The sequence below is a fragment of the Lucilia sericata genome, unplaced genomic scaffold (assembly GCF_015586225.1).
Source record: "Lucilia sericata isolate MDLA Ls3-8-SP2 unplaced genomic scaffold, ASM1558622v1 Contig002030F_arrow, whole genome shotgun sequence".
Classification (NCBI taxonomy): domain Eukaryota; kingdom Metazoa; phylum Arthropoda; class Insecta; order Diptera; family Calliphoridae; genus Lucilia; species Lucilia sericata.
The window spans coordinates 418-72,506 of record NW_023995894.1 but is presented as its reverse complement, the minus strand read 5'-3'; the positions used below and the strand labels follow the sequence as shown (position 1 = coordinate 72,506).

General features: G+C 30.7%; 2 protein-coding genes across 6 annotated transcripts; one reads left to right on the top strand and one right to left on the bottom strand.

Moving 5' to 3' along the window:
* Positions 1–24,581: 24,581 nt before the first annotated feature.
* On the bottom strand, positions 24,582–52,448 carry LOC119613253 (angiotensin-converting enzyme-related protein-like). 2 transcript variants are annotated; one of them, XM_037969230.1, is made up of 3 exons: positions 52,306–52,448; positions 25,214–25,354; positions 24,606–25,128 (listed from the first exon to the last, which is right to left on the bottom strand). In XM_037969230.1, exons 2-3 carry the CDS (start codon positions 25,309–25,311, stop codon positions 24,810–24,812), a joined length of 417 nt encoding a protein of 138 aa, XP_037825158.1. In that variant the 5' UTR covers positions 25,312–25,354; positions 52,306–52,448; the 3' UTR covers positions 24,606–24,809. The 2 variants fall into 2 exon arrangements, with proteins under 2 accessions (XP_037825159.1, XP_037825158.1); XM_037969231.1 differs by lacking the exon at positions 52,306–52,448 and having other exon boundaries at positions 24,582–25,128; positions 25,214–25,350.
* A 1,220-nt stretch (positions 52,449–53,668) lies between these two features.
* Positions 53,669–63,775, top strand: LOC119613252 (tetra-peptide repeat homeobox protein 1-like). Of its 4 annotated transcripts, none has more exons than XM_037969229.1 (4): positions 53,669–53,870; positions 54,045–54,125; positions 61,775–61,970; positions 62,034–63,775. In XM_037969229.1, the coding sequence occupies exons 2-4, from the start codon at positions 54,114–54,116 to the stop codon at positions 63,095–63,097; spliced, it is 1,272 nt and encodes a 423-aa protein (XP_037825157.1). In that variant the 5' UTR covers positions 53,669–53,870; positions 54,045–54,113; the 3' UTR covers positions 63,098–63,775. The 4 variants fall into 4 exon arrangements, with proteins under 4 accessions (XP_037825157.1, XP_037825155.1, XP_037825156.1 ...); XM_037969228.1 differs by having other exon boundaries at positions 53,738–53,867; positions 54,043–54,125; XM_037969227.1 differs by having other exon boundaries at positions 61,775–63,775.
* The last annotated feature ends 8,314 nt before the right edge of the window (positions 63,776–72,089 follow it).

The following is a 72,089-nucleotide window of genomic DNA, read 5'->3' as shown; positions in this document are numbered from 1 at the left end:
ATGAAAATCTGTGATAACTTCTAATTCCTAAGAAAACTCGATTTTTGAGTGAAAATATAAATGTCCATTTTCTGGCCAAACCAGAAGAGTTACGGCTAAAACAATGAAAATCTGTGATCACTTTTAATTCCTCAAAAAACCCGATTTTTGAGAGAAAACATAAAAGTCCATTTTCTGGCTAAACTAGAAGTGCTAGGGCCAAACCAATGAAATTCTATGATCACTTTTAATTCCTAAGAAAACTCGATTTTTGAGTGAAAAGATAAAAGTCCATTTTCTGGCTAAACTAGAAGAGCTAGGGCTAAAACAATGAAAATCTGTGATCATTTTTAATTCCTGAGAAAACTCGATTTTTGAGCTAGGGCCAAAACAATGAAAATCTGTGATCACTTTTAGTTCCTAAGAAAACTCTATTCTTGAGTGAAAACATAAAAGTCCATTTTCTGGCTAAACTAGAAGAGTTAGGGCCAAAACAATGAAAATCTGTGATCACTTCTAATTCCTAAGAAAACTCGATTTTTGAGTGAAAACATAAAAGTTCATTTTCTTGCTAAACTAGAAGAGGTAGGGCCAAAACAACGAAAATCTGTGATCACTTTTAATTCCTAAGAAAACTCGATTTTTGAGAGAAAACATAAAAGTCCATTTTCTGGCTAAACTAGAAGAGCTAGGGCCAAAACAAAGATAATCTGTGATCACTTCCAATTCCTAAGAAAACTCGATTTTTGAGAGAAAACATAAAAGTCCATTTTCTGGCTAAACTAGAAGAGCTAGGGCCAAAAGGATAAAAATCTGTGATCACTTTTAAATCCTCAAAAAACCCGATTTTTGAGAGAAAACATAAAAGTCCATTTTCTGGCTAAACTAGAAGAGCTAGGGCCAAAACAATGAAAATTGTGATCACTTTTAAATCCTCAAAAAACCCGATTTTTGAGAGAAAACAAAAAAGTCCATTTTCTGGCTAAACTAGAAGAGCTAGGGCCAAAACAATGAAAATTTGTGATCACTTTTAATTCCGAAGAGAACTCGATTTTTGAGTGAAAACATAAAAGTCCATTTTCTGGATAAACTAGAAGAGCTAGGGCCAAAACAATGAAAATCTGTGATCACTTTTAATTCCTAAGAAAACTCGATTCTTGAGTGAAAACATAAAAGTCCATTTTCTGGATAAACTAGAAGAGCTAGGGCCAAAACAATGAAAATCTGTGATCACTTTTAATTCCTAAGAAAACTCGACTTCTGAGAGAAGACATAAAAGTCCATTTTCTGGCTAAACTAGAAGAGCTAGGGCCAAAACAATGAAGAACTGTGATCACCTTTAATTCCTAAGAAAACTCGATTTTTCAGTGAAAACATAAAAGTCCATTTTCTGGCTAAACTACAAGAACTAGGGCCAAAACAATGAAAATCTGTGATCACTTTTAATTCCTAAGAAAACTCTATTTTTGAGTGAAAACATAAAAGTCCATTTTCTGGCTAAACTAGAAGAGCTAGGGTCAAAACAATGAAAATCTGTGATCACTTTTAATTCCTAAGAAAACTCGATTTTTGAGAGAAAACATAAAAGTCCATTTTTTGGCTAAACTACAAGAGCTAGGGCCAAAACAATGAAAATCTGTGATCACTTTTAATTCCTAAGAAAACTCGATTCTTGAGTGAAAACATAAAAGTCCATTTTCTGGCTAAACTAGAAGAGCTAGGGCCAAAACAATGAAAATCTGTGATCACTTTTAATACCTAAGAAAACTCGATTTTTGGGTGAAAACATAAAAGTCCATTTTCTGGCTAAACTGGAAGAGTTAGGGCCAAAACAATGAAAATCTGTGATCACTTTTAATTCCTAAGAAACCTCGATTTTCTGGCTAAACTAGAAGAGCTAGGGCCAAAACAAAGATAATCTGTGATCACTTTTAATTCCTAAGAAAACTCGATTTTTGAGAGAAAACATAAAAGTCCATTTTCTGGCTAAACTAGAAGAGCTAGGACCAAAACAAAGATAATCTGTGATCACTTCCAATTCCTAAGAAAACTCGATTTTTGAGAGAAAACATAAAAGTCCATTTTCTGGCTAAACTAGAAGAGCTAGGGCCAAAACAATGAAAATCTGTGATCACTTCCAATTCCTAAGAAAACTCGATTTTTGAGAGAAAACATAAAAGTCCATTTTCTGGCTAAACTAGAAGAGCTAGGGCCAAAAGGATAAAAATCTGTGATCACTTTTAATTCCTAAGAAAATTCGAGTTTTTGTAAGTAAAAACATAAAAGTCCATTTTCTGGCTAAACTAGAAGAGCTAGGGCCAAAACAATAAAAATCTGCGATCACTTTTAATTCGTAACAAAACTCGATTTTTGAGTGAAAACATAAAAGGCCATTTTCTGGCTAAACTAGAAGAGTTAGGGCCAAAACAGTAAAAATCTGTGATCACTTTTAATTCCTAAGAAAACTCGATTCTTGAGTGAAAAGAAGAGCTAGGGCCAAAACAATGAAAATCTGTGATCACTTTTTATTCCTAAGAAAACTCGATTTTTGAGTGAAAACATAAAAGTCCATTTTTTGGCTAAACTAGAGGAGCTACGGCCAAAGCAATGAAAATCTGTGATCACTTTTAATTCCTAAGAAAACTCGATTTTTGAGTGAAAACATAAAAGTCAATTTTCTGGCTAAACTAGAGGAGCTAGGGCCAACACAGTGAAAATCTGTGATCACTTTTAATTCCTAAGAAAACTCGATTTTTGAGTGAAAACATAAAAGTCAATTTTCTGGCTAAACTAGAGGAGCTAGGGCCAACACAATGAAAATCTGTGATCACTTTTAATTCCTAAGAAAACTCGATTTTTGAGTGAAAACATAAAAGTCCATTTTATGGCTAAATTAGAAGAGCTAGGGCTAAAACAATGAAAATCTGTGATAACTTCTAATTCCTAAGAAAACTCGATTTTTGAGTGAAAACATAAAAGTCCATTTTCAGGCTAAACCAGAAGAGCTAGGGCCAAAACAATGCAAATCTGTGATCACTTTTAATTCCTAAGAAAACTCGATTTTTGAGTGAAAACATAAAAGTCCATTTTCTGGCTAAACTAGAAGAGCTAGGGCCAAAACAATGAAAATCTGTGATCACTTTTAATTCCTAAGAAAACTCGATTTTTGAGGGAAAACATAAAAGTCCATTTTCTGGCCAAACTAGAAAAGCTAGGGCAAAACGATTTTTGAGTGAATAGTCCCGACTATTTTGTGGACTATTAATAGACTATTGTCCTAACTGATACTCTAAGTGATATTTCCCCTTGATTACATATTATTTCACTAACTTATTTTATATGTTTATGAATGTTTTGGAATTATATAAAATTAGATTATGGGATTTTTCTTTGGAAAAAATTTCAAATCGAATAAAACAAACTAAACTCACAATACGATAAACAATTTAAAATGATTTCTTAAACAAGTATTCAACCAAAAAAACAATTATTAATGAACGCAGAAAGAAGAAAATATTTAAGATTTAATTAAATGAACAACAATTTCGAAATTTTAATTAATTACATTTCTTCATTAACTTTACTTTAGTATACATTTAAAGATATTTTGTTTAAATTACAGATTTGATTACTTACTTATTTGTGTAACTTATTGTTTAGTGGCAAATTGTAGCAAAAAAGTAATTGCTAAATCTTAAGGCTCGGGTTACTTAAAAAAAAACACAAATACTATTTATTTATTGCAATCGAATTGGGTAATATAATGTGTAATTAATATTTCTGCTTGGTACAGTTTCTTTAGACAACAATTGGCATAACATAAGTATAAAAGTAAAACTATAATACTTATTACTTAGGATTACAATAGTAGAAGTTACAGATAATTCAAAACTATAGAAATCTGTATGTATATAATATTACCAAAAGGCTACCGCAACCATATTAACTTAAATACAGCTACAGACAGACATATAGTTTGAGAGTAATTTTTTTGTTTGTTTTATTATTTTATACCAGATGGTATGCGTAACTCATATGGTTTATTGGGGAGTTTTGTAAATGCATGTAATTTAAGATGTTTCCTCATATCTAAGGTTTACACACATCTAGCCATACAACAACCCGAACCTATTCACTCACACACTTGCACTTATAACTATTAGATAATCTGTCTGTCTGAGTGGGTAACTAAAGGTTGCGGTATAGGGTAGATGGGAGCCTATGATGTAAAGTAGAAAGTAAACTTTTATACTGATAATTAATAATTGAATAGTAATTAAAACACAATTAGGAAATTTTTGCCAATTTGTGGAAGTTTTCTAGGAGTTACCTTTTAAAATTAAATAATGCAAATGGTGTGAATATCTTCCAAGAGAACATCACTTTACATTTATAGTGAAACTTTCTATAAAGAAAATCTCAATGAACCAGAACTGAACTTCAACTATAACTGAACATAAGCTAGAACTGAATAGGGAACTTGAACTAGACTGATAGAACGTTAATATAAACTGAACTATAACTGAACATAACTGAACTAACTGAACTAGAACTGAACTAGAACTGAACTAGAACTGAACTAGAACTGAACTAGAACTGAACTAGAACTAGAACTGAACTAGAACTGAACTAGACCTGAACTAAACTGAACTAGAACTGAACTAGAATGAACTAGAATGAACTAGAACTGAACTGAACTGAAACTAGAACTGAACTAGAACTGAACTAGAACTGACTGACTAGAACTGAACTAGACTGAACTAGAACTGAACTAGAACTGAACTAGAACTGAACTAGAACTGAACTAGAACTGAACTAGAACTGAACTAGAACTGAACTAGAACTGAACTAGAACTGAACTAGAACTGAACTAGAACTGAACTAGAACTGAACTAGAACTGAACTAGAACTGAACTAGAACTGAACTAGAACTGAACTAGAACTGAACTAGAACTGAACTAGAACTGAACTAGAACTGAACTAGAACTGAACTAGAACTGAACTATAACTGAACTAGAACTGAACTAGAACTGAACTAGAACTGAACTAGAACTGAACTAGAACTGAACTAGAACTGAACTAGAACTGAACTAGAACTGAACTAGAACTGAACTAGAAGAACTGAACTAGAACTGAACTAGAACTGAACTAGAACTGAACTAGAACTGAACTAGAACTGAACTAGAACTGAACTAGAACTGAACTAGAACTGAACTAGAACTGAACTAGAACTGAACTAGAACTGAACTAGAACTGAACTAGAACTGAACTAGAACTGAACTAGAACTGAACTAGAACTGAACTAGAACTGAACTAGAACTGAACTAGAACTGAACTAGAACTGAACTAGAACTTAACTAGAACTGAACTAGAACTGAACTAGAACTGAACTAGAACTGAACTAGAACTAGAATTGAACTAGAACTGAACTAGAACTGAACTAGAACTGAACTAGAACTGAACTAGAACTGAACTAGAACTAAACTAGAACTGAACTAGAACTGAACTAGAACTGAACTAGAACTGAACTAGAACTGAACTAGAACTGAACTAGAACTGAACTAGAACTGAACTAGAACTGAACTAGAACTGAACTAGAACTGAACTAGAACTGAACTAGAACTGAACTAGAACTGAACTAGAACTGAACTAGAACTGAACTAGAACTGAACTAGAACTGAACTAGAACTGAACTAGAACTGAACTAGAACTGAACTAGAACTGAACTAGAACTGAACTAGAACTGAACTAGAACTGAACTAGAACTGAACTAGAACTGAACTAGAACTGAACTAGAACTGAACTAGAACTGAACTAGAACTGAACTAGAACTGAACTAGAACTGAACTAGAACTGAACTAGAACTGAACTAGAACTGAACTAGAACTGAACTAGAACTGAACTAGAACTGAACTAGAACTGAACTAGAACTGAACTAGAACTGAACTAGAACTGAACTAGAACTGAACTAGAACTGAACTAGAACTGAACTAGAACTGAACTAGAACTGAACTAGAACTGAACTAGAACTGAACTAGAACTGAACTAGAACTGAACTAGAACTGAACTAGAACTGAACTAGAACTGAACTAGAACTGAACTAGAACTGAACTAGAACTGAACTAGAACTGAACTAGAACTGAACTAGAACTGAACTAGAACTGAACTAGAACTGAACTAGAACTGAACTAGAACTAGAACTAGAACTGAACTAGAACTGAACTAGAACTGAACTAGAACTGAACTAGAACTGAACGAACTGAACTAGAACTGAACTAGAACTGAACTAGAACTGAACTAGAACTGAACTAGAACTGAACTAGAACTGAACTAGAACTGAACTAGAACTGGCCTTGGCCAAGTGGTTTTCTCAACAAAATCACAATTTAAAATTTGAGTTTTTTTTTTTTTTTTTTTTTGCAAAAATTATTACAGATTAGTATCAGTTTTTATATTGAACCGTTTTTCAAGCAGCTACATACAGCTGACTATAAAACTTAAACATTCACCTCCTGACTTTAACGAGATTTATTATTCACAACCTATATTTTCACATAAAACTATTACATACTTCTTGTAAATTTCTTTCACCGATTTCAACCTGTTTAGCAAAACAATTAAATCCAAACGTGTATAAAGATAATGCTCCAATTTGTCGAAAAATTACATAATAATTGACACTGTAACTTGAAAATTGTAAATAGCATTTCATCTATTATTTTCTCTTGAAAAAAAGAAAACATTTCTTTTTATGATGTATTTGGCATTGCAACATTTTTGTTGTTGTTTGCCCCCCTCCATTACAACGTTAAAATATGCATGTTACAAGTTGCAGACAATACCAGGCCTCTAACAATTCATATTTAAGCCTCTTAAATCAAGTGTAATTAGAGATTCCGTATTGAAGTCTTGTAATAAACTGTAATTTAATACAAACTGTGTAATACATATTTTGTACCATTTACTTTGATGGATTTTATATTTTAAAAATGGTTTTCTGGTACAAAATGAAAACGGAAGTAACAAGTGCAAACAAATTCGAGATCATTCCCAAAAAGGAAGTTAATATTAAGAGATCAGCCGCAAATAAGCCATCTTTCATGCTATAAGGTTTCAAAGGTGTGATTGCTGCGGAAGAAGCTTAATTAAGGTTGTCAAAAGAAAAACTGAGATATTGCAAAAAAATTAAAAACTACCATCCATTCCATGGCAGTAACGAAAAGAGCTTTTACAGAAATTAAGAGAGATTTTTCATTTAAAGGAGCTAAGGAAGTTAGGAGAATTTATAAACACAAGCTCTACAAAGAAAAATGCAGAGAATCTCACTTTAAAGAAAATCTTTCTAATGTTATGAGAAATTTCCTATAAAGAAAATCACTAATTTAAGAAGAAATTTTCTACAAAGAAATATTTCTATAAAGATAATTTCTCACAGATCACTGAAACTGAACTTGAGCTAAAACTCAACTAGAACTGAACTAGAACTGAACTAGAACTGAACTAGAACTGAACTAGAACTGAACTAGAACTGAACTAGAACTGAACTAGAACTGAACTAGAACTGAACTAGAACTGAACTAGAACTGAACTAGAACTGAACTAGAACTGAACTAGAACTGAACTAGAACTGAACTAGAACTGAACTAGAACTGAACTAGAACTGAACTAGAACTGAACTAGAACTGAACTAGAACTGAACTAGAACTGAACTAGAACTGAACTAGAACTGAACTAGAACTGAACTAGAACTGAACTAGAACTGAACTAGAACGAACTAGAACTGAACTAGAACCTTAACTAGAACTGAACTAGAACTGAACTAGAACTGAACTAGAACTGAACTAGAACTGAACTAGAACTGAACTAGAACTGAACTAGAACTGAACTAGAACTGAACTAGAACTGACTAGAACTGAACTAGAACTGAAACTAGAACTGAACTAGAATAACTGACTAGAACTAGAACTGAACTAGAACTGAACTAGAACTGAACTAGAACTGAACTAGAACTGAACTAGAACTGAACTAGAACTGAACTAGAACTGAACTAGAACTGAACTAGAACTGAACTAGAACTGAACTAGAACTGAACTAGAACTGAACTAGAACTGAACTAGAACTGAACTAGAACTGAACTAGAACTGAACTAGAACTGAACTAGAACTGAACTAGAAAACTGAACTAGAACTGAACGAGAACTAGAACTGAGAAACTGAACTAGACTGAACTAGAACTTGAACTAGAACTGAACTAGAACTGACTAGAACTGAACTAGAACTGAACTAGAACTGAACTAGAACTGAACTAGAACTGAACTAGAAACTGAACTAGAATGAAACTAGAACAACTAGAACAACTGAACTAGAACAGAACTCGACAGAACAGAACTAGAACAGAACTAGAACAGAACTAGAACAGAACTAGAACAGAACTAGAACAGAACTAGAACAGAACTAGAACAGAACTAGAACTGAACTAGAACAGAACTAGAACAGAACTAGAACAGAACTAGAACAGAACTAGAACAGAACTAGAACAGAACTAGAACAGAACTAGATCAGAACTAGAACTGAACTAGAACTGAACTAGAACAGAACTAGAACAGAACTAGAACAGAACTAGAACAGAACTAGAACAGAACTAGAACAGAACTAGAACAGAACTAGAACAGAACTAGAACAGAACTAGAACAGAACTAGAACAGAACTAGAACAGAACTAGAACAGAACTAGAACAGAACTAGAACAGAACTAGAACAGAACTAGAACAGAACTAGAACAGAACTAGAACAGAACTAGAACAGAACTAGAACAGAACTAGAACAGAACTAGAACAGAACTAGAACAGAACTAGAACAGAACTAGAACAGAACTAGAACTAGAACTGAACTAGAACTGAACTAGAACTGAACTAGAACATAACTAGAACAGAACTAGAACAGAACTAGAACAGAACTAGAACAGAACTAGAACAGAACTAGAACAGAACTAGAACAGAACTAGAACTGAACTAAAACAGAATTAGGACAGAACTAGAACAGAACTAGAACAAATTATCATTATTAACAAATTAAATATTATTTTAATAAAAAAAAAATAATAAAATAACTTTAAACTTTAAATATTTGTTGTGTTAAAAAAATTATTATATAAGATTCGGCATTGCCTTATTTAGCTCTTATTAGAACTAGGTATGTCATTTGTTAGTTTTTTTTTTTTTTTTTTTTTTTTTTGTCACATTTCTATGCATTTTTTATTTAATTGTTCTTTTTGTTAAACAACTTTCTGAAATTTTAATAAATTTATTCTTTTGACACCCGGTTTACTATAATTCATTTTGATTTTTCGTCATTTGTGGTTATTTAAATGTTCTTTTTGTCTAGTTTTGCTTTATTTGTTTTAATTTAGTTAAATCTTTTTTTAAAGTTAAGTCATTAATAATAAAAGTTTATTTGTTTATATATAATTTTATTACTTTTATGCAAAAATCTTGCAGTTAGTGCTAAGCGACCAGTTTGGGGCACCATGCCAGCAGATTGACACTATTTCATCAAGTTTTTAAAAACTATAATTATGTATTATGTTCAGACAACTTTCAATTTTTAATATAGTTCTGTGCTAAAATAGGTTTGCTTGTTACGTATGTGACATATAAATTAAATATTATTAAATATTAATTTATTTGTTAGGCGAATTACTTTCAACATTTTTGTGCTTAACATATAGAGGTTTTCTTGTGACATTCTTTAAAAGTAAGGGAGACTTACTATTTAAACCCACCCATAGTTGATTAACTAACAACATGTTTGCCAGATTACTGGTATTAAAAGTTGACTCATATACCCATTAACCAGTCACTAGAGTACGATTTCACCTACAATTCCACTTACCTAGCAAATCTTATAAATAAAAGTGTAAGAAAAAAACTAAACGGGTCATTATACTCTTTAAGACGCAAAGGAGTTTATGGTTACAAAAAACTGTTTACAGTCAAACAAGAAACAAGTTGAAACAAATCCAAGCCTGCAGAGGCAAGCAGATTTGTGCAATACAATTTTGGTATTTGTTTTCAAAACCTCTATACAATAACATATCGTGTTTTTTTTTTGCTACTAATTTTGAAAAATATGTTAGACATCCTGCCTCAGCTAATCATGAAAAACTGGCTATGAAATGTTTTCAACATTTATAAACTTTGAGCTACTTTTATGTAAAAAATTAAAATAATAAAAAAAAAAACAAAATGTTATAATAAACTATTGACTGTTAAATGTTTAGCTTAGTTTTGCTTTTTGGCGGTAAACTTGTTTCAATTTGAAAAACTTCACATATTGAAAAGTTGCAAAAAAATAATACAAAAACGCTTAAATACCCGGAAATGCATAAAAGTCTAGTCGCCCCGTTTATTTTATTTTTTCATGTTAGAAAATTAAAAAAACACACTTTTAAAACCAAAATAAACAAATGTGTAATTGTAGTGCAAGTTTGTGCTAAAGTTTTATTTAGTTTTTTTTCTTCTTTTTGTTTAATGAAATTATTTTGAGAGGAAAACTAAACCTCAATAAGTTTAAATTGTCTCAATAAAATTTTAATTAATGTGATTATATTTTATGTGTTTTAATTATTTCTATTTTAACTAATTAAATTGGTTTTAGTTGTTAGATTTGTTTCAGCTGCAATTTCTGCTTAAATTTTTCTAAATAAAGAAATTCTTTTTCAACACTTGTTTATTGAAAAGAAAACCAAAAAATGCACAATTTAAAACATTTAGAAGACAGACAAGACTTTGAGAATGTACTACAGTAGCTAACTAACTAACTAACTAACTAACTAACTAACTAACTAACTAACTAACTAACTAACTAACTACTAACTACTAACTAACTAACTAACTAACTAACTAACTAACTAACTAACTAACTAACTAACTACTACTAACTAACTAACTACTAACTAACTAACTAACTAACTAACTAACTAACTAACTAACTAACTAACTAACTAACTAACTAACTAACTAACTAACTAACTAACTAACTAACTAACTAACTAACTAACTAACTAACTAACTAACTACTAACTACTAACTAACTAACTAACTAACTAACTACTAACTAACTAACTAACTACTAACTAACTACTACTAACTAACTAACTAACTAACTAACTAACTAACTAACTAACTAACTAACTAACTAACTAACTAACTAACTAACTACTAACTAACTAACTAACTAACTAACTACTAACTAACTAACTAACTAACTAACTAACTAACTAACTAACTAACTAACTAACTAACTAACTAACTAACTAACTAACTAACTAACTAACTAACTAACTACTAACTAACTAACTAACTAACTAACTAACTAACTAACTACTAACTAACTAACTAACTAACTAACTAACTAACTAACTAACTACTACTAACTACTAACTAACTAACTAACTAACTAACTACTACTAACTAACTAACTAACTAACTAACTAACTAACTAACTACTACTAACTAACTAACTAACTAACTAACTAACTAACTAACTAACTAACTACTAACTAACTAACTAACTAACTAACTAACTAACTAACTAACTAACTAACTACTAACTAACTAACTAACTAACTAACTAACTAACTAACTAACTAACTAACTAACTAACTAACTAACTAACTACTAACTAACTAACTAACTAACTAACTAACTAACTAACTAACTAACTAACTAACTAACTACTAACTAACTAACTAACTAACTAACTAACTAACTAACTAACTAACTAACTAACTAACTAACTAACTAACTAACTAACTAACTAACTAACTAACTAACTAACTACTAACTAACTAACAACTAACTAACTAACTAACTAACTAACTAACTAACTAACTAACTAACTAACTAACTAACTAACTAACTAACTAACTAACTAACTACTAACTAACTAACTAACTAACTAACTAACTAACTAACTAACTAACTACTAACTAACTAACTAACTAACTAACTAACTAACTACTAACTAACTACTAACTAACTAACTAACTAACTAACTAACTAACTACTAACGAACTAACTAACTAACTAACTAACTAACTAACTAACTACTAACTAACTAACTAACTAACTAACTACTAACTAACTAACTAACTAACTAACTACTAACTAACTAACTAACTAACTAACTAACTAACTAACTAACTAACTAACTAACTAACTAACTAACTACTAACTAACTAACTAACTAACTACTAACTAACTAACTAACTAACTAACTAACTACTAACTACACTAACTAACTAACTAACTAACTAACTAACTAACTAACTAACTAACTAACTAACTACTAACTAACTAACTAACTAACTAACTAACTAACTAACTAACTAACTAACTAACTAACTAACTAACTAACTAACTAACTAACTACTAACTAACTAACTAACTAACTAACTAACTAACTAACTAACTAACTAACTAACTAACTACTAACTAACGAACTAACTAACTAACTAACTAACTACTAACTAACTAACTAACTAACTAACTAACTAACTAACTAACTAACTAACTAACTAACTAACTAACTAACTAACTAACTAACTAACTAACTAACTAACTACTAACTAACTAACTAACTAACTAACTAACATAACTAACTAACTAACTAACTAACTAAACTAACTAACTAACTAACTAACTAACTAACTAACTACTACTAACTAACTAACTAACTAACTAACTAACTAACTAACTAACTAACTAACTAACTAACTAAACTAACTAACTAACTACTAACTAACTAAACTACTAACTAACTAACTAACTAACTAACTAACTAACTAACTAACTAACTAACTAAACTAACTAACTAACTAACTAACTAACTAACTAACTAACTAACTAACTAACTAACTAACTAACTAACTAACTAACTAACTAACTAACTAACTAACTAACTAACTAACTAACTAACTAACTAACTAACTAACTAACTAACTAACTAACTAACTAACTAACTAACTAACTAGACTATAGACTACACTAGACTATAGACTACACTAGACTATAGACTACACTAGACTATAGACTACACTAGACTATAGACTACACTAGACTATAGACTACACTGGACTATAGACTACACTAGACTAAAGACTACACTAGACTATAGACTACACTAGACTATAGACTAGACTATAGACTACACTAGACTATAGACTACACTAGACTATAGACAACACTAGACTATAGACTTCACTAGACTATATACTAGACTATAGACTAGACTATAGACTAGACTATAGACTAGACTATAGACTAGACTATAGACTAGACTGTAGACTAGACTATAGACTAGACTATAGACTAGACTATTGAATAGACTATAGACTAGACTATAGACGAGACTATATACTAGACTATAGACTATATAGACTAGACTATAGACTAGACTAGACTATAGACTAGACTAGACTATAGACTAGACTAGACTAGACTATAGACTAGACTAGACTAGCTAGACTAGACTAGACTAGACTAGACTAGACTAGACTAGACTAGACTAGACTAGACTAGACTAGACTAGACTAGACTAGACTAGACTAGACTAGACTAGACTAGACTAGACTAGACTATAGACTAGACTAGACTAGACTAGACTAGACTAGACTAGACTATAGACTAGACTAGACTATAGACTAGACTAGACTAGACTATAGACTAGAACTAACTAGACTAGACTATAGACTAGACTATAGACTAGACTATAGACTAGACTATAGACTAGACTATAGACTATAGACTAGACTATAGACTAGACTATAGACTAGACTATAGACTAGACTATAGACTATAGACTATAGACTAGACTAGATAGACTATAGACTACTATAGACTAGACTTAGACTAGACTATAGACTAGACTATAGACTAGACTATAGACTAGACTATAGACTAGACTATAACTAGACTAGAGACTAGACTATAGACTAGACTATAGACTAGACTATAGACTAGACTATAGACTAGACTATAAGACTAGACTATAGACTAGACTATAGACTAGACTATAGACTAGACTATAGACAGACTATAGACAGACTATAGACTAGACTATAGACTAGACTATAGACTGACTATAGACCTAGACTATAGACTAGACTATAAGACTAGACTATAGACTAGACTATAGACCTATAGACCTATAGAATAGACTAGACTATAAGACTAAAAAAACCTAGACTATAGACTAGACTAGACTATAGACTAGACTAGACTAGAGACTAGAACTATAGACTAGACTAGACTACTAGACTAGACTAGACTAGACTAGACTAGACTAGACTAGACTAGACTAGACTAGACTAGACTAGACTAGACTAGACTAGACTAGACTAGACTAGACTAGACTAGACTAGACTAGACTAGACTAGACTAGACTAGACTAGACTAGACTAGACTATAGACTAGACTAGACTATAGACTAGACTAGACTATAGACTAGACATAGACTAGACTATAGACTAGACTATAGACTAGACTATAGACTAGACTATAGACTAGACTATAGACTATACTATAGACTAGACTATAGACTAGACTATAGACTAGACTATAGACTAGACTATAGACTAGACTATAGACTAGACTATAGACTAGACTATAGACTAGACTATAGACTAGACTATAGACTAGACTATAGACTAGACTATAGACTAGACTATAGACTAGACTATAGACTAGACTATAGACTAGACTATAGACTAGACTATAGACTAGACTATAGACTAGACTATAGACTAGACTATAGACTAGACTATAGACTAGACTATAGACTAGACTAGACTAACTATAGACTAGACTATAGACTAGACTGTAGACTAGACTATAGACTAGACTATAGACTAGAACTATAGACTAGACTATAGACTAGACTATAGACTAGACTATAGACTAGACTATAGACTAGACTATAGACTAGACTATAGACTAGACTATAGACTAGACTATAGACTAGACTATAGACTAGACTATAGACTAGACTATAGACTAGACTAAATTATAGGTAGAATAGACTAGTCTAGTCTATTCTACCAATACCTCCTTAGTATAGCAATCTAGCCACCAAAACAAAAACATTATTATACATTTTAGGATGCATTTGGTGTTGAACCAGTTATTTGGTTTCGTGCGAAAAGAAAAAAAAAAAAAACGATCTGATTGGGACATTTTGATTTTTATGTTTATTTAAGGCAGGTGGTTTATTATATAATCTTTGTTTGCTTTTTAAATTTGTGGCTTTTTTTTTGTTTAATTTATTAGATCTTTTTATCTTAGTAGGTTTGTTTCTTATAATATTATTTAATTTAGCAGTTTGTTAAATTTTTAATGGTCGTTTATTTAATATATAACTTTTATAATTTTTTTACAATTTAGTGCTAAATGTTTTAACCAAAAGCGGTCGCAACAATATTTAATTGATTTTTAAAGTGCTAAGAAATTAACAGATTTAGAAAAATTTAACAATTTTTTAAAAATGATTGTCTTATGGGCAAACAATTTAAATTGTTTTAGAAATATGTATGACAGAGTAAATTGAAAAATTTTCTTTATAGAAAATTTTTCATTGTAGACAATTATAAACCCACCTGCACTTTAACCACTTCTCTCATTTCTGTTTTATAGTTGGAACATCTAGGTGGAAATTCCAAACACCATGTGGCTGTTCTTATCTTAACTGGCTGCATAGAAGGCGTTCTCGTTTCTTCTTCCACATATTCCTCTTCTCGTGTGCAAATATGATTATCCTCGGAAGCTGAAGTTGTAGGCATTACACCAATACTATCAGAATTATTTTGTGAAGGCGCATTAAGAGAATCGACAAAATTTTGATTATTATTACCACTGGCCGAATTTAAGGAATCACTGATAATGCCCGCCGTTAAATCGGTATTAATTTTTAAGCCATCATTAGCTTTAGATAGATTAAGCAATATTAGATTTAAAAATATTAAAATTTTTAAATATTTTTTAAAAATTGACATTTTGTTATAATTAATTTAATTTATTAACTCAATTATTCTTTTAATTAATCTTATTTGTTTTAATTATTTTTATATAATTTTCAACATTTTCACTTTTGCTATTAAACTAATATGAAGTTTTCTTCCGTTATCAAAAAATTTTACTTTCAATGCGTCTGACACGTTTCAACTTAATCGCTGTATTCTATAAACTGATCTCTAGAACAGTAATTTTACAACTTTACGATGTGAAATTAAATTCATGTAGAAAATTACAGTTGTTGTTGTTTTTTCTATATGTTGATTGTTCTAAAATAAAAAATTACAAAAAATAAACTACTTACTCTCTAAAATGTCTCCAAATTGTACAAAAAATATATAAAAAAACAAATTGAACGACGCTTATGCGTTTAATCTCTGCGTCGCACTGTCTACATTACAATAACAAAAGCTAAAGCAACAACAAAAACAACAATAAAATCACATTTGATTACATTCAATTAAAAATTGTATACAGATCATCGTCATCATCATCTTTGACATCATTATCAGCGACAACAAATGCAACAGTATGTAGAAGATCATAATGATCGTGTTTATCAAACAAGTACTGTTTGCGAGAATGATAGTGTAAACAACAACAAAAACAAGCGACGTGCAACTAAAACATAACACAACCAGCAATAGGGAAAAGTTCTATAAAAAAGACCCAAGTACTAGAACTGTTCTAGTTTAGTTCTAGTTCAGTTCTAGTTCAGTTTTAGTTCAGTTCAAGTTCAGTTTTAGTTCAGTTCTAGTTCAGTTCTAGTTCAGTTCTAGTTCAGTTCTAGTTCAGTTCTAGTTCTAGTTCAGTTCTAGTTCAGTTCTAATTCAGTTCTAGTTCAGTTCTAGTTCAGTTCTAGTTCAGTTCTAGTTCAGTTCTAGTTCAGTTCTAGTTCAGTTCTAGTTCAGTTCTAGTTCAGTTCTAGTTCAGTTCTAGTTCAGTTCTAGTTCAGTTCTAGTTCAGTTCTAGTTCAGTTCTAGTTCAGTTCTAGTTCAGTTCTAGTTCAGTTCTAGTTCAGTTCTAGTTCAGTTCTAGTTCAGTTCTAGTTCAGTTCTAGTTCAGTTCTAGTTCAGTTCTAGTTCAGTTCTAGTTCAGTTCTAGTTCAGTTCTAGTTCAGTTCTAGTTCAGTTCTAGTTCAGTTCTAGTTCAGTTCTAGTTCAGTTCTAGTTCAGTTCTAGTTCAGTTCTAGTTCAGTTCTAGTTCAGTTCTAGTTCAGTTCTAGTTCAGTTCTAGTTCAGTTCTAGTTCAGTTCTAGTTCAGTTCTAGTTCAGTTCTAGTTCAGTTCTAGTTCAGTTCTAGTTCAGTTCTAGTTCAGTTCTAGTTCAGTTCTAGTACAGTTCTAGTTCAGTTCTAGTTCAGTTCTAGTTCAGTTCTAGTTCAGTTCTAGTTCAGTTCTAGTTCAGTTCTAGTTCAGTTCTAGTTCAGTTCTAGTTCAGTTCTAGTTCAGTTCTAGTTCAGTTCTAGTTCAGTTCTAGTTCAGTTCTAGTTCAGTTCTAGTTCAGTCTAGTTCAGTTCTAGTTCAGTTCTAGTTCAGTTCTAGTTCAGTTCTAGTTCAGTTCTAGTTCAGTTCTAGTTCAGTTCTAGTTCAGTTCTAGTTCAGTTCTAGTTCAGTTCTAGTTCAGTTCTAGTTCAGTTCTAGTTCAGTTCTAGTTCAGTTCTAGTTCAGTTCTAGTTCAGTTCTAGTTCAGTAGTTCAGTTCTAGTTCAGTTCTAGTTCAGTTCTAGTTCAGTTCTAGTTCAGTTCTAGTTCAGTTCTAGTTCAGTTCTAGTTCAGTTCTAGTTCAGTTCTAGTTCAGTTCTAGTTCAGTTCTAGTTCAGTTCTAGTTCAGTTCTAGTTCAGTTCTAGTTCAGTTCTAGTTCAGTTCTAGTTCAGTTCTAGTTCAGTTCTAGTTCAGTTCTAGTTCAGTTCTAGTTCAGTTCTAGTTCAGTTCTAGTTCAGTTCTAGTTCAGTTCTAGTTCAGTTCTAGTTCAGTTCTAGTTCAGTTCTAGTTCAGTTCTAGTTCAGTTCTAGTTCAGTTCTAGTTCAGTTCTAGTTCAGTTTAGTTCAGTTCTAGTTCAGTTCTAGTTCAGTTCTAGTTCAGTTTCAGTTCAGTTCAGTTCTAGTTCAGTTCTAGTTCAGTTCTAGTTCAGTTCTAGTTCAGTTCTAGTTCAGTTCTAGTTCAGTTCTAGTTCAGTTCTAGTTCAGTTCTAGTTCAGTTCTAGTTCAGTTCTAGTTCAGTTCTAGTTCAGTTCTAGTTCAGTTCTAGTTCAGTTCTAGTTCAGTTCTAGTTCAGTTCTAGTTCAGTTCTAGTTCAGTTCTAGTTCAGTTCTAGTTCAGTTCTAGTTCAGTTCTAGTTCAGTTCTAGTTCAGTTCTAGTTCAGTTCTAGTTCAGTTCTAGTTCAGTTCTAGTTCAGTTCTAGTTCAGTCTAGTTCTAGTTCAGTTCTAGTTCAGTTCTAGTTCAGTTCTAGTTCAGTTCTAGTTTAGTTCTAGTTCAGTTCTAGTTCAGTTCTAGTTCAGTTCTAGTTCAGTTCTAGTTCAGTTCTAGTTCAGTTCTAGTTCAGTTCTAGTTCAGTTCTAGTTCAGTTCTAGTTCAGTTCTAGTTCTTCTAGTTCAGTTCTAGTTCAGTTCTAGTTCAGTTCTAGTTTAGTTCTAGTTCAGTTCTAGTTCAGTTCTAGTTCAGTTCTAGTTCAGTTCTAGTTCAGTTCTAGTTCAGTTCTAGTTCAGTTCTAGTTCAGTTCTAGTTCAGTTCTAGTTCAGTTCTAGTTCAGTTCTAGTTCAGTTCTAGTTCAGTTCTAGTTCAGTTCTAGTTCAGTTCTAGTTCAGTTCTAGTTCAGTTCTAGTTAGTTCAGTTCTAGTTCAGTTCTAGTTCAGTTCTAGTTCAGTTCTAGTTCAGTTCTAGTTCAGTTCTAGTTCAGTTCTAGTTCAGTTCTAGTTCAGTTCTAGTTCAGTTCTAGTTCAGTTCTAGTTCAGTTCTAGTTCAGTTCTAGTTCAGTTCTAGTTCAGTTCTAGTTCAGTTCTAGTTCAGTTCTAGTTCAGTTCTAGTTCAGTTCTAGTTCAGTTCTAGTTCAGTTCTAGTTCAGTTCTAGTTCAGTTCTAGTTCAGTTCTAGTTCAGTTCTAGTTCAGTTCTAGTTCAGTTCTAGTTCAGTTCTAGTTCAGTTCTAGTTCAGTTCTAGTTCAGTTCTAGTTCAGTTCTAGTTCAGTTCTAGTTCAGTTCTAGTTCAGTTCTAGTTCAGTTCTAGTTCAGTTCTAGTTCAGTTCTAGTTCAGTTCTAGTTCAGTTCTAGTTCAGTTCTAGTTCAGTTTTAGTTCAGTTCTAGTTTTAGTTCACTTCTAGTTCAGTTCAGAAAACTTATTTTAAAATGTTAGTATCTGTAGTGTAAATCTTTCATTTTGTTGGTCACATTATGCAGTTATGCTTCGCTCCTACTTCGGTTTTTATAAGTTTCAACATAAGGGTCTTCAAATTATGTAGGTTTATTATTGTAAACTGTCAATCTCTTTTCTTTAATTTACATATTTACTCAATTTAATCATAACGATTATTTTGTTGTCCATATCATAAAAATTAAAAGGGTAAAGGGTGACAACATGATGTTCATAACAACAGTGATAAGATAATCTGTTCAAGTAAAAAAATCTATTACCGAACTATTTTCATTTTCATACATGTTTCTTTTCTAGCTTCTTGTCACATTTTCCACAACAAATTTTGTGTTGTCTTTTAATGTTTTAAATTCATTTAAAACAAATAAAATAATAAAAAAATCAACTTAATTGAATTAAAACTAACTACGACAACAACTTACAAATATGAACAAAATACTTAATAAAAGTACAGAAAATAAAACTGATAGTAGAACACAACTATCCCAAGATCACTTAAGAGATTAATGAACCATAATGAGATGGCAGTTTCATACAAAAAAGAATGTTGGAGTAGTTACACTTACTATGTGATCATACAAAAATGGCGATTACACCCACATTAAGTAAAACATACTTGTACAGTTGCTAATACTTAGTTACTACAATAAGTATGTATAGTACGAGTGCAAAAAATAGTAAGTGGATTTAAGTTTATTTATTTCTAAATAGTCATAAGATTAGTCGCAACTAAATTGATTTAACACACAGCGATCATTAGCACCGCAACAAAAATTAAGGTGGGTGATATTTTATTTGGCGGAACTAATAAATTATGTGATTTTGTTAGAGGATAATATTTGTATAATGTTAAAGAGAGAGTTTGTTTTAGACGGAAACAAATATTGATGTAATTGTTTAAGAGATGGGAGATTTGCTTCTTAGAAACAATTTCATAAAATGAATTATTTTATAGAAATTTACATAATTTTTTGCACGAAAATTTTTTAAAGTTTTCTATATAAAATCTTTATAATTTTTCTTCTTTGTTCTGATCTAGTTTTATAGTTCTGCTGTTCTAGTTCTGTTCTAGTTCTGTTCTAGTTCTGTTCTAGTTCTGTTCTAGTTCTTTGTTCTAGTTCTGTTCTAGTTCTGTTCTAGTTCTGTGTTCTAGTTCTGTTTCTAGTTCTGTTCTAGTTCTGTTCTAGTTCTGTTCTAGTTCTGTTCTAGTTCTGTTCTAGTTCTGTTCTAGTTCTGTTCTAGTTCTGTTCTAGTTCTGTTCTAGTTCTGTTCTAGTTCTGTTCTAGTTCTGTTCTAGTTCTGTTCTAGTTCTGTTCTAGTTCTGTTCTAGTTCTGTTCTAGTTCTGTTCTAGTTCTGTTCTAGTTCTGTTCTAGTTCTGTTCTAGTTCTGTTCTAGTTCTGTTCTAGTTCTGTTCTAGTTCTGTTCTAGTTCTGTTCTAGTTCTGTTCTAGTTTGTTCTAGTTCTGTTCTAGTTCTGTTCTAGTTCTGTTCTAGTTCTGTTCTAGTTCTGTTCTAGTTCTGTTCTAGTTCTGTTCTAGTTCTGTTCTAGTTCTGTTCTAGTTCTGTTCTAGTTCTGTTCTAGTTCTGTTCTAGTTCTGTTCTAGTTCTGTTCTAGTTCTGTTCTAGTTCTGTTCTAGTTTGTTCTAGTTCTGTTCTAGTTCTGTTCTAGTTCTGTTCTAGTTCTGTTCTAGTTCTGTTCTAGTTCTGTTCTAGTTCTGTTCTAGTTCTGTTCTAGTTCTGTTCTAGTTCTGTTCTAGTTCTGTTCTAGTTCTGTTCTAGTTCTGTCTAGTTCTGTTCTAGTTCTGTTCTAGCTGTTCTAGTTCTGTTCTAGTTCTGTTCTTGTTCTGTTCTAGTTCTTTCTAGTTCTGTTCTAGTTCTGTTCTAGTTCTGTTCTAGTTCTGTTCTAGTTCTGTTCTAGTTCTGTTCTAGTTCTGTTCTAGTTCTGTTCTAGTTCTGTTCTAGTTCTGTTCTAGTTCTGTTCTAGTTCTGTTCTAGTTCTGTTCTAGTTCTGTTCTAGTTCTGTTCTAGTTCTTTCTAGTTCTGTTCTAGTTCTGTTCTAGTTCTGTTCTAGTTTCTGTTCTAGTTCTGTTCTAGTTCTGTTCTAGTTCTGTTCTAGTTCTGTTCTAGTTCTGTTCTAGTTCTGTTCTAGTTCTGTTCTAGTTCTGTTCTAGTTTGTTCTAGTTCTGTTTAGTTCTGTTCTAGTTCTGTTCTAGTTATGTTCTAGTTCTGTTCTAGTTCTGTTCTAGTTCTGTTCTAGTTCTGTTCTAGTTCTGTTCTAGTTCTGTTCTAGTTCTGTTCTAGTTCTGTTCTAGTTCTGTTCTAGTTCTGTTCTAGTTCTGTTCTAGTTCTGTTCTAGTTCTGTTCTAGTTCTGTTCTAGTTCTGTTCTAGTTCTGTTCTAGTTCTGTTCTAGTTCTGTTCTAGTTCTGTTCTAGTTCTGTTCTAGTTCTGTTCTAGTTCTGTTCTAGTTCTCTTCTAGTTCTAGTTCTGTTCTAGTTCTGTTCTAGTTCTGTTCTAGTTCTGTTCTAGTTCTGTTCTAGTTCTGTTCTAGTTCTGTTCTAGTTCTGTTCTAGTTCTGTTCTAGTTCTGTTCTAGTTCTGTTCTAGTTCTGTTCTTTCTGTTCTAGTTATGTTCTAGTTCTGTTCTAGTTCTGTTCTAGTTCTGTTCTAGTTCTGTTCTAGTTCTGTTCTAGTTCTGTTCTAGTTTGTTCTAGTTCTGTTCTAGTTCTGTTCTAGTTCTGTTCTAGTTTGTTCTAGTTCTGTTCTAGTTCTGTTCTAGTTCTGTTCTGTTCTGTTCTAGTTCTGTTCTAATTCTGTTTCTAGTTCTGTTCTAGTTCTGTTCTAGTTCAGTTCTAATTCTGTTCTAGTTCTGTTCTAGTTCTGTTCTAGTTCTGTTCTAGTTCTGTTCTAGTTCTGTTCTAGTTCTGTTCTAGTTCTGTTCTAGTTCTGTTCTAGTTCTGTTCTAGTTCTGTTCTGTTCTTTTGTTCTAGTTCTTCCGTTCGAGTTCCGTTGTATAGTAGTTAACGGTTATTATCTTCACCATATAATTATAAATTTTATTTTAAAAATTACCGGATATATTCCACAGCTCAAACACTTTAGCTGTTCAACCAAAAAAATGAAATGAATGATTAGCTTATGTGTTTAAATAGATAGCAGGTAAACCACAAAATGTCAAATCCTCTGTGGTGGCATTTAAAAAATTTACATACGCACTCTATGAGGGGCTGCACCTCAAAAAATTTTGCATTTTTTTTATTAAACTTTTCCAAACCAGACAAAAGTCTAGTAATTTTTATATTTTTGTAAATGATTTGTATATTTTCGTAGACACACATGAGTTTGCAGTTACAGCAGCAATGACCCGCATGACATACAAATTGATTCGTGTTTTTTTTTTTTTTTTTTTTTTTTTTGAAAATTTTCGAAAACTAAAAACGCATGTTTGGAGAATATTTCCTGTTCGGTGTGTAGAGTTTGATAGCTTTTGTTTCGTGTGCATGTTTTTTAGGGTGTTGTTTTGCTATTGTTGCTGCTGAGGCAAGTATTGAAATTACAGCAAGTGCGTTGTTGTTTTTCACAATTTTTTGTAGCATTGACATTGATTGCATTTAGAACGTAAATTTATGGCAATTTGTCAAAATAGTTTTTCAGCAACAGTCGTTCGTTTGTTTACTGGCGAAAAAAAAAACTTAATAAATAAAAACGTTAATTGAAATTTAAAGCAGGTTTTGGGCGTTTTATTACAAAACTCATATATTATAAAAATTTTCTAAATGTGAGAACAAACTTACAAAGATAAAGATAAATTGACTATTAGCAAATAACCAAAACGGAAGTAAATTTCCTAGACTAGAAGTAATTGAATAACAACAAAACAACTTTAAGTAATTGATATTATTTGATTTTTTTTATTATATTAATTTAATTTAATGACAATTTAATAATGACTTTATTGTATGAAGTGTTTGTTTTAGTGTTTAGATTGTTTAGCAACCAAATATGTATGCATATGACTGCACTCAAAGAAAAAATGTGATTTGAAATGGTTAGGGCTATCATTCAGTTCTAGAACAAACTAGAACAGAACTAGCACAGAACTAGAACAGAACTAGAACAGAACTAGAACAGAACTAGAACAGAACTAGAACAGAACTAGAACAGAACTAGAACAGAACTAGAACAGAACTAGAATAGAACTAGAACAGAACTAGAACAGAACTAAAACAGAACTAGAACAGAACTAGAACAGAACTAGAACAGAACTAGAACAGAACTAGAACAGAACTAGAACAGAACTAGAACAGAACTAGAACAGAACTAGAACAGAACTAGAACAGAACTAGAACAGAACTAGAACAGAACTAGAACAGAACTAGAACAGAACTAGAACAGAACTAGAACAGAACTAGAACAGAACTAGAACAAACTAGAACAGAACTAGAACAGAACTAGAACAGAACTAACAGAACTAGAACAGAACTAGAACAGAACTAGAACAGAACTAGAACAGAACTAGAACAAACTAGAACAGAACTAGAACAGAACTAGAACATAACTAGAACAGAACTAGAACAGAACTAGAACAGAACTAGAACAGAACTAGAACAGAACTAGAACAGAACTAGAACAGAACTAGAACAGAACTAAACAGAAACAGAACTAGAACAGAACTAGAACAGAACTAGAACAGAACTAGAACAGAACTAGAACAGAACAGAACAGAAGAGAACTAGAACAGAACTAGAACAGAACTAGAACAGAACTAGAACAGAACTAGAAAGAACTAGAACAGAACTAGAACGAAACTAGAACAGAACTAGAACAGAACTAGAACAGAACTAGAACAGAACTAGAACAGAACTAGAACAGAACTAGAACAGAACTAGAACAGAACTAGAACAGAACTAGAACAACTAGAACAGAACTAGAACAGAACTAGAACAGAACTAGAACAGAACTAGAACAGAACTAGAACAGAACTAGAACAGAACTAGAACAGAACTAGAATAGAACTAGAACAGAACTAGAACAGAACTAGAAACAGAACTAGAACAGAACTAGAACAGAACTAGAACAGAACTAGAACAGAACTAGAACAGAACTAGAACAGAACTAGAACAGAACTAGAACAGAACTAGAAACAGAACTAGAACAGAACTAGAACAGAACTAGAACAGAACTAGAACAGAACTAGAACAGAACTAGAACAGAATAGAACAGAACTAGAACAGAACTGGAAAAGAACTAGAACAGAATTAGTCTTCTAATCATGTTATAATGATTACTGGAACCATGTCAAACCATACTTTTTCTCTGCGTGTATGTTTATGTGTTAAATAGAAAAATGCTGTGCCTTATAAAAAAACTTATAAATTATAAATAAAAACTTTTTAAACAATTATAATTTTAAATAAAATACAATTAAATATGATAACATTATTGTGCCAAGCAATAAGTGATTTATTTGCTCAACACCAGGTGAGTGATTGTAATAGCCGCCAAATACTTGCAGATTGGCAGTTTCAATGCTGCGTTTACAGTAATCACCATCATAATTCCATCCGACATATTCATTAGTGCGCAAATTTTCCAAACGTAACCATTCCTCAAGGGGAGCAAAATACTCACGTAAGGCTGAGCCATCTAAGCGGCCTTCACCCAAAGTCTCCTGCAAAACCTCTTGCCAGGGCTGTGAAGCGCCTTTGGACATAATTTGTCTAGAAATTTATAAAACAAAAAATGAAAATTATAACAACTTAAGTCTATTGTGTTGCTAAAATACTATATCTTATAGCAACTCACTTTAATAAATTGCCCGCTTCAGGATGACGATAGACATCACATTTATGCAAAGGTTTACGTGGATCATTGGGATCATATTGGCCAGCAGCACGACACATACCACGATAGATTTGAAATTGCAAGACGGTGGAAACAAAATATCTGTAAATATACATATGAAAATTTACAAAAATTAGTTAACTTAACACAGAAAATTTAATATTTTTCTTAATATTACTAATGAAAAATGACCTTTTTTTCTTAAAGCCAAAAAAGAATTCATGTGTAAAAAATGATTGTTTTCATTTCCAAAGTTTTTTATTTAAAAAAACCCTGACCTATTGCCATATCTCAAACATAGTGCCAAACAAAATTAATAACTTCCACAATTTGTTTATTACCAAAATAAAGGAAAAAAAACTTAATTTTGTTTTAGTTGCTTTATTTAAATTTATTTAATGTTAAAGAATCAATAACCATAAAGTTAATAAATATTTAAAAATATTTTTATTTATTTTTTGTATAAAGTGGCTTCTTTAGTGTTTGTGTCTTAGGTCTTTCTCACACAAAAGCCAAACACTGGGGGTTTTTCGCTGGCTCGCATAATAGCTTTAATTCAATAAATTCTCAGCTCTAATCACAACAGGTAGTTTTTATTGCTAAATCAAGTCTTATTTTTAGAACTAGCAAAAAACTTTTTTGGTGTTTTTTTATGAACAATTAATTTTGAGTGGCAAGCTCCACACACATGGTGGTCGCTATTAAAAAACGATTTAAAAATATCCGAGAAAATAAACATATTCTAAAATATATAGAAGATTTAATACAACTAAACAATAACTGACAGTAGAACTGAATAAAACTGAACTAGAAGTTGAACCAGAAGTGAACTAGAAGGTGAGACCGGAAGGGAACCAGAACTGATGAACTGACGATAACTGAACTAGGAACTGAAACTTGACTACATAGAACTGAACGAGAACTGACTAGAACTGAACTAGAACTGAACTAGAACTTAACGTAGAAACTGAAACTAGAAACTGAACTAGAACTGAACTAGAACCGAACTAGAACTGAACCTAGAACTGAACTAGAACTAGAAAACGGAACCAGAACTGAACTAGAACTGAAACTAGAAACTGAACTAGAACTGAACTAGACTGAACTAGAAACTGAACTAGAACTGAACTAGACACTGAACTAGAAACTCTGAACTAGAACTGAACTAGAACTGAACTAGAACTGAACTAGAACTGAACTAGAACTGAACTAGAACTAACTAGAACTGAACTAGAACTGAACTAGAACTGAACTAGAACTGAACTAAACGAACTAGAACTAGAACGAACTGAACTGAACTAGAACTGAACTAGAACTGAACTAGAACGGAACTAGAACTGAACGAGAACTGAACTAGAACTGAACTAGAACTGACTAGAACTGAACTAGAATGAACTCAACTGAACTAGAACTGAACTAGAACTGAACTAGAACTGACTAGAACTGAACTAGAACTGAACTAGAACTGAACTAGAACTGAACTAGAACTGAACTAGAACTGAACTAGAAACTGAACTAGAACTTACTAGACTGAACTAGAACTGAACTAGAACTGAACTAGAACTGAACTAAACTGAATTCTAGAACTGAAACTAGAACTGAACTAGAACTGAACTAGAACTGAACTAAACTGACTAGAACTGAACTAGAACTGAACTAGAACTGAACTAGAACTGAACTAGAACTGAACTAGAACTGAACTAGAACTGAACTAGAACCTGAACTGAACTAGAACTGAACTAGAACATAATGACTAGACTGACTAGAACTGAACTAGAACTGAACTAGAACTGAACTAGAACTGAACTAGAACTGAACTAGAACTGAACTAGAACTGAACTAGAACTGAACTAGAACTGAACTAGAACTGAACTAGAACTGAACTAGAACTGAACTAGAACTGAACTAGAAACTGAACTAAACTGAACTAGAACTGAACTAGAACTGAACTAGAACTGAACTAGAACTGAACTAGAACTGAACTAGAACTGAACTAGAACTGAACTAGAACTGAACTAGAACTGAACTAGAACTGAACTAGAACTGAACTAGAACTGAACTAGAATTGAACTAGAACTGAACTATAACTGACCTAGAACTGAACTAGAACTGAACTAGAACTGAACTAGAATTGAACTAGAACTGAACTAGAACTGAACTAGAACTGAACTAGAACTGAACTAGAACTGAACTAGAACTGAACTAGAACTGAACTAGAACTGAACTAGAACTGAACTAGAACTGAACTAGAACTGAACTAGAACTGAACTAGAACTGAACTAGAACTGAACTAGAACTGAACTAAACTGAACTAGAACTGAACTAGAATTGAACTAGAACTGAACTATAACTGACCTAGAACTGAACTAGAACTGATCTTATTTATAACAATTATTTAAAGAAAACTTATTTCATTCATTTTCTAAAAATTACATAAATATTGTATTGAACGAAGTTTGATGTTTTAAAAAATTTGTTTACCACAAACTGTCCTCTACATTAGACTTTTCCACACATGTAGATAATTTTCAAATCCAGTCCTATATTTGCCAATTTAAATTTTGAATTCTCTTGACATTTAATTTAAATTTCATTCATTCATAATAATAAATACCAAAAATAAAATAATAAGTAAAATCTATTTTCCCATGAGTTTGCCTTCGTTAACCATTTTGGGTTTGTATCTATAAGTTTTTTTACATAATTTACTAGTTTTTACATTAGTAGTATAGTTGATTAGTTTTATTATTATTTTTTGTTAATACACTTAGTTTTTTTTGTTAACATTCTATATTGAATCATAGTTTAATTTAAACCAGTTTATTATTATTTATTTACATACAACTCGGTTTTTTTTTGTTCACCTTTTTTATTATAAATATAGAGAAACTAGATTTTTAGTTCAATATATAATCACAGATAGACAAATTTGCACAACTTCCTTTTTTATGCATATTTCAATAAAATATAGAAAAAAAATATAAATTGAAAAAATGTAATAGAGCAGTTTAAAGTGAGTTTTTTTCTGCATTATGTGTTTTATTTTTAAAAAGCAATTATTAACTCGTTTTTCTAGCACTTTTTTTATTTTTTAATAATATTATTTTGCAAAATTTTGTAAACATTTGAAAACCGGCTGGAGAATTTAAAAAATCAAATAAATTAAAACAGATATTTAAAAAAAACAACATTGAATATTTGTTTATATTAGATTTAGAAACAACCAATATCGAGTACTTATGTAATTTACTTAGCATTATGCATGTTTGCTATAGACAGTGAAATATTTCTTTTTAATGACAGACAGGCTATTACTTAACAAAAAGGTGTTATTCAAATTATGTTTTAGTTACCAAAGTAAAGTGCAGTGTTTATTATGTCATTATTATCTAATACAAGCATTAATTACGCACACACTTTTGCCTTGATCCACTGTGTCTTCACGCAGATGTGTAATATTTATTAGTTTTTCTATACGATGTACATATGTGGTAGTCCAAATGTTTTGATTTTAATTGACTCTAAATAACAATTCACAAATTAAAAAGGTGCTTTGAAAAATTTTAACAGGTTTTAGTTCAGTTCTCCATCAGACCCTTTTCATTTTTCCTTTTAGTTGCTTGTTAAGAATATCACTCATTTTCAAGTTAAGAACTTCAAATCATACTCTGTTTTATATTCTAGTTCTAGTCCAGTTCTAGTCCAGTTCTGGTTCAGTTCTAGTTCAGTTCTAGTTCAGTTCTAGTTCAGTTCTAGTTCAGTTCTAGTTCAGTTCTAGTTCAGTTCTAGTTCAGTTCTAGTTCAGTTCTAGTTCAGTTCTAGTTCAGTTCTAGTTCAGTTCTAGTACAGTTCTAGTTCAGTTTAGTTCGGTTCTAGTTCAGTTCTAGTTCAGTTCTAGTTCAGTTCTAGTTCAGTCTAGTTCAGTTCTAGTTCAGTTCTAGTTCAGTTCTAGTTCAGTTCTAGTTTAGTTCTAGTTCAGTTCTAGTTCAGTTCTAGTTCAGTTCTAGTTCAGTTCTAGTTCAGTTCTAGTTCAGTTCTAGTTCAGTTCTAGTTCAGTTCTAGTTCAGTTCAGTTCAGTTCTAGTTCAGTTCTAGTTCAGTTCTAGTTCAGTTCTAGTTCAGTTCTAGTTCAGTTCTAGTTCAGTTCTAGTTCAGTTCTAGTTCAGTTCTAGTTCAGTTCTAGTTCAGTTCTAGTTCAGTTCTAGTTCAGTTCTAGTTCAGTTCTAGTTCAGTTCTAGTTCAGTTCTAGTTCAGTTCTAGTTCAGTTCTAGTTCAGTTCTCGTTCAGTTCTAGTTCAGTTCTAGTTCAGTTCTAGTTCATTCTAGTTCAGTTCTAGTTCAGTTCTAGTTTCAGTTAGTTCAGTTCTAGTTCAGTTCTAGTTCAGTTCTAGTTCAGTTCTAGTTCAGTTCTAGTTCAGTTTCTAGTAGTTCAGTTCTAGTTCAGTTCTAGTTCAGTTCTAGTTCAGTTCTAGTTCAGTTCTAGTTCAGTTCTAGTTCAGTTCTAGTTCAGTTCTAGTTCAGTTCTAGGTCAGTTCTAGTTCAGTTCTAGTTCAGTTCTCGTTCAGTTCTAGTTCAGTTCTAGTTCAGTTCTAGTTCAGTTCTAGTTCAGTTCTAGTTCAGTTCTAGTTCAGTTTCTAGTTCGTTAGTTCAGTTCTAGTTCAGCTAGTTCCGTTCTAGTTCAGTTCTAGTTCAGTTCTAGTTCAGTACTAGTTCAGTTCTAGTTCGGCTCTAGTTCCGTCAAGAATTAGTCCAGTAATTAAGAAAAGCAATTTTGATTTTTTCTTCTGTTTAAACACTAAACACTGCAAAGGCTAATAAAGATTTTTAATTTTATCAACTAACTAGCAATTACTAAAAGATTATTGCATAAGTCTTTCATTTTAATTAATTACTTTAATTATGTACAATTAAACATAGTTTTTCACAAAAATTTTGCTTTACTTTAAAATCACTTCAATTTATTTTAAAGTTTCTAGCTTAAGTCTTTCGTTTTTTCTTCCACTCTTCGCTTTTAGAGTCATAAAGCTTGTCAACCAATATTTGATTAATGCGAAGCTGCACTTTACAATTAACTTACGTTTATAATTTGCACCTTTTTTTTAAACAAATATTTTTAATAACGATTATTTAATAAAGAAATTAAAGGAAATAAAAAACTAAATGACAACTATTAAAATTAATAGGGCATGAAATATTAAAACATTTCGTTGAAACTTAAAGTATAAAAAATTAACCAGCAATTTACTGGAAAGTAAAAATAACAAAGAATACAACTCCTATAACTTAAATAAACTTAATAAGTGTGACTAAGTGTTGGAAAAATGCCACATAAGTAAACGCCAACGTTGTTTACCATAAACGTAATGACGTATGGAAAATGTGACCAGGAGGTTGGTTAAGGCAACTAAAGCAACTTTAGAGTTAGAAGCAAAAACTATAAAAAAAATTAAAATAAATATGCAAAAGTAAGCAACAACAATCAAACAAATAAATCTGGCACGAAATGCATGTATAACCTACCAACATAGTGGCCTGCTTTGATGTTGGTTGCTTGGTTGGTCGGTCGTTTGAAACCCCATTGCAAGTGACTTTAAGTGGCCATTTGAAAGACAGCAATGAATTTTGCAAAATTAGAAAAAAAACGAAAGGCAAACAACCTTTTTTTTTCTACAAGCAATTGAAAAATTGTTTTAGTCTATCTAAGCAACTAGTTATTGGTCTTACAATATTGAAACCATACATATTCTTTAAATCCTTTTACATAATCTCAATATTAACTCGACATTACACAAACTTATACCTTTGTAAATTTAGCCATAGAGGTCTTATTTAAAGTGATCTAAAAATATATATTTAGAAAAAATAAAAACAAATCGTGATTTACTACCATTCATGGCTGAGATCGTAAACTATTTATAGACATGCAAAACTTTTGTTTGAAATAAAAAACCAACAACAAAAATTATTTAAACCCGGTTATTTTTTTCTATTTGTAACTTTATTGCTAGTAACTCTATTACAACTCATAACTCAAGGGGGTCTAACTGCAATTGTGTAAGAAAGAGCCAAGAAGGCGTAAATGTGAGAAGTTTTATGGTGACAATTTTACAACAATGGTTAATTTTTAAACCACAGTATTGTTTAAATTAATAATAAATCATAAATTATTAAGAAAAAACTGCTCAAACAAAAGATAATAAATTGATCTTTGTTTTCCATATGGCGATAGCAAGGCAGTGGGAAAATGTACTGTTTCTATGGGGAATTTTTATCAAATTAAGTTAAAATGGTCCAAAATAATTAATTACGAGGTCATGGGAATAAATCAAAATTTAACTGTGACGTCCGTGTATCATAGAAGTGACCAGGAAATTCAAATAGAACTGAACTTGAACTGAACTAGAACTGAACTAGAACTGAACTAGAACTGAACTAGAACTGAACTAGAACTGAACTAGAACTGAACTAGAACTGAACTAGAACTGAACTAGAACTGAACTAGAACTGAACTAGAACTGAACTAGAACTGAACTAGAACTGAACTAGAACTGAACTAGAACTGAACTAGAACTGAACTAGAACTGAACTAGAACTGAACTAGAACTGAACTAGAACTGAACTAGAACTGAACTAGAACTGAACTAGAACTGACAGAACTGAACTAGAACTGAACTAGAACTGAACTAGAACTGAACTAGAACTGAACTAGAACTGAACTAGAACTGAACTGAACTAGAACTGAACTAGAACTGAACTAGAACTGAACTAGAACTGAACTAGAACTGAACTAGAACTGAACTAGAACTGAACTAGAACTGAACTAGAACTGAACTAGAACTGAACTAGAACTGAACTAGAACTGAACTAGAACTGAACTAGAACTGAACTAGAACTGAACTAGAACTGAACTAGAACTGAACTAGAACTGAACTAGAACTGAACTAGAACTGAACTAGAACAGAACTAGAACTGAACTAGAACTGAACTAGAACTGCACTAGAACAGAACTTGAACAGAACTAGAACAGAACTAGAACAGAACTAGAACAGAACTAGAACAGAACTAGAACAGAACTAGAACAGAACTAGAACAGAACTAGAACAGAACTAAACAGAACTAAAACAGAACTAGAACAGAACTAGAACAGAACTAGAACAGAACTAGAACAGAACTAGAACAGAACTAGAACAGAACTAGAACAGAACTAGAACAGAACTAGAACAGAACTAGAACAGAACTAGAACAGAACTAGAACAGAACTAGAACAGAACTAGAACAGAACTAGAACAGAACTAGAACAGAACTAGAACAGAACTAGACAGAACTAGAACAGAACTAGAACAGAACTAGAACAGAACTAGAACAGAACTAGAACAGAACTAGAACAGAACTAGAACAGAACTAGAACAGAACTAGAACAGAACTAGAACAGAACTAGAACAGAACTAGAACAGAACTAGAACAGAACTAGAACAGAACTAGAACAGAACTAGAACAGAACTAGAACAGAACTAGAACAGAACTAGAACAGAACTAGAACAGAACTAGAACAGACTAACTAGAACAGAACTAGAACTAGAACAAAACTAGAAAAGAACAGAACTGTAATTAAACTAGTACTTAATGATGTGTTTTTACTTTATTTTATTTAATTGTCATTCTAACATAAGTTACATATTGTACTAAGTTACAGTATCTTTTGCAAAATTTACCCACATGATTATTTCCAAAATAGAAAAAAAAACTAAATTCAATGGAATAAGACATCACCTCAAGGTGATTTATGGCACTAATGTCTACAACTAGAGGATATTGCACAAATCTAACAGAAATTCCACAATTGATACACTTTTCGTATAAATTAATGTCGTTTAGATGGCAACAGCTTCGAAAATATGTATAGCCCCAAAAAGAACCTTTAAGAAAACTTACAACAGCAACAAAACAACAAGAGCATTAACCATATGATTTATACATTGCATACATTTAAATGACCTTTAAATAGTTAAAAGAAAAAAAATTAAACTAATATGTAGTACAATATTGTTACAAAAAAAAAAACCTCTTGGAGGACATAAAACAATAAATGCATTGTTTATGGCTTTTTTTTCAACGTCTGTGTATATTTTGTTAATGTCTTGTTTTAGTTTTTAGTTTTTTTTTTTTAGATTTTATAGCATGTTTTGTGATAATTTACACATGAGTTTAATTTCAATTAAATATTGCAAATATTGCTTAATATTAAATACTAAAGCTTGGGAATTTTTTTGTTTTTGTAAAGTTTTTCTTTTAAACATGTGGTTTTAGTGTTAGTTTGGTTTGTCTCTCTAGTAGTTTTAAGGCAGTGAAGTGGAACATTAAATTCAAAATAAAATTGAAGTTTTTATTATTGAAAATATAATGTTTTGAAAGTACTCTACATGTTTTTAACATGATTTATATCATTTAGGTGATATCGGAGGCTGAACTCATTGAGTTCAACAAATCAAAGTTTTAATTAAAGATTTTTTTGTCATAAGATCGTTTGTGTCAAAAGATTCAACCATATAAGGAGAGTTTAAAAGAGGTTTCAGGTTAATATTTAAACTGACACAAAAAATTTTGATTGATTTTTATCTTAAAATTATGTTAGAAAATAAAATGTAATTGAAAAGTTTTTAATTGAAAAAGTAATGACATCATTATTTAAGTAATTAGTGTTAAACTTCGTTTTAAATTTATTGAAACTTTAATACCCAAAATTCTTAAGTGTAGGGGATATTAATAACAAAAAAAGCTAATAATTTTTATAAGAATTATAATTATACATTTTGTTATACAAATCGAGAAAAAAATATAATATATAGCAAATAAACAATAACAATCAAAAGAAGATTCATATTAAATAACACAATGTTCACACTGCTCAAATATTTGACTAAAAGTGATCAAGACCAAATTTAATAAATATTTATTACAGCTTCTGTTTTCCTGTAAACACAATAAACTTGAAATAATATCTTAACAATTACCTAATAGAACAATGATTAATCTCAAACTTAACAAGTTTTTAGCGCTTTAGATTTTACCATAAATATTTTAACCATATGAACTCAAAGTACATGAAACAAGGCTGTTTAGTAGGTTTGAAAATATTTTTATTTTAAAATTTATGTGAAATCTTCTAAATATATAATAGCCTTGAAAAAAAGAAAATAAAAATAATTAAAAAAAATTTTAAAGCCAAAATTATTACTTTATAAATAACAAAGCTTGAAATTTTTTTTCAATTATTATATGGAGACTTTATTTTCTAGTAAAACCACTTAATAATTTAAAAATAAATTTAATTTCCAAACAGAAGTCCTATCAAATTTGTTTATTATAAAAAATTTAACAATATAATATTAAGTAAATTACGGATCAACAGCCAAGGATATATATAGATCTCTAGTCCAGACTATAGCCTTATCTTTAGTCAAGACTATAGACTGACCTATAGTCAAGACTATAGACTGACCTATAGTCAAGACTATAGACTGACCTATAGTATAGACTATAGACTGACCTATAGTCAAGACTATAGACTAATCCATAGTCAAGACTATAGACTAAAATGTTAAAGACAATTGATTAACTATAGTCAAGACTATAGACTAAACTATAGCCAAGACTATAGACTAATCTATAGTCAAGACCATAGACTAATCTATAGGCAAGACTATGGACTGATCTATAGTGCAGACTATACACTAATCTTTAGTCAGGACTATAGACAAATCTATATTCATGATTATAGACTAATCCATAGTCAAGACTATAGACTGATCTATAGCCAAGACTATAGACTGATCAATAGTTATGATTGTGGACTGATCTACAGTCAAGACAGTAGACTTATTTATAATCAAGACTATAGAATAATCTATAATCAAGACTATAGAATAATCTATATTCAAGAATATAGAATAATCTATAGGCAACACTATAGATTAAACTAATCTATAGTCAAGACTACAGACTAATCTAATCTATAGTCAAGACTATAGACTAATCTAATCTACAGTCCAGACTATAGACTGATCTTATCTATATTCAAGACTATAGACTGATTTATAGTCAAGACTATAGATTGAACTATGGTCACGACTATATTTTGATTTATAGTCTAGACTATAGACTGATGTATAGTCTAGACTATAGATAGATCTATAGTCTTGACTTTAGACTGATCCATAATCAAGACTAATAAATAGTTAAGACTATAGACTAATCTAATCTATATTCAAGACTATAGACTGATCTATTTTTAAGACTATAGATCGAACTATGGTCAAGGCTATATTCTGATCTATGGTCTAGACTATAGATTGATGTATAGTCTAGACTATAGACTGATTGATAGATTGATCTATAGTCTAGACTATAGACTGTTCTATAATCCAGACTATAAACTGTTCTAAAGTCTAGACTATAGACTATTCTATAGTCAATACTATAGACTACGCTATAGTCAAGACTGTATAGACTATAGACTATTGTATAGGCTATAGACTATTCTAATCTATAGTCAAGACTATAGACTAATCTAATATATTGTCACGCCTATAGACTAATCTAATCTATAGTCTTGACTATTACGTAGTTTACAGTCTTTACTATAGAGTAGTCTTTAGTCTATAGACTAACCTATAGTCAAGACTATAGAATAGTATATAGTCAAGACTATAAAATAATCTACATTCAAGATTACAGACTAATCTTTAGTCAAGACTATAGACTAATCTATAGTAAAGACTATAGACTAATCTATAATCAGGCCTATAGACTAATCTATAGTCAAGACTATAGACTAATCTATAGTTAAGACTATAGACTAATATATAGTCATTACTATAGACCAATCTATAGTCAAGACTATAGACTAATCTAATATATTGTCACGCCTATAGACTAATCTAATCTATAGTCTTGACTATTACGTAGTTTACAGTCTTTACTATAGAGTAGTCTTTAGTCTATAGTCAAGACTATAGACTAATCTATTGTGAAGACTATAGACTAATCTATAATCAAGACTATAGACTAATCTATAGTCAAGACTATAGACTAATCTATAGTTAAGACTATAGACTATTCTATAGTCAAGACTAAAGACTATTCTATAGTCAAGACTATAGACTATTCTATAGTCAAGACTAAAGACTATTCTATAGTCAAGACTATAGACTATTCTATAGTCAAGACTATAGACTACTCTATAGTCAAGACTATAGACCATTCTATAGTCAAGACTATAGACCATTCTACAGTCGAGACTATAGACTAATCTATAGTCAAGACTATAGACTATTCTATAGTCAAGACTATAGACTATTCTATAGTCAAGACTATAGACTATTCTATAGTCAAGACTATAGACTATTCTATAGTCAAGACTATAGACTATTCTATAGTCAAGACTATAGACTATTCTATAGTCAAGACTATAGACTATTCTATAGTCAAGACTATAGACTATTCTATAGTCAAGACTATAGACTATTCTATAGTCAAGACTATAGACTATTCTATAGTCAAGACTATAGACTATTCTATAGTCAAGACTATAGACTATTCTATAGTCAAGACTATAGACTATTCTATAGTCAAGACTATAGACTATTCTATAGTCAAGACTATAGACTATTCTATAGTCAAGACTATAGACTATTCTATAGTCAAGACTATAGACTATTCTATAGTCAAGACTATAGACTATTCTATAGTCAAGACTATAGACTATTCTATAGTCAAGACTATAGACTATTCTATAGTCAAGACTATAGACTATTCTATAGTCAAGACTATAGACTATTCTATAGTCAAGGCTATAGAATATTCTATAGTCAAGACTATAGACTATTCTATAGTCAAGACTATAGACTGATCTATAGTGAAGCTATAGAATAATCTAATCTATAGTCAAGACAATAGACTGATCTATAGTCAAAACTATAGACTGATCTATAGCTAAGACTATAGACTGATCTGTAGTCAAGACTATAGTCTGATCTATAGTAGATACTATAGACTGAACTATAGTCAATACTATAGACTAAACTATAGCCAAAACTATGGATTGATCTAAATTTAAAATATCAGTAACATATATCAAATTTTTATCATTTTCATGATTTTTTATTAAAATTTTCAATTAAAACCAAAACAAACAAACAAAAAAATATGCTTTACGCAATTTTTATGCTTTTGCAACTATTACTTTCAAAATCATTTTTATAAGAATTTGCTGGAAACAAAAAAACTATAAATTTTCATTTTAATTATTACAACATTATAAACAATTTGAAACGGATTTTTCATGTTGAATGGTCAAGTCGTCGTAAGATATATAAGAGAATAGTATATGAAAAAAATCTATAACAATTGTAGACGGATGCCAGTTGAGCGGACTTTATAACAGCAGCAATAGTTACAGTCACACATGTTTGTACTGCAAGTAAGCAATTTCTAAGCAGTTAAAACTGTTGGCCATTTTATGTTGTTGTTAATAATCCAAAACATTGATAGATGACAGACTCGAAAACTATAACTGCAGGCAGTTTAATAAAAATAAAACTAAAACAGTAACCGAAACTCAATTCAATGAATGAATTTTTAAAACATTTGCAACACAGACCGCTAACAAGTATAAACTTTTTTTTCTATAAATATTTTTCTAATAATATGAAAAATACTAAAAATTGTTAACATGTTCAAATAACGATTATAAACATTTTAGAAAAGCTTCTGAACAAAAATGTGCTGCGCTGTTACTTCTGTTGCTGCTGCTCTAGTTTTGAAAAAAGACAAACATAATATTGAAAAAATATGTATTTTATAAAAATGTATGGATGGATGGATGGATGGCTATTATCTATCAGATGTCTTGAACAAACGTATTGGTCTTTCATTAAATTGTTGCATTTTATTTCTATGTCTGAACACAAACATGATTAGTTTTTAATTTTTTTTAAATTCGTAAATTTTCAAAAGACCACATGGGAGTGTGTGGCTAGAATATGCTGTTTTCTTGCCAAATTACAAGTGAATGGTGTATTATTAAAAACATCTTAAATATTGGTTAAAATTGTTTGATGTTTGCAATATTTAAGCGTTTGAAATTATGGCAATTTTGCTTTTATTTTGGGTTGATTTGCGTAAAACCAGTACAGAAATAATTAAAGAATTTTGGTCATTAAGTGCTTGTAAAATAAATTAAACTTTATTGAGATTTTTAGGCAATTAGTGCAATTCAATTTTGGCTTCTTTATAAATATATTTATGGCAATGGTTCTCGTAAAGTGAAGAAATAAATTAATTAACGGGCATGAGGTTTTATGTAAGAATTTGAGATGATTTTCCAATTGAAGTATTTGGCAATAAAATTAAACTATATCGCAACATTTTTGTAGCGCATACAAAAAAGGGCCAATAATAAGACAATATATTTGGAATTTTGTTGCGTTAACGAGTCATCACGAGATCTAGTTTAGCTATGTCCATTTCTAGATCTGTTCTAGTTCTGTTCTAGTTCTGTTCTAGTTCTGTTCTAGTTTCTGTTCTAGTTCTGTTCTAGTTCTGTTCTAAGTTCTGTTCTAGTTCTGTTCTAGTCTGTTCTAGTCTGTTCTAGGTTCTGTTCTAGTTCTAGTTTCTAGTTCTGTTCTAGTTCTGTTCTAGTTCTGTTCTAGTTCTGTTCTAGTTCTGGTTCTAGTTCTGGTTCTAGTTCTGTTCTAGTTCTGTTCTAGTTCTGTTCTAGTTCTGTTCTAGTTCTGTTGCTAGTTCTGTTCTAGTTCTGTTCTAGTTCTGTTCTAGTTCTGTTCTAGTTCTGTTCTAGTTCTGTTCTAGTTCTGTTCTAGTTCTGTTCTAGTTCTGTTCTAGTTCTGTTCTAGTTCTGTTCTAGTTCTGTTCTAGTTCTGTTCTAGTTCTGTTCTAGTTCTGTTCTAGTTCTGTTCTAGTTCTGTTCTAGTTCTGTTCTAGTTCTGTTCTAGTTCTGTTCTAGTTCTGTTCTAGTTCTGTTCTAGTTCTGTTCTAGTTCTGTTCTAGTTCTGTTCTAGTTCTGTTCTAGTTCTGTTCTAGTTCTGTTCTAGTTCTGTTCTAGTTCTGTTCTAGTTCTGTTCTAGTTCTGTTCTAGTTCTGTTCTAGTTCTGTTCTAGTTCTGTTCTAGTTCTGTTCTAGTTCTGTTCTAGTTCTGTTCTAGTTCTGTTCTAGTTCTGTTCTAGTTCTGTTCTAGTTCTGTTCTAGTTCTGTTCTAGTTCTGTTCTAGTTCTGTTCTAGTTCTGTTCTAGTTCTGTTCTAGTTCTGTCTAGTTCTGTTCTAGTTTGTTCTAGTTCTGTTCTAGTTCTGTTCTAGTTCTGTTCTAGTTCTGTTCTAGTTCTTTCTAGTTCTGTTCTAGTTCTGTTCTAGTTCTGTTCTAGTTCTGTTCTAGTTCTGTTCTAGTTCTGTTCTAGTTCTGTTCTAGTTCTGTTCTAGTTCTGTTCTAGTTCTGTTCTAGTTCTGTTCTAGTTCTGTTCTAGTTCTGTTCTAGTTCTGTTCTAGTTCTGTTCTAGTTCTGTTCTAGTTCTGTTCTAGTTCTGTTCTAGTTCTGTTCTAGTTCTGTTCTAGTTCTGTTCTAGTTCTGTTCTAGTTCTGTTCTAGTTCTGTTCTAGTTCTGTTCTAGTTCTGTTCTAGTTCTGTTCTAGTTCTGTTCTAGTTCTGTTCTAGTTCTGTTCTAGTTCTGTTCTAGTTCTGTTCTAGTTCTGTTCTAGTTCTGTTTAGTTCTGTTCTAGTTCTGTTCTAGTTTCTAGTTCTGTTCTAGTTTGTTCTAAGTTCGTTCTAGTTCTGTTCTAGTTCTATTCTAGTTCTAGTTCGAGTTCTGTTCTAGTTTTCTGTTCTAGTTCTATTCAGTTCTGTTCTAGTTCTTTCTAGTTCTGTTCTAGTTTGTTTCTAGTCAGCATTATTCGGTTATTATTTCAATTGTACTCAATTTCAATTGCCTACTTAGGTGCGGTTATATAACGCTGTTTCTTTAATTGCTTTTTCAAGGACTTTTGATTTCAGTACTAAGAGCAATTAGTTGAGCAATTAAAAGTACCAAATATATAAAATAAATTAAATTTGAGATCAAAAATTAAGATTCTGTTTATGTTTGAAATTTTAATTAACATTTCTATTTTTAGAAATAAATTACGTTTCAATTTTCTTATTTAATATCTACCTTTCCAATTTGTTCTGATATAAATGAAATTAAATAATTTTAAGAAATGTCTGTCTATACTATATCTTGTAAAATTTTATGAATTTAAATTATTTGTTTTTTTAAAACTAAATGTACGTAATACGTCAGTGGCTATAATAAATAATAAATCTAATGTGTCTTGATTTTATTGTTACAATTTAATCTTTGCATTTATAAGCTGTTATTATTATTTAACTTGCCTTATTAACTTAGTTTAAAAAATAGATAATTTTAATTTAGATCCGCATTTGATTGCAAAAAAAAAAAAGAATTTTTGTAATTATAAATCATTTGCAACAAAATACGCGAACACAAATAAAAGATTTGCCGCTGCTAGCAGCAATACAAACGAATAGAATTGTGATCTGGTTTTTAAAAAATAAATCAAAAGATTTTAAAGAAAATATAAAGTTTCAATTTATAATAAGAAACATGGTTAGTTAATTAAATCGTTAAGCAATTGCATTTGAAGTAATTTTAGAAGAAAGATGTGGTATTTGGAAATATTGTAAATGCAACAAATTGTAACGAAAATTTAGAGCAATAAAACTTTATTTGATGAAGGTTATAATGGGGGCTAAATAAATATTAAAGTGGAAAATGAATTAGTTATTTTTTAGATATTATATTTAATGTTAAACCTGTTAACTTAAAAACTTTTTGGACAAATCAAACTGTTTTACTTATGATAGGTGTCTAGCAAGTTTTGTAGTTCAAGGGGATTTTTATCTTTAATCTAATGGAAAAAAACATAATTATATTTTATATTTTTCATTAAAAAACAAATAACTGCAGAAGAACAAGTATATTAAAGCAAATATTTATTCTAAACTAATTAAAACAATTCATTCAATATTTTAAATTGAATTCAAAATAACTGAATAAATTCCTTCGACTGCCAGTTTAATGTTCCATATTTCCAAACAATAATTATAAAGCAGCTCAGCTCTTGTCTTAAATTAATTAAGTTTTTTTTCCAACCTTTTAAGTAAAATTTTTTGCTCATTATCACTTCATTTACAATGTCATAATTCTTTAGTAAATTGTGTCAATTTTTAAATGCCAATGTTTGTTACAATTAAAATTTGGGTTAAAAATCCTGTAAATATTTGATAATATTTATTATCGTTAATTTGTTTAAAACAAAATGTGTTTATTGATCCGTTAAAAATGTTAACAGTTTAAATTATGATAAAAAAATTTTATTAGAAATGTTTGTAAATGCGTTAATTAAACTTTAAAATCCTGTTTGTCTGAAGAAAGTAATTTGGTAGCAAAGCAATAAATTGTTTATGTCAATTAAGTTGTAATTAAATTGAAATTTGAAATATTCAAATGGAAGCAGCACGAGTGCTAAAATATCTTATTATTAATAAATTACACAGTCTAACTACTAACTAACTAACTAACTAACTAACTAACTAACTAACTAACTAACTAACTAACTAACTAACTAACTAACTAACCAACTAACTAACTAACTAACTAACTAACTAACTAACTAACTAACTAACTAACTAACTAACTAACTAACTAACTAACTAACTAACTAACTAACTAACTAACTAACTAACTAACTAACTAACTAACTAACTAACTAACTAACTAACTAACTACTAACTAACTAACTACTAACTAACTAACTAACTAACTAACTAACTAACTAACTAACTACTAACTAACTAACTAACTAACTAACTAACTAACTACTAACTAACTACTAACTAACTAACTAACTAACTAACTAACTAACTAACTAACTAACTAACTAACTAACTAACTAACTAACTAACTAACTAACTAACTAACTAACTAACTAACTAACTAACTAACTAACTAACTAACTAACTAACTAACTAACTAACTAACTAACTAACTAACTAACTAACTAACTAACTAACTAACTAACTAACTAACTAACTAACTAACTAACTAACTACTAACTAACTAACTAACTAACTAACTAACTAACTAACTAACTAACTAACTAACTAACTAACTAACTAACTAACTACTACTAACTAACACTAACTAACTAACTAACTAACTAACTAACTACTAACTACTAACTAACTAACTAACTAACTAACTAACTAACTAACTAACTAACTAACTAACTAACTAACTAACTAACTAACTAACTAACTAACTAACTAACTAACTAACTAACTAACTAACTAACTACTAACTAACTAACTAACTAACTAACTAACTAACTAACTAACTAACTAACTAACTAACTAACTAACTAACTAACTAACTAACTAACTAACTAACTAACTAACTAACTAACTAACTACTAACTAACTAACTAACTAACTAACTAACTAACTAACTAACTAACTAACTAACTAACTACTAACTAACTAACTAACTAACTAACTAACTAACTAACTAACTAACTAACTAACTAACTAACTAACTAACTAACTAACTAACTAACTAACTAACTAACTAACTAACTAACTAACTAACTAACTAACTAACTAACTAACTAACTAACTAACTACTAACTAACTAACTAACTAACTAACTAACTAACTAACTACTAACTACTAACTAACTAACTAACTAACTAACTAACTAACTAACTAACTAACTACTAACTAACTAACTAACTAACTACTAACTAACTAACTAACTAACTAACTAACTAACTAACTAACTAACTAACTAACTAACTACTAACTAACTAACTAACTACTAACTAACTAACTAACTAACTAACTAACTAACTAACTAACTAACTAACTAACTAACTAACTACTAACTAACTAACTAACTAACTAACTAACTAACTAACTAACTACTAACTAACTAACTAACTAACTAACTACTAACTAACTAACTAACTAACTAACTAACTACTAACTAACTAACTAACTAACTAACTACTAACTAACTAACTAACTAACTAACTAACTAACTAACTAACTACTAACTAACTAACTACTAACTAACTAACTAACTAACTACTAACTAACTAACTAACTAACTAACTAACTAACTAACTAACTAACTAACTACTACTAACTAACTAACTAACTAACTAACTAACACTACTAACTAACTAACTAACTAACTAACTAGTTCCAGTTTTGTTCTAGTTCTGTTCTAGTTCTGTTCTAGTTCTGTTCTAGTTCTGTTCTAGTTCTGTTCTAGTTCTGTTCTAGTTCTGTTCTAGTTCTGTTCTAGTTCTGTTCTAGTTCTGTTCTAGTTCTGTTCTAGTTCTGTTCTAGTTCTGTTCTAGTTCTGTTCTAGTTCTGTTCTAGTTCTGTTCTAGTTCTGTTCTAGTTCTGTTCTAGTTCTGTTCTAGTTCTGTTCTAGTTCTGTTCTAGTTCTGTTCTAGTTCTGTTCTAGTTCTGTTCTAGTTCTGTTCCAGTTCTGTTCCAGTTCTGTTCTAGTTCTGTTCTAGTTCTGTTCTAGTTCTGTTCTAGTTCTGTTCTAGTTCTGTTCTAGTTCTGTTCTAGTTCTGTTCTAGTTCTAGTTCTGTTCTAGTTCTGTTCTAGTTCTGTTCTAGTTCTGTTCTAGTTCTGTTCTAGTTCTGTTCTAGTTCTGTTCTGTTCTAGTTCTGTTCTAGTTCTGTTCTAGTTCTGTTCTAGTTCTGTTCTAGTTCTGTTCTAGTTCTGTTCTAGTTCTGTTCTAGTTCTGTTCTAGTTCTGTTCTAGTTCTGTTCTAGTTCTGTTCTAGTTCTGTTCTAGTTCTGTTCTAGTTCTGTTCTAGTTCTGTTCTAGTTCTGTTCTAGTTCTGTTCTAGTTCTGTTCTAGTTCTGTTCTAGTTCTGTTCTAGTTCTGTTCTGTTCTAGTTCTGTTCTACTTCTGTTCTAGTTCTGTTGTAGTTCTGTTCTAGTTCTGTTCTAGTTCTGTTCTATTTCTTTTCTAGTTCTTTTCTAGTTCTGTTCTAGTTCTGTTCTAGTTCTTTCTAGTTCTGTTCTAGTTCTGTTCTAGTTCTTTTCTAGTAGGTTATGATGTATATATGCACAATATATATTAAAGTATGTAAGTATTAACGAGTAAACTATGATGTAAGCAATGTAAACTTTAATTTACTTAATGTAAACTAGAGTTTTCGTTATATAATCTTCAGTTTATAGTTCGATTTTAAGGCTTCCATTATTTATTGTCTTATTTTGAACGAAATATTTCAAATATTTTCGTTATTTGCCATTTTCATTCAATAAAAATCTATAACTGACAAAAATTTATTGAAATTTTATTAACCCAGTATCTTCTTGCTAATTTTTTTTATGGTTGATTTGTCTTTGTTATATTGTCGTTGTCATCGTCTGCATCATCGTTGTCCTCATTGTAGTTTTACTCTGCTTATTTGACTGTCTTCAAATTGCATTTTTTAGCTGTAGTATTCATAGCAAAAGTTTTAGTTGCCGCCACTACGAACTATTATAGATGGTTGTTATAGTTATATATATATATATTTTTTTTGTGGTTGCTATTTTATTTGTACATATCGTGTGGCATATCTAAACATATGCTATTGTGTTTTACTTTAGTTTTTTCTTTGTAAATTTTATATGTATTATTGCAATTGCATTTTTATTATTGCAACATCAGCAGCGACAACAGCGGCGACAGCAGCTACAACTTACAATAGTTAGTAGATGTTGTTAGCATGTTACAACTATTATTCCCTAATATACATTTTAGTGACACTGAGAAAAAATTTTAGCAATAAACAAAAGATTTAAAAGATTTTAACTACAGCCATAGGAATTTCGTTCAACTGTAAACTAACTTAACTTTTGGTTAAAGCAAAGGATTCATTTATATCAACGCATTTATTCTCTCCGTGTACTGTTGCAAACTAACGTTGTTACGAGAATTATAGAAGCAACAAGCTTTGAAAAATGCCAACAACATTTACTCGACTTGTAGTTGACAGAATCGTAACAATTAATATTATTTACAACATCTTAAAGAGAGTTGCTAACAGGCTATGGACTGTTGAATGTTTCAACTTATTTTGTTTTTTTTTTTTTTTTATTGGTTTGTAGGTTGACTTGATGCTCGCTTGTTTCTTTTTCCAAAAAAAAAAAAATATATTGCAAAAATATTTATGTTTAGTTTTTTTTTCTTCTGTCCATACGATGTCCATACCTAATTTGGCAAATTAATATAGAAAAAATCACAAATATTGAAAAAAGTTTTGTGTTTTTAGCATTTTGGCAAATATCTTTAAGAATATTTAACATTTTAAGACAAATTTTTATGGACACAAAAAGGAAAAATGTGACAAATTTCTTAGATTTTTTTGTTTATTGGAAAATTGTGTAATAATTATCACTAAAAAAGATAATTAAGACCTTTTATAGTTTGAAATACAAGATTGGTTAACACTTAATTATATAAAATTCGAAGTTTTTTTTAGTTTCCAATTTATAATAAGTGAGAAAGCAAAGCCCGACGAATTGATACTGACACCGACACTTTTCGAGAAATTGACTTTATTAAAGACAATTATAGTCTTGTTATAGTTACATTATTCTTTTAGGTGAAAATCTTAAAAATGGACCAAAAGACAGACAGATATGCAGAGAGAAAACCATAAAGATGAAACGAGAAAAAGACAGACAAATGGACAGAAAAGCGTGCAGAAAGACAGACTTGTACACGGCGGCATAAACAATCGGACAGACAGACTAGAGGAATAAGGCAGACAGACAGACAGACAGACAGACAGACAGACAGACAGACAGACAGACAGACAGATAGACAGACAGACAGACAGACAGACAGACAGACAGACAGACAGACAGACAGACAGACAGACAGACAGACAGACAGACAGACAGACAGACATACATACAAAAAGACAGACAGACTTGTATACGGTGGCATAAACAATCGGACAGACATACTGGAGGAATAAGGCAGACAGACAGACAAAACAGATGAACCTAACTAGAAATAAAACTAAACTAGAACTGAACTAGAACTGAACTAGAACTGAACTAGAACTGAACTAGAACTGAACTAGAACTGAACTAGAACTGAACTAGAACTGAACTAGAACTGAACTAGAACTGAACTAGAACTGAACTAGAACTGAACTAGAACAGAACTAGAACAGAACAGAACTAGAACAGAACTAGAACAGAACTAGAACAGAACTAGAACAGAACTAAACAGAACTAGAACTGAACTAGAACAGAACTAGAACAGAACTAGAACAGAACTAGAACAGAACTAGAACAGAACTAGAACAGAACTAGAACAGAACTAGAACAGAACTAGAACAGAACTAGAACAGAACTAGAACAGAACTAGAACAGAACTAGAACAGAACTAGAACAGAACTAGAACAGAACTAGAACAGAACAGAACTAGAACAGAACTAGAACAGAACTAGAACAGAACTAGAACAGAACTAGAACAGAACTAGAACAGAACTAGAACAGAACTAGAACAGAACTAGAACAGAACTAGAACAGAACTAGAACGAACTAGAACAGAACTAGAACAGAACTAGAACAGAACTAGAACAGAACTAGAACAAACTAGAACAGAACTAGAACAGAACTAGAACAGAACTAGAACAGAACTAGAACAGAACTAGAACAACTAGAACAAACTAGAACAGAACTAGAACAGAACTAGAACAGAACTAGAACAGAACTAGAACAGAACTAGAACAGAACTAGAACAGAACTAGAACAGAACTAGAGCAAACTAGAACAGAACTAGAACAGAACTAGAACAGAACTAGAACTGAACTAGAACAGAACTAGAACAGAACTAGAACAGAACTAGAACAGAACTAGAACAGAACTAGAACAGAACTAGAACAGAACTAGAACAGAACTAGAACAGACTAGAACAGAACTAGAACAGAACTAGAACAGAAGAACAGAACTAGAACAGAACTAGAACAGAACTAGAACAGAACTAGAACAGAACTAGAACAGAACTAGAACAGAACTAGAAAGAACTAGAACAGAACTAGAACAGAACTAGAACAGAACTAGAACAGAACTAGAACAGAACTAGAACAGAACTAGAACAGAACTAGAACAGAACTAGAACAGAACTAGAACAGAACTAGAACAGAACTAGAACAGAACTAGAACAGAACTAGAACAGAACTAGAACCGAACTAGAACAGAACTAGAACAGAACTAGAACATAACTAGAACAGAACTAGAACAGAACTAGAACAGAACTAGAACAGAACTAGAACAGAACTAGAACAGAACTAGAACAGAACTAGAACAGAACTAGAACAGAACTGAAAGAACTAGAATAGAACTAGAACAGAACTAGAACAGAACTAAACAGAACTAGAACGAACTAGAACAGAACTAGAACAGAACTAGAACAGAACTAGAACAGAACTAGAACAGAACTAGAACAGAACTAGAACGAACTAGAACAGAACTAGAACAGAACTAGAACATAACTAGAAACATAACTAGAACAGAACTAGAACAGAACTGAATTAGAACTGAACTAGAATAGAACTAGAAATTATATGTAGATATTGGGTCGCATTTTAAACCTATTCTCCCTAAATTTAAAATCCTACTTTAAAAAACTAGTAAACATTTAAAACAACTAATAAATCTAATGAAAAACAAGCATAAACTCATTAAAATTAAGCAAACGTTTGGTCAAACACCAAAACAAAAGACTTAAGCTACAAGCACACGTTTCTTTAATTGGCAAAACATTCCAACAAATTACAACAGAAAAAAATATGTTTTTTGCTGTACAGCATCCAAAAAATTTTTACAAAAAATTACCTTTTCATTTTTTAAAAAAAATTTTTCATTTTTTTATCTAACAATTAGATTAAAATCGGTTTTTTTCTATAACAAAATTTATGCGCATTTTAAAACAATAATTTTATTTCATTTTATGTATCTAGGAGCTGCCGGAAAACTAGCAAATCTATTTGGTGATATATACGTGCACTTTTACATTTTAAGTTGTTGTTTTTTCTCGAAGAAAAAATATACATAAATTTGGCCTACATTTAGTGCTAGACAAGCACAACCACCTATTTCAATAAATGGAGTGAATGGCCAGTGTTTTTTTTCGTGATACGTGAGCAATTGTTTTCTATTTGAAATCCCCATGAAGGCAAGTGTTATGATCTTTAAGGAAAAATAGCATACAATTGTGACACTTTAAGAAAACTCCGCTTAAAATATTATGTTTAAGCAAAAACAGCTGGTTGTGATGTCATGTGTAAAGAGGTCCATATTGCCGGACTGGCCTTAGGTATACAGACATCATAAATGTTTAAATGGCAGAGCAAAACAAAAAAAAATCACTTAATAATACTTGTGAGTATTTATTATGATCGTAAATGGAATTAATAATAGGTGATTCTGGAGTTAGTTATAAATATCTTAACGCAGCAGAGAGTTGTCTGCCATTTGAGGCAAAAATGTATTATTAACAAACCATATGATCTTAATTTAAAATGGCAATAACAATTTAATAAATTTTATTTTGAAATAAAAAAACTGAATTTTTTATTTAATTTAAGATTTATTAGCAAACCACTAATGATTGTCTAATGATGATAACAGTTGAGCAAAAAAAATCGATTTTATAGTTTTAAAAGATTTTTAAATTGAAAAAAAAAATCTTAAAAAAATAATTTCGTTATCATCATTTCATCAACTTAATCAATATTCATGGAGTAGGACTTTTAAAATATTTGATATTTATTCTAATTTTTATCGCTCACATGTGAGTGCATTCATACAGTTGACAGTTTTTATTGACATTTAAAATGTCCATCAAAATTTTTTTAATTATATGCAAACATTTTATAATTCTGTTCCATACTTGATTATAATGAAATTTTATTATTATTTGAAGGAGTTTTTTTTCATATGACAGAAATTAATCAGTATCAGTTCTTTGTCACAGTGATATGAACAACTTTTATTTAGAGAAGTATATTATTTTTATTTAAACATCAAATCCGAAAAAATACACCTAGGCCTCTACTTGTTATACGCTCTATTTCATGGGAAATGTTTGTTGGTAAAACAAAAACCTTATATAGTTGACCAATGATTAACTTCCTTGATCACCATTAAGGTTCTAATGCTCAGAAACTCAGTATCCTCCACGTAATACTTAAGAATTTTATAATCAGTGTTCGTGAGTGATATAAGGTTCGAATGCTCAGAAACTCAGTATCCTAGACGTAATTCCTAAGAATTTTCAAATCAATGTTCGTGAGTGATGTTATATTCGGTATAAATCACTCCCAAGATATTCTTGTATCAAATTTTGACAAAATCCTAACAATGACAAAGAATGTGTTCCGTAGTTCTACATGCTCTACATTCATCTGAATTCACACGTCTAATCATGTATAGTTGTGCTGTTAACCATGTGTGACCATAGACTTGCTCATTTTGAGTAGGTTTCTTGTTCTGCTCTCGTTAAGGTCACTCCATATGATCTTTGTGGTTCTACACACTACCTTCGAGCCGAGTACTTGGTCTGATACCCATATGATGTATAGTTTACCTCTGTAAGAGTATTCGGTTAAAGCTTTCTTACAATCCAATACCCACCCCACCCCCGGGGGGAATGTTACTTTGATGTGATTGCAATCCCGGGGAAAAGAGGTGCTACCAGTACCTCTAGTCTGCCGGGTGAACTAGTGATAATTAGATGTATACTCGGCCTTTCTTTGAAATAATTTGACATAGGATCGAACCAGATCTAATCTGGTATCATGGGGTGCACGTAGTGGTTGTAGTTTAAACCCAAATTCGCGGGAAGAGAATGTTGGATAAAAGACTGATACATGGTAAAGTTAATAATTCGGGATAAGTTCGGTGCTGTTGGCGAAATCAACAGATGCCCCACAGAGAAGTGAGTGTGGGACTAAGCGTAGGAAAAAAATGCATGTTAAATGATACAGGATGAATGTACGGATCATCCTTCGTCCTTATGTATGAGTGAGTATATTGGATGTTTCTATAAGGGTGTCCAATGAATGGGAAGTGTGTTTTCTTGAATGATGATGAATAAAAGTTATTTCAAACAAGTTATACCATTGAATTTTCCTTTCCTGGTCAGGTATGTTCAGGCTTTAATGTGTTCATACCAGACCACAGACTACTTAATACGTCACTAGTTGATGTTGCCGTCTCAACATCTGCGTTATAAACGTAAGTGATATTTTTTCATCTCGGAAGTTAAACAACGGTTCAACAATGGTCAGAGATCTCGAATACTTGAGCAAAGTGCTTGTACATGGACTGGCACATTTACAAAAATTGCCACAGGCAAGTAAGTTATACAAAGAGGCGGGGTAATGTGTGTCTTTTAATCAGTTTACTCAGTGGTTAAAAAAGTACCACCGAGAAATAAGGCCAACACGGCAGATGTTAACGTAAAGCATTTCGGCATCTTACAATTCAAAACGACCAACTGATATCGCCCAAATTGCCCTCTGATTGTCAGTAAATATGTTAGCCTCTGTTGGCACCAAAAGGGGCTAACTAAATTCTAAGAGGTTCTAATCATGCTTGTCCGTCTGTCCAGCTGTCTGTTGAAAACAGGATAAAGTTCGGAACGGAAAGAGCTAGAGAAATTTTGCAACATTATTCTCCAGTAATGCAGTTTGTAGGGTACTGAAACTTTTACCTAACCCCTACACAAGTGAACCTACATCCCCCCCCCCCCTCTTAAATACAGTTTAAACAGTTATAACTGTTTTAAAAATGCCAATTACTCATTACTGACTTAAAATTATAAAACTCGACATAAACAAATTTTATATGTGAGCTAAACACCTCAACTCCAAACTTGTGAAATATATCCAATAGTCTCAGAGATACCGAATTATTTCCAAAAATAAAAGTTTCTAAACCACTGTGCATATGATTTTATAATGGATACTTGCTCATAATTCAAGTTGAGTTTCAACTTTAAGGCAGATGGACTGGTGGACAGACAGACAGACAGATGGATAGATAGACCACTGTGTCATGTATCAGGGAACCTTCCAATATACTCTTTGGTTTGCCAAATATGATTTGATGGATGGATACTTGTTCATAATTCAATTGAGTTTTAACTTAGAGGCAGACGGTCAGGTGGACAGACAGATAGATAGACCACTGTGCGATTTATAAGGGAATCTTCCGAAATACTCTTTAGTTTGCCACATATGATTTGATGGTGGATACTTGTTCATAATTCAAGTTGAGTTTTAACTTAAAGGCAGAGGGACAGGTGGACAGACAGACATATAGATAGACGGAAGGACGGTGCTAGGCAGGCACACACAATTAACTTGAGAGAAAGTGATTGTGAGACAATTGCCATACTTTAAGGTGGGTAAGGAAACAATATTTTTGAATGTTACAAACATTGATCAACTTTGTATATTCACAGATAATTGAGTTCAATTTTTAAATACCATAAAAAATCCTCAAACCATATATGTTTAAACGATCTTAAGTTTTAACTTAATAATTAACACTGATTACTATTAAAATATAGAAATTTGAAATGCAAACAACTACTTGTTTTCTTAACACCCCAAAAATGAAAAAAACTAAAACTTATACTAAATGACCATATAAAAACAAAAGACTTAAGAAACAAACCTTGTTTGAGAAGATATTAATGTACAGCTGTTTGTTGTTGTTGTTGTTTAATGATTGGTCTTCTTAACACCCCAAAAAAACTCTAAATGACCATAATACTATTGAAATATAGAAATTTGAAATGCAAACAACTACTTGTTTTCTTAACACCCCTAAAACAAAACTAAAACTTATACTAAATAACCATATAAAAACAAAAGACTGAAGAAACAAACCTTGTTTGAAAAGTTATTAATGTACAGCTGTTTGTTGTTGTTGTTTAATGATTGGTGTTCTTAACACCCCAAAATACTCCAAATGACTTTATAAAAACAAAAGACTTAAGAAACAAACATTGTTTGAGGAGATAGTAATGTAGAGCTGTTTATTGTTGTTGTTTGTTTGTTTTTTTGGTCTTCTTAAATATTTAATTATTTACAAATTCCCTTGAGATTTTTTGTTTTTTTGCATGAAACAATTTAGATTCTCTTTGTAACACCATAAAACACCTTGTAAATTTTTTTGTGATTTTTTTTAAATATTTTTTTCTTGGAATTTTTTATTTGACCATAATTGTATAACTATTTTATTACAATTTATTTAAAATAAGGCAATTTTATCACTTGAAGTTTTGTTGTTGGTTTTTTTAGTGGTGTTTTTTTTTTTTTTTTGTTATTAAGAGTTTGTTATTGTTTAGTTGGATATAATCACTTAAAAATATGTTCAGACTTATGTCGTCACTTAAGTTAACCCACTTTATTATGAGACTGTATGTTAGCTACTGTTGTATAGTTAAGAAAATTGTTAAAAAAATTGTTGTTTTTTTTTTGATTTTTAAACAAATATTGTTTAGGAATTTTCTTGTAAAACTTTAGATTTTCCTTTTTTTTCTTTAATTTAAGGAAAATCATGTTAATTTTAATGGTAACACTACTAACACACTTAACAAATTGTGGTTTAACTGCAAAAAACTGTAATGAAAAATTTTCAAAAAGGAATGAACTACTAATACCAAGACAAAACTGTTGAAAAATAGTTTTGTAGTAGTGTTAATGTTATCTAAGAGTGTGTGGGTTAAGCAGGCTTAATTTTAAGTTAAGTTGTTACCCATACTTAAGCAATTGTTTGTTAAGTGTTATGGTATGGGTGATTTTTTCAAAATGCTTTGGTCTTAGTAAAGAAAATTTTAAATTTTGTTTAAGTTTTCAACAAATACAAACTAACTTAAGCTTGGTTGGTGTTAGTAAGTGTTCAAAAAAAAAGCTTTTTTTCTACTCTACTCTCAGTTTCATTTGTATGACCATTAAAAGCTTTTATTAAAGAGTTTAGATATGTTTTGCTTTTGCCTCAAAACACTCTCACTTTCGTTTAAAAGCCATACAAAAACCTTTGGTAAACAACCCACTAATAACCACTCTTGGTCTAAAGTAAATATTTCAACAAAGCTTTGTTTTTGTTTTAATTTTGTTATTAATGTTATAATATTATAAACTAAAACAAACTCAAATTGGAAAAAAAAATACACAATTTTGTGAGTACACGCTCTTTAAGCCATCAAATTTGTTTAAAGCAGAGGTCTCTGACAAAAAGAAAAAAACACAAAATCAAATTTCAAACTCAAATTGAAATTGTGTGTTTTAATCGTAATAAATGTGTGGAGTATATAAGCCACTAACTGACCAAAGACAGCATCCAGTTAAAGGTTTGGAATCGTAGCGGGTTCTACAAATCCTTTATTTGTAGTGTGTTTTTTTATATCAAACAAAAAGAAATCATTTCAGTTTATTTTCCAAAAAAAAAGGTGCTTAATTTTTTTTACTTCATATTTAAAAAAAAAATTAAATGTATTTAAAGAAAATTCTAATAAAAACAATATAAAGTGTTTTATTACAACAACTATATTAAATTATGAAATTTATTTCATTTCAAAATCATTAATTTAAAATTATGTTTTTTTATTACCATTTTTTTGTAGTGAACTAAAGCTGTCTAGAGTTTTTTTTTGCCAAAAGTGGGTGTGTTTATTGTTAATAATAAAATCATCATGAAATTATTTGTAAGTATAAACAATTATTTTTATATTAATTAAAAATATAAAAAAAGTGTCAAGTGCTTAAAACATAAAGAAAAATTTTGTTTTAAATTTATGTTTAATTCTTAAAAAATTTTAGAAAATCCTGCTTTTTTTACAACATTGTAACAAAAACTTAAACAGTTTCTTTAAATTTTTTAAAATTTTATTTCAATTTCTCAAATATTTCAATTTGTATTTCCTAGACAAATCAAAATCTACTCCGTAGTTTTCATTAACCAAAACAGTGTAAAAACTTTAAAATTTTCAGAATTTCAGAACTTGTCTTAAGTTTTGTATAATGTATATCCAGTGGTTTAGTGTTTAGTGTTCTAGTCTGTTAGACCAATGGTTGTGGGTTCGATTCCCATCAAAGACATTGGTAAAGGAGCACACAACAGTGCCCGATGGAAGCCTCTTTGGATTTGATGTTATATACTTACATCCTGCTTTCAAACTAACTAACTAACTAAGTTTTCTTTAATGAAGAAAGTTGTACAGACTCTTTGAAACATTCATTTCGATTCTAGAACTTTAAAAGAAAGTTTAAAAACATAACATTTTTTCATATTTTAAACTTATGTTTTGTGCCTTTTTTTAAGACATTTTGAAACAACATTCTAATCTGCTCAATCACTCTTTAATTTCAAAATTTTTAAAGAAATTTTTTGCTTAAACGTAAACTTAACAACAATTCTGACTTCTAACTCTTTTGCAATAAAAATTTAAAAAATGATCTTAAAAAAGAGAATTTCTAAAAACTGCCCCAACAGAAAATTTACATTGTAAATCTTCAAAAATTCCTATTTTCTCTGACTTTATATTGCAATATTTTAAAAAAGAAACGCTTTTAGAAACGCAGGCGGTTTAAAATTTTGTTGCATTTAACGTGAAACACTTTGGCTTTATATGTGTAAAAAAAACAAACAATATTTTTTTTTAAACAAATGACAGAACGATAAATAGAACTATAGATAGAGAGACAGATACATAGAAAAATATACATACAGACAGACAAACAAACAGACGTATAGGCAGACAGACGGACGAACAAATGGATATCGCTAGATAAAGTTTAATAGAGAACACACATATATCTAAGATAAATAGAAATATAGATAGACAGACAGATATAAACACAAACATCTAGACAGACGGACATACAGACAAACAAACAGATCTATAGACAGACTGACGGACGGACACTGCTAGATAAACTTTAATAGAGAATACATACATCTAAAAAACATTAACTTTCTAGATCATCTTGTTTAGGACCTTTAATGTTTTCAAGGAATAAACAGATCAGATCAACAGACAGACATACAGATAGAGAAAGAGATGGACAGACAGATCAACAGACAAACAGAAAGAAAGACAGACAGACTAATATATGGTTATGGCTAGATATTTCAATGAGACAGACAGACAGATAAAAAGACAGATAGAGGGACAGATAGAGAGACAGATGGACAGACAGAAAGACGGACAAACAGAAAGAAAGACAGACAGAAAAACAGACAGAAGGACATGGCTTCGTTGTCTTAGAATTCTATAAGGAACCAGAAGCAATATACTTTTGTGGTTCTACCAACTTGTTTTGATTTTGTTTGAAATGGAAACCAATCTCTTTTTGTTAGTGGGTATATAAATGTACCTCTTTAAGCTTTATTCCGTAAAACTTAAAATATACTACATCATAAAATATCTACTTCTAAAGATGATCCTTTAAAAACAATGAAGAAAAATCTCATAATTCCTTCACTAATCTTTCGCAATCTTTCAAGTTATGATCGAAATTATCATTAAAATGAGATATTACGATCTACTCTCCTTAAATTTAAGGATTTTTAAAACTTTAAAACGGATATCTTGTTGGAAAGTAAGTCGTTTTGAATAGCTTTATCCCATTAGATATTACAATTTCTTAAGTGTTTCTTAATGATCATATTTCAATTACGATCATATTACTGAAGAGATTAAACTATTCCTAATATCAAGTTGAGATCTAAGAGTCATTAAAACTTTCGTTTGATACAGTGATATAAACTTCAAAATCGTTACTAGTTCTTCTCTTAATAAAGAGATTTTGAGGAATACTCTTCTGAAACAGATCCTTTAAATAGATCTCGTTGTCAACATTGCGAACATTAACCACTTCGTTCTAAAGCTACGATCATCCTTTCCTAAGAACATGATAATATTGTTGCAAACCGTGGTAGCTATAGATAAACGATTGATAACTTTATGGATGGTTTATAGCTAGAATTTTTATGTGAAAAGAGCTTAATAAATCATTAATAACTTTATGCATAATAGAGAGTGCGTTCAAAGATTATATGGGTAAAATCAAAGTGTTTTCTTTTTAAACTATAAAGTGTTCAATAAACTTTTGATAACTTTATGAATGTGAGTAGTAGATTGGTTACAGATTATAGTATGTGTAAAACCAGAGTATCTGTTCTTAAGTTTTATGCAGTATAATTAAACTATTTGGTTCAAAGTATTAATTTGAACACTGGACAAGCAATTAGTCTAAAGTCTTTTGGCTTTGCTGAAGTAAAATAGCAATTAGTAGAAACAATTATAGAAACAGGTTTCTATTAACAAAGAAAAGTTCTTTGAATTCTCTGCAGTTTCTGGCAATTTAAACCTTAATGATTAAAAAAAGAAGAATTCCATGGAACAACATTGGTAGTAACTAAATTAAAGATTAATTTACTTAAAAAGAAAACTTAAATTGTAAAGAACTTTAAAAACTTTTAGAGTTTGAAGATTTTTACATAAAATACACTTTATTCACTTAACAATGAAGGCTCAATAAAGGACTATACACCTAGTCCACCTAAACGTTGTAGTATGAAACTCCTCTTGAACCGCAACTAGCTTAAACTAGAATAGTTTGAAAGACTTAATTTTTAAACAACTTTTCAAACATTTAAGTTTAAGATTTTGCTTTCAAAGACAGTTTATTCATTAATTTAACTTGTCTTTGTATAAGTTATTAGTTTTCATAATAAATGTGTCAAATTCCTTTTCAAAAAATATTTGACTATTAAGTATGTATAGCAATAACTAATACCTATGAGCCTATGATTGACAAACTTGCCCATATTAATTGACACCTGTAATTATTACAGTAGCTTTTTCATAAAAAATCAATTATCTAATCAATATCACCTTCTTTATAACAACAACAACAACTTGACTATTAAGTAATAATTTAAGCGAAAGCATACAAATACCAAAAAAAAATTTGAAAAAACGCCTGCATATCATACATATGTTGCAAAATATATTAAAGCAAAAAGACGCAACAATAACTAAATAAAATAAATACAACAAAATGTAACTAAAACTTAGCAAACAGACAACAAACATTATAAATGTTTTAAACAACAACAATAAGTGAAATTTTCAATAATATAACAAAACCATTTTAAGCTAAAAACTTGACTTGAATGTTTAATTGTACAAATAAAAGACAAAACAAAAACATTAAATAATAAAAGAAAAATATGGATAAATAAATTAAAATAAATTAATAAAAAATTAAAAAAAAAATTATTTTAATAAAAAACTACAAAAACTTCAGTACAATTCCCTTAAACTTACAAAATTGTCTTAGCAAACAAAAGACTTAAGACACATACCTATTTTTGCTTTTATTCCCTTAAGCAAACAACTAACTGGGTTTTCTGTTGTTATTGGTTAATAATTTTTTTGTTTTCATATATTTTACTTAATTTGCCTAAAATCTTGCTAACAAAAACAAAAGACTTAAGACACAAACTTTTTTTCAATTTTCTTTCCAAACAAAACAATTCACTGGGTTTCTTATTAGTTATAGTTAATGAATTACTATTTTAATTTGTTTTACTTATCAATACAATTTTGCTTTTTGTTGTTGTTGTTATTTTCTTTATATGCAAGTAATTTGTTTAACTTTATCAAATAATTGCTTAAACAAACAAAAAACCAAACATTGATTAGCCGGCCTATCAATATGCTTAACAGCACACGCTCAACTCATGCATAAAGAAATTATCCAGCAACAAAAAAAAAAAAAAAAATTAACAATAATTGTTAATATTTCTTTTGTTTTTGTAATATCATATTACCATGTTATATTTCCGTCAACAAATGCCTCCCCAAGTGGGTAATAGACAAAAAAAAAACACAAAATAAAATTGTTAAAAAAATGTAAACAGTTTTTTGTTTATATGGTTTTAAAATTATGTTTAAAAAGCCGGTTAGTTTAACTATGATGAGTAAGATAAAATAGACTTTGAAATATGTATGAGTAAGAGCACAATCACACACACACGCTCAATGAAGACGCAGCGACAAAGCGTTAAAACAAAGAAATTGTTTTGATATTTGAACTAAAAAGGAACGAAAGCAATCAACTTAAAAGAAAACAAAGTAAAATTATAACAGTTAATCGATTATTCGGTTACTCGCAAACCGGTTACTCAGTTAACTGAATAGAATAGCTGTTATAGAGTTTGTTTAATGTATAATTATACCAAATAATTGCAAATCAAACCAAAAATTAAAAAAATTGACGAATAATCGTGTAACTGATTAATCGATTATTCGGTTACTAACAAGCTAGCAGCTTAATCAACTATATAATGTGTTTTTAACCGGAAAAAATTAAGAAAACTTTACAAATAATCGAATAACCGATTAATCGATTATTCGGTTACTCACAAAACGCTTTCACAATTAATCGTATAGAGTATCTGTTGATTTTAGTTTTGTTTAATAAAAGTTTTTTTAATTTAATTGAAAATTAAGAGAATAATTTGAAAATTATATGAATAATTGAATAACCGATTATTCGGTTACTTGGAAATTCGCTGCTGATACACTAAATTAGTTAAACATAATGTAGTTGTTACTATAATACTTAAAAATAGAGCTAAAATTATAAAAATTATCGAATAACCGATTAATCGTTTATTCGGTTACTAAAAAACCGGTTCCCCGATTACACAAATAGATTAGCTCTTATATTAAAGTCTCTTTAAAGTAACTTATTTCAATATAGCTGAAAATCAAAAGAAAAATTTAAAAATTTTATGAAAAAACTAATAACCGATTATTCGGTTATTTGAAATTTCTCTGCTAATAAACTAAATTTAACTAAATAATGTAGTTTTTACAATAAAATTTTAAAATAGAAAGAAAATTATAAAAATAATCGAATATCCGATTAATCGTTTATTCGGTTACTAGCAAACCGGTTACCAGATTACTTAAATAGATTAGCTCTTATATATAGAGTCTGTTTAAAGTAAGTTTTTCTTTGAATATAATTGAAAATCAAGAGAATAATTTGAAAATTATATGAATAATCGAATAACCGATTAATTGTTTATTCGATTGCTAGCAACCCATTCACCAGATTATTTATATAGAATAGATTTTACATTAAAGTTTGTTTAAAGTAAGTCTTTCTTTCAATATAATTGAAAATTCAGCAAATAATTTGAAATTTATACGAAAAATCGAATAACCGATTATTCGTTTACAAGGAATTTCGCTGCTAATAAACTAAATTAACTAAATAATGTGATTTTAACAATAAAATTTGAGAAAATAAAGAAAATTATAAAAATAATCGAATAACCGATTAATTGAATATTCGGTTACTAACAAACCGGTTACTAGATTACTTAAATAGAATAGATTTTACATTAAAGTTTGTTTAAAGTAAGATTTTCTTCGAATATAATTGAAAATGAAGAGAATAATTTGAAAATTATACGAATAATCGATTAACCGATTAATCGTTTATTCGGTTACTGGAAAACCGGTTGCATATTTAACAAAATAATGTAGGGTTTTGGAATAAAATGATGCAAATAATTAGAAATAATCAGAATTCATATAAATAACCGATTACTCGGTTACTTGATTAACCAAATAAACAATTAATCGAATTTTCAATTATTCGACGATAAAAACTAATCGAATAAGTTAATAAATATGAATATTTTTTTCAATATGGGCTTTATTGGGAGAAGAACCGGTTGTAACCGATTAATTTGCATATTTATTTTTTTTCTAGTTTAAATTTTATGTTTAAACTTAATTTTTAATAAAAAAAATCGAAAATTTATAAAAATTAATAAGTTTTTTCTTAACTGGTTACCCGATTAATCGCTTAAGAACCGGTTATAATTGGTTTACTTTCATAGTTGTTTATCTTCTTTTCTAGTTTCATTTAAAATAATGTTTTCTTCTGAAAATCAAAAATTTGTTTAATATTATTTTGTGCTTTTTTAACCGATTAATCGATTATTCGTTAATAAAAGCTCTCAATTTTCAAAAGAAAACTTAACATTATTAACAGTTTAAAGCAAAATACATTTCAAAATTTAACAAAACTGTTTAAGTTTATGTATGTAAAAATAATCCGATTAATCGTTTAAAACCCGTTAGTAACCACTTAATCGATTAAAAATTAATCGGTTTCAAATCAACTTTTTATTATTTCACATTTAATTAAGATTTAATTTTCAAACTAGAAATCGGTTCTTTCAAATTTTCATGAACTGTTACTCGATTATTCGGTAATCTTATTATTTCAAATAGAGATTTTGATCGTTAATTTTTGAGTAAAATATCATGGAAAACATAGTAATGGATTCTAAATTAGTTTAGATTTTTGAATTTTTTTGACTAATTGCTTATTTCTCTAAACGGGTATTCGGTAACCATTTTGTTAAGTTTCACTTAACCTAAACCAATAAGCATTTTTTAATCTTTCAATTGATTTTCGGTTTGATTTTGACTATTTTAGTGGAAATTTTTTTGAAATTGATTGATTTGTAACGCTTAACGCCTTAATTGTGTTTTAATTAACAACCAGTAGCTGCTGGTTTTTATATGTTTCCATTTCACATATTTTGATTTATTAATTCTCTAACTTCTTTTTTAAGTCTTTCTCTGTTTCTTCGCCGCTCATATTTCAAGTGAATAAACTTTTTTTTGCAGCAGGTTTATTTTGAAATTGAAATTTCAGTCAAGTTTTCATTCATGTTTCTGCTCTAGCAGACAAGCTGGCTTATCCCGCTTGTTTGTCGTTTGATCTTAACATTTCAAATATGAGTTTTAACAGACATATAAATTTTATTTCTGCTTAAATTTGTTTAAAAAGATTTGCATAAATTTTGCTTATTTTTGCATATTTAGGTCTTCAAGACAAGGTTTTTGCTAAAGCGAACGATATCATCACCTGTTTTGGTGTGTTTGTTTTAGTTTCTGAAACAAATTCTATAAAATAATGTGAAGTCATTATGTAGTTTAATCTTTGAAACAAAAGGTGTTAATGTACAAGAGATGATTAATGGAAAAAAACAAAAGACTTAAGCCACAAACTTTAAAATGTGCTTAAAATAACAAAGACAGTAATTAAGCAAAACAATAGCTTAAGAAACTTAAAATAAATTGGTTTTATATTTAAACAATTAAAAACTTATAAACAGCAATAACAACAACAATCTTAAGAAACACCTCACCCCCCCTCCCCCAAATTTAACACAAAACAATGAACTATTTAAACAAATTTTCTAAACTTTTTTTTTTTTGTTCTCTCTTCCCACTTTTGTTATTACTTGCAGATCTGTCTCGCCACACTCCTGGTGGCTTCTGCCTGCGCCGAAACTGCGAAAAAGTCTGCCGAAAAGGTTCCTTTGGAGAAGAAACTCGATAAACGTGGTCTCCTCGAATTGGGTTACGGTTATGGTCACTCCGGTTTGGATGTTGGTTATTTGGGTCACGGTTCCATTTCACATGGTCATGGCTATGGCCATAGCGGTAATGCCATTATAGGTCATTCAGCACCAGCAGTCGCTTATTATGGTCATTCTGGTTTTGCAGGTCTCGGTGGTGGTCATGGTGGTGGTGGTGGTGGTTATGTTGTCAGTGGTGGTCATGGCGTGCCTCAAGAATTCCTCATTAGCAAAATGGCTGATGTCCACAAGACTATTACCATTACCAAGGGTATACCCGTGCCACATGTAGTCGATCGTCCTTATCCCGTGGAACACATTAGACATGTCCCTGTACAGGTTAAGGTGCCAGTGCCACAACCCTATGAAGTGATCAAGAAGGTGGCCGTACCCGTTAAGGAATACGTTAAAGTACCCGTACATGTACCACAACCCTATGAGGTTATCAAGAAGGTGGAAGTACCCGTGCATGTGCCCGTCGATCGTCCCTATCCCGTTAAGGTGCCCGTGCCTCAACCCTACGAAGTGATCAAGCATGTTCAAGTGCCCGTTAAAGTGCCCGTACCCCAACCCTACGAAGTCATCAAACATGTTCAAGTACCCGTTAAAGTGCCAGTACCAGTACCTCAACCCTACGAAGTAGTCAAGCATGTTCAAGTGCCAGTACATGTGCCCGTTGATCGTCCAGTGCCCGTGTCTGTACCCAAACCTTATCCCGTTACTGTAGAGAAACCCTACCCCGTGGTAGTTGAAAGAAAGGTACCCGTTCAAGTACCCGTACGTGTAGATCGTCCTTATCCCGTGCCCGTCGATCGTCCCTATCCCGTTAAGGTGCCAGTGCCAGTACCTCAACCCTACACCGTTGAAAAGCATGTACCCTATGCCGTTGATCGTCCCGTACCCTACCCCGTTAAGGTACCCGTCGATCGTCCTGTACCAGTACCTGTCACCAGACCCGTACCCGTTACTGTTGAAAAGCCCGTACCCGTGCCTGTTGCTGTACCCGTAGTAGCCGGCCACTCTGTTGTACAACATGGTGGCGCTGTTGCCATTGGTGGTGGTTATGGTGGTGGTTATGGCGGCGGTTATGGTGGTGGTCATGGTTTCTCCTCCAGCGGCCATGGTTTCTCTTCCAGTGGTTATGGTTTCTCTTCCAGTGGTCATGGTGCCACCGTTATTTCCGATGGTCATGGTTACCACAAAAAGAAATAAGTCTTTTGTCCCAACACTAGGCTTCATTTCATCTAAAAATCCCAAAAAATCAAAAATATGTAAATGATTTCTTTTTGGTTGTTTTTCGCCGCCCCACCGGGAAACAACTTATAACATAACAACAACAACAAAAACTAGTTATAATTAAACTAACTTTCCCCCTCCCTCACCCCTGCCTTTAGTCCTTCTACTCGTCCCTTAACTTTACACATTTTCTATTGTGAAAATTCTTATTCAAAAAGAAACTTTGCCACTAGGTATGCTGATGCTTTACGGCAAAATAAACAAATAAAATTAGTCCCTTCACCTAGCAAAAGTTAATTGTTTGGGAAAGAACCCCTTGAGAAAATATTTCAAACACTGCCAATTTAGTTATTAAGAACAACAACAACAGCATAATCTTAATTTCTAATTTTTAAAATATTATTTCCTTGCCCTTTAGCAAAAACAACAACAACAAAAAAACTAAGTTTTTATAATAATTTTCCTATTATAAATTCTCTTAGTTAAACTAACAACATAATTTAATTGCAGCAATTAAATTAATATTTTTACCTTAAATTTAAACTTGTAATGTGATAGTTTCGTGAAAATTTTGTTTATTTAAGGTAAAATCAATTGTCTTTGGGTTATAATATTTTCTTTTGTTAAAAAAATTCTATTTTTAATAATTTTTTTATAAAAAAAAAAATTATTTTTTTTTTTCTCTTTCTATTTATTTTATTTTGTTTAATTTTTATTTTCTAATAAGTTTTAATTCCCATAGATTTTTCTTGGCTTTTTGTTGTGACTAATTTTATTGTATTACCATTGCTGTTAGCATCGTCTTTATAATTGTTTGTATATTTTTTTTGTGTATAAATTAATTTTTTTCTTTATGTTATTATAAAATATATAATTTTTTTATTATAAAATTTGTAAATAAGTTTATTAAGGAGAACCAATGTTTTTAAAAATGATGACAAAAAAATTAAATAAAATGTATAAAATAAATATTTAAAAAAATATAAAAAAAATTGTTGTTTGGTGTTTTTATTTATGACATGAATTCTAAAAGGATCATTCAAAGTACCTTTATATCACTACAGTAATCCTTTAAAAGGAAAAAAGTACCAAAAATTTCCTTATAGATTCTCATTCAATGTGGAACAAAAACGTATGTTTACTTTCATACGTTTCTGTTCCATATTATAGAAAATTTAAAAAGTACCATTTGAGACCAAAAATAAGTACCAGAAGTACCATAGACACTCATTACATAAGTAAAATTTGCATATTCATATAGCTAATTCAAAAAGTACTATTTTAAAACGAAAAGTATCAAAAAGTTCTCTCCTATAGATTCTTCTTCAATTAAAAGCGTTTTAACTTAGCTATACATGTTTTTGTTCCATATTAGAGAATATGGAACAAACTATACTAGACTATAGACTAGACTATAGACTAGACTATAGACTAGACTATAGACTAGACTATAGACTAGACTATAGACTAGACTATAGACTAGACTATAGACTAGACTATAGACTAGACTATAGATTAGACTATAGACTAGACTATAGACTAGACTATAGACTAGATATAGACTAGACTATAGACTAGACTATACTAGATAGACTAGACTATAGACTAGTATAGAAGACTAGACTATAGACTAGACTATAGACTAGACTAGACTATAGACTATAGACTATAGACTAGACTATAGACTAGACTATAGACTAGACTATAGACTAGACTATAGACTAGACTATAGACTAGACTATAGACTAGACTATAGACTAGACTATAGACTAGACTATAGACTAGACTATAGACTAGACTACAGACTAGACTAGACTATAGACTAGACTATAGACTAGACTATAGACTAGACTATAGACTAGACTGTATAGACTAGACTATAGACTAGACTATAGATAGACTATGACTAGACTATAGACTAGACTATAGGACTAGACTATAGACTAGACTATAGACTAGACTATAGACTAGACTATAGACTATAGACTAGACTATAGACTAGACTATAGACTAGACTATAGACTAGACTATAGACTAGACTATAGACTAGACTATAGACTATAGACTAGACTATAGACTAGATATAGACTAGACTATAGACTAGACTATAGACTAGACTATAGACTAGACTATAGACTAGACTATAGACTAGACTATAGACTAGACTATAGACTAGACTATAGACTAGATAGACTAGACTAGACTAGACTATAGACTAGACTATAGACTAGACTATAGACTAGACTATAGAGTAGACTATAGACTAGACTATAGACTAGACTAGACTAGACTATAGACTAGACTATAGACTAGATTAAGACTAGACTATAGACTAGACTATAGACTAGACTATAGACTAGACTATAGACTAGACTATAGACTAGACTATAGACTAGATAGACTAGACTATAGACTAGACTATAGACTAGACTATAGACTAGACTATAGACTAGACTATAGACTAGACTATAGACTAGACTATAGACTAGACTATAGACTAGACTAGAGACTAGACTATAGACTAGACTAATAGACTACTATAGACTAGACTATAGACTAGACTATAGACTAGACTATAGACTAGACTATAGACTAGACTATAGACTAGGACTATAGACTAGACTATAGACTAGACTATAGACTAGACTATAGACTAGACATAGACGTAGACTATAGACTAGACTATAGACTAGACTATAGACTAGACTATAGGACTAGACTATAGACTAACTATAGACTAGACTATAGACTAGACTATAGACTACTAGACTAGGACTATAGACTAGGACTATAGACTAGACTATAGACTAGACTATAGACTAGACTATAGACTAGACTATAGACTAGACTATAGACTAGACTATAGACTAGACTATAGACTAGACTATAGACTAGACTATAGACTAGACTATAGACTAGACTATAGACTAGACTATAGACTAGACTATAGACTAGACTATAGACTAGACTATAGACTAGACTATAGACTAGACTATAGACTAGACTATAGACTAGACTATAGACTAGACTATAGACTAGACTATAGCTAGACTATAGACTAGACTATAGACTAGACTATAGACTAGACTATAGACTAGACTATAGACTAGACTATAGACTAGACTATAGACTAGACTATAGACTAGACTATAGACTAGACTATAGACTAGACTATAGACTAGACTATAGACTAGACTATAGACTAGACTATAGACTAGACTATAGACTAGACTATAGACTAGACTATAGAGTAGACTATAGAGTAGACTATAGCTAGACTATAGACTAGACTATAGACTAGACTATAGACGAACTATAGACTATAGACTAGACTATAGACTAGACTATAGACTAGACTATAGACTAGACTATAGACTAGACTATAGACTATAGACTAGACTATAGACTAGACTATAGACTAGACTATGACTAGACTATAGACTAGACTATAGACTAGACTATAGACTAGACTATAGACTAGACTATAGACTAGACTATAGACTAGACTATAGACTAGACTATAGACTAGACTATAGACTAGACTATAGACTATATAGACTATAGACTAGACTATAGACGAACTATAGACTAGACTATAGACTAGACTATAGACTAAGACTAGGATGACTAGACTATAGACTAGACTATAGACTAGACTATAGACTAGACTATAGACTAGACTATAGACTAGACTATAGACTAGACTATAGACTAGACTATAGACTAGACTATAGACTAGACTATAGACTAGACTATAGACTAGACTATAGACAGACTTATGACCTAGACTAAGACTAACTAGGACTAGACTATTAGACTAGACTATAGACTAACTATAGACTAGACTATAGAACTAGACTATAGACTAGACGATAGACTAACTATAGACTAGACTATAGACTAGACTATAGACTAGACTATAGACTAGACTATAGACTAGACTTAGACGACTATAGACTAACTATAGACTAGACTATAGACTAGACTATAGACTAGACTATAGACTAGACTTACTAGACTATAGCTATACTATAGACTAGACTATAGACTAGACTATAGACTAGACTATAGACTAGACTATAGACTAGACTATAGACTAGACTATAGACTAGACTATAGACTAGACTATAGACTAGACTATAGACTAGACTATAGACTAGACTATAGACTAGACTATAGACTAGACTATAGACTAGACTATAGACTAGACTAGAGACTAGACTAGACTATAGAAGACTATAGACTAGACTATAGACTAGACTATAGACTAGACTATAGACTAGACTATAGACTAGACTATAGACTAGACTATAGACTAGACTATAGACTAGACTATAGACTAGACTATAGACTAGACTATAGACTAGACTATAGACTAGACTATAGACTAGACTATAGACTAGACTATAGACTAGACCTATAGACTAGACTATAGACTAGACTATAGACTAGACTATAGACTAGACTATAGACTAGACTATAGACTAGACTATAGACTAGACTATAGACTAGACTATAGACTAGACTATAGACTAGACTATAGACTAGACTATAGACTAGACTATAGACTAGACTATAGACTAGACTATAGACTAGACTATAGACTAGACTATAGACTAGACTATAGACTAGACTATAGACTAGACTATAGACTAGACTATAGACTAGACTATAGACTAGACTATAGACTAGAGCTATAGACTATACAGACTAGACTATAGACTAGACTATAGACTAGACTATAGACTAGACTATAGACTAGACTATAGACTAGACTATAGACTAGACTATAGACTAGACTATAGACTAGACTATAGACTAGACTATAGACTAGACTATAGACTAGACTAGACTATAGACTAGACTATAGACTAGACTATAGACTAGACTATAGGACTAGACTATAGACTAGACTATAGACTAGACTATAGACTAGACTATAGACTAGACTATAGACTAGACTATAGACTAGACTATAGAGTAGACTATAGACTAGACTATAGACTAGACTATAGACTAGAACTATAGACTAGACTATAGACTAGACTATAGACTAGACTATAGACTAGACTATAGACTAGACTATAGACTAGACTATAGACGAGACTATAGACTATAGACTATAGACTAGACTATAGACTAGACTATAGACTAGACTATTAGACTAGACTATAGACTAGACTATAGACTAGACTATAGACTAGACTATAGACTAGACTATAGACTAGACTATGACTAGACTATGACTAGACTATAGACTAGACTATAGACTAGACTATAGACTAGACTATAGACTAGACTATAGACTAGACTATAGACTAGACTATAGACTAGACTATAGACTAGACTATAGACTAGACTATAGACTAGACTATACTAGACTATAGACTAGACTATAGACTAGACTATAGACTAGACTATAGACTAGACTATAGACTAGACTATAGACTAGACTATAGACTAGACTATAGACTAGACTATAGACTAGACTATAGACTAGACTATAGACTAGACTATAGACTAGACTATAGACTGACTATAGACTAGACTATAGACTAGACTATAGACTAGACTATAGACTAGACTATAGACTAGACTATAGACTAGACTATAGACTAGACTATAGACTAGACTATAGACTAGACTATAGACTAGACTATAGACTGACTATAGACTAGACTATAGACTGACTATAGACTAGACTATAGACTAGACTATAGACTAGACTATAGACTAGACTATAGACTAGACTATAGACTAGACTATAGACTAGACTATAGACTAGACTATAGACTAGACTATACTACTAGCTATAGACTAGACTATAGACTAGACTCTACTAGACTATAGACTAGACTATAGACTAGACTATAGACTAGACTATAGACTAGACTATACTAGACTATAGACTAGACTATAGACTAGACTATAGACTACTAGACTAGACTATAGACTAGTCTATAGACTAGACTATAGACTAGACTATAGACTAGACTATAGACTAGACTATAGACTAGTCTATAGACTAGACTTAGACTAGACTATAGACTAGACTATAGACTAGACTATAGACTAGACTATAGACTAGACTATAGACTAGACTATAGACTAGACTATAGACTAGACTATAGACTAGACTATAGACTAGACTATAGACTAGTAGCTATAGAGTAGACTATAGACTAGACTATAGACTAGACTATAGACTAGACTATAGACTAGACTATAGACTAGACTATAGACTAGACTTATACTAGACTATAGACTAGACTATAGACTAGACTAGACTAGACTATAGACTAGACTATAGACTAGACTATAGACTAGACTATAGACTAGACTATAGACTAGACTATAGACTAGAACTATAGATAGACTAGACTATAGACTAGACTATAGACTAGACTATAGACTAGACTATAGACTAGACTATAGACTAGACTATAGACTAGACTATAGACTAGACTATAGACTAGACTATAGACTAGACTATAGACTAGACTATAGACTAGACTATAGACTAGACTATAGACTAGACTATAGACTAGACTATAGACTAGACTATAGACTAGACTATAGACTAGACTATAGACTAGACTATAGACTAGACTATAGACTAGACTATAGACTAGACTATAGACTAGACTATAGACTAGACTATAGACTAGACTATAGACTAGACTATAGACTAGACTATAGACTAGACTATAGACTAGACTATAGACTAGACTATAGACTAGACTATAGACTATACTATAGACTAGACTATAGACTAGACTATAGACTAGACTATAGACTAGACTATAGACTAGACTATAGACTAGACTATAGACTAGACTATAGACTAGACTATAGACTAGACTATAGACTAGATAGACTATAGACTAGACTATAGACTAGACTATAGACTAGACTAGACTATAGACTAGACTATAGACTAGACTATAGACTAGACTATAGACTAGACTATAGACTAGACTATAGACTAGACTATAGACTAACTAGACTATATAGACTAGACTATAGACTAGACTATAGACTAGACTATAGACTAGACTATAGACTAGACTATAGACTAGACTATAGACTAGACTATAGACTAGACTATAGACTAGACTATAGACTAGACTATAGACTAGACTATATACTAGACTATAGACTAGACTATAGACTAGACTATAGACTAGACTATAGACTAGACTATAGACTAGACTATAGACTAGACTATAGACTAGACTATAGACTAGACTATAGACTAGACTATAGACTAGACTATAGACTAGACTATAGACTAGACTATAGACTAGACTATAGACTAGACTATAGACTAGACTATAGACTAGACTATAGACTAGACTATAGACTAGACTATAGACTAGACTATAGACTAGACTATAGACTAGACTATAGACTGACTATAGACTAGACTATAGACTAGACTATAGACTAGACTATAGACTAGACTATAGACTAGACTATAGACTAGACTATAGACTAGACTATAGACTAGACTATAGACTAGACTATAGACTAGACTATAGACTAGACTATAGACTAGACTATAGACTAGACTATAGACTAGACTATAGACTAGACTATAGACTAGACTATAGACTAGACTATAGACTAGACTATAGACTAGACTATAGACTAGACTATAGACTAGACTATAGACTAGACTATAGACTAGACTATAGACTAGACTATAGACTTGATTATAGACTTGATTATAGACTAGACTATAGACTAGACTATAGACTAGACTATAGACTCACTATAGACTACACTATAGACTAGACTATAGACTAGACTGTAGACTAGACTGTAGACTACACTATAGACTAGACTATTGACTAGACTTTAGATTAGGCTATAGACTAGGCTATAGACTAGGCTATAGACTAGACTATAGACTACACTATGGACTAGACTATAGTCTATACTATAGTCTATAATATATTCTAGACTATAGACTAGACTATAGAATATTCAGACGACAACTCAATATTCTTATTAGACTAGTCGACGGACTTGTCCACTAGTCCATAGACTTAACCATACTCTTTACTATAGGTTTGTAAGTAGATAATGTATAATTCTATAGATTTGTTAATATACTATTCCATAGACTTCTTCATAGACTTTTTAATAGCTTAGTCATAGAATAGTCCAATAACTAATAATAATACCATTCCTTGTATTAGTTCATAAAATAGTCAAACAAATAATCTATAGAATACTCAAAGGCCTAGTCAAATGACTAGTCCAAAGACTTGTTTCCTAGTGCAGTCAATTGATAAGTCCCAAAATAAGTCTCAAGGATATTCCATTGACTAATCCATAGACTATTCAATAGACTAATCCAGAATCCATGTCAATAGAATTTTCAACAACTATTCCATTTTCCAGTCATATAATAGTTCATACACTTACTAATGGGCTGGTTCATAGACTGATCAATAGACCAGGAAATATACAGGACCATAGACTAGCCAATAGCCTATTTCTACATTCTAGTTAAACGTGTAGTCAATGGACCACTTCATGCATTTGTCAATCGACCCGTGCAGAGTATAGTTGATATTTTGATGAATAGAATCTATGAGCTAGTGACTAGTTAAAATCAATAGACTAGTTAATAGATTAGTACATAAAATAGTTAATTAAAAAGTCAATAGAATAGTATAGCTCATAGAGCAGTTAGTATACTAGTGACTAATGTTTGAACTAGTGACTAGTTTAAGTCAATAGGCTAGTTAATTGAATAGTTCATTCAAAAGTCAATAGACTAGTTCATATAATAGTCAATTGTTTAGTCCATAGAATAGTTAGTTGCACTCTTTACTTAATAATTGTCTCTTTAGGTCTGATCGAGACTCGCACTAAAACCTCCTATTAGTCAGAATTCTTCTGAAAAATCTTCGCCAATTTGTGACTCTCCTGATTTCAACATTTTAAAACAGTGCAT

Bases quoted from the DNA above. Each gene is read 5' to 3' on its own strand.
- LOC119613253 (XM_037969230.1), bottom strand. From the start codon at position 25,311: ATGTGTCGTGCTGCTGGCCAATATGATCCCAATGATCCACGTAAACCT. The intron at 25,129-25,213 runs GTGAGTTGCTAT...ATAAATTTCTAG, and splicing joins GAAGCGGGCAATTTATTAAA to ACAAATTATGTCCAAAGGCG.